At 44.4% G+C, this 72,089-nt stretch overlaps 1 protein-coding gene across 4 annotated transcripts; it reads left to right on the forward strand.

Annotated features, from left to right (window-relative positions):
- Positions 1-18,720: 18,720 nt before the first annotated feature.
- On the forward strand, positions 18,721-48,676 carry LOC106566818 (solute carrier family 2, facilitated glucose transporter member 1). 4 transcript variants are annotated; one of them, XM_014135246.2, is made up of 11 exons: positions 26,351-26,467; positions 26,617-26,740; positions 37,443-37,538; positions 39,296-39,456; positions 41,703-41,943; positions 42,143-42,305; positions 42,725-42,912; positions 43,040-43,144; positions 43,408-43,509; positions 43,622-43,825; positions 46,349-48,676. In XM_014135246.2, the coding sequence occupies exons 2-11, from the start codon at positions 26,723-26,725 to the stop codon at positions 46,550-46,552; spliced, it is 1,482 nt and encodes a 493-aa protein (XP_013990721.1). In that variant the 5' UTR covers positions 26,351-26,467; positions 26,617-26,722; the 3' UTR covers positions 46,553-48,676. The 4 variants fall into 4 exon arrangements, with proteins under 4 accessions (XP_045549067.1, XP_013990723.1, XP_013990721.1 ...); XM_014135244.2 differs by having other exon boundaries at positions 26,354-26,467; positions 26,571-26,740; XM_045693111.1 differs by lacking the exons at positions 26,351-26,467; positions 26,617-26,740 and adding an exon at positions 18,721-18,957.
- Positions 48,677-72,089: the final 23,413 nt, after the last annotated feature.

The raw sequence follows: 72,089 nt of genomic DNA on the forward strand, positions 1-72,089 counted from the left end.
TTAACATTGTGTTGGGTGTAATTACATTGATATATCTAATGAACAATGGATTTGACAGACAGAAGTACTCACTACAGGTGTGATCAAGCCTTACTGTACATCAAAGTTGCCTGAAGCTGAATGGAATGTACTATGCCCTGGCCAGTTATTCAGGAGAAAATCATCTGTGACTAGACATTTATAGAAGTTAACTTACCAGTGTGTGTCACGCGGAATGACGCTGGAGGGACGAAGCCGGTACGGGGAGTAAACGTTTAATAAACGACTGACAGACGAGACAGGAACAGCGTCAGAAACAAATACAAAGACAAAAGACAATCAATGCAGCAGCAGGGAACAGAGCAAGGGAACAGACAAATATAGGGGAGGAAATGAACATGTGATAAGTGAGTCCAATAACGCTGATGCGAGTGACGAGGGAAGGCAGGTGTGGGTGATGGATGGCAGGAGCGTGTGATGCACATTCTACCTGTTTAAAGTGCTATTAAAACCATGGTGTTACTGAAGCGTATTTATCTAATAACCTGACAATGATCCACATCATCTGGGTAGACAATGTGTTATGCAGCAAGACACAACTAACTTTTTGGGGGGGTGAAAACCAGTAATATGAATCACTGTTGATCCATCCTGTTCTGATCTAATAAGATAAATGTAGGATTTCCTACAGCCTAGAATTGAGGTCTTTCCCAGTCATAAAGGACGAAGCTAGGCCCCTCTTGGTTCTCATTGGCGAAGATAGGGTTAGGGGCTATACAGTGCATTCGGAAAGTATTCAGACCCCTTTATTTTTTCCACATTTTGTTACATTACAGCCTTATTCTAAAATGGGATAAATAGTTTTTTTCCCTCATCAATCTCAGCTATCATAGCACAGGTAAATGCATCTTCAAAAATGCTATTCTGTTATTTTGAAATTGTCTTAGTAGCATGTTTTTTTTATGACCTTTCTAAACAAAATATGAATCGATTTCTTTGTGATTGTGTATATTAAATGTATATATTAGACTGGCAGCTATTGGTAGGCTACTCATTGAGTCCCAGCTATTCTACTCTTAATATGCATATGGTGCAGGAAACATCACATGCTTATATTCCCCAGCCCTTTACAATATGAATATGATGAAAATAACAGAATACAATAGAAAGGATATTTTCCTAAAATCGGTATTTGCTGATTGTCATCAGTAGTCATGGAGCTGTGGTTATTCTAGGAAAATATTGTTGTTTGGCAAAACTAGGCTCATTAAAACCTTGGAATATGCTTTTCTGAAGAGGGTATAGCAATCAAAACGTCTGGCCTGCATTTGGAAAAGTAAACAAGCACCAGCAAGCTTCTCAAAGATGCCCTCTGGTGGTCGAACTATCATTAATGGCAACAGTGGCTGACAGTAAATACTATGACGCCATGCACTCCTCCATGCCATACAATTCCCCAGCATCCCACAAGCTGTGTTATTAAAACCATGGTGTTACTGAAGTTTATATATCTAATATCCTGAATGTATGGTGCAACTTTTAAAGGAAAACCCACTTTATGTAAATAAGGTATTTCAGTTTTTGAAAAAATTCAAAAAATCTGTTTTTGCTTTGTCATTATTGGGTATTGGGTGTAGATTGATGAGGATTTATTTTTCTTTAATCCATTTTAGAATAAGGCTATACATTAACAAAATGTGGAAAAAGTCAAGGGGAATACTTTCTGAATGCACTGTATGTCACGCTCTTATACCTCTTTGCCCAACATGTTATACCCCAGAGGTTGTAAATAAACCCTTTTTAAGGTGATATAACTTCTATCATTATTATAGGGCTGTGAAAGCCATAGCTGAATGGCTTCAGACTGAAAGCCATAGCTGAATGGCTTCAGACTGAACAGACAAAGCCATAGCTGAATGGCTTCAGACTGAACAAATTGCTGCTGACATTGAACTTATTTTGGGCAACAGACATGTACAACAAAATGCACAATGTGGATCCAGAGGATATCGCTTGAAAGTATGAATTAAAAAGCTTATTTCCAAATAAAAACAATGACATGATAAGACAAGATAAAATTACAAACCATAAATACATTCATTTATATTGACATGCTAAAAAGTGGCACTATTCACTGCACTGCACCCTAACCTTAAAAATCAACCATATTAATTTCACATTAAAACAACCTAGTAATTGCACATACCAATCCTTCAAATAAATACACCTGACCAGAATTAGGGGGCACAAGGGGCAGTGGAGTGGTTTCCCTTACTTAGACAACATTGTCCTACTTTTTAAAGCTATTTTTACATTTATTTGCTTGATCTCCAAGGGAGGCTATTCTATAGACAAATGCCTGTTTAGAAAAACGTGCTCCTCACAGTACTGTTTACTCTTGGGATTTTACAAGACATAACACTAGCTCTGGTATTGTGACTGTTGGTTATAGACCATATCTTACCTGTATAGTTCCCCTTCTCACTTTCCTTCTTAATGTGGTCAAAAAGGTGGACAAGTGTAGAAGTAACAATGTTTATTGTACCAACAGGTACCAACAGGGGCAGGCAAATGTCAAAGCAGGCAGGCTCAGGTCAGGCAGAGGTCGGTAATCCAGAGATGGAGCAAAGGTACAGGACCGCAGGCAGACTCCGGGTCTGTGACGGGCAGGGTGGTCAGGTGGGTACAGGGTCAGGACAGGCAAGGCAAGGCTCAAAAACCAGGAGGACGAGCAAGACTGGAAAAGCAGGAGATGAGACACAAACCACTGGTAGACTTGTCAAACAAGACAAACTGGCAACACAGAAAACACAGGTACAAGTACCCAGGGGATACAGTTGAAGTCGGAAGTTTACATACACCTTAGCCAAATACATCTAAACTCAGTTTTTCAATTACTAACATTTAATCCTAGTAAAAATTCCCTGTCTTAGGTCAGTTAGGATCACCACTTTATTTTAAGAATGTGAGATGTCATAATAGTCGAGAGTCATTTATTTCAGCTTTTATTTCCTTCATCACATTCCCAGTGGGTCAGAAGTTTACATACACTCAATTAGTATTTGGTAGCATTGCCTTTAAATTGTTTAACTTGGGTCAAACATTTTGGGTAGCCTTCCACAAGCTTCCCACAATAAGTTGGGTGAATTTTGGCCCATTCCTCCTGACAGAGCTGGTGTAACTGAGTCAGGTTTGTAGGCCTCCTTGCTTGCACATGCTTTTTCAGTTCTGCCCACAAATTTTCTATAGGATTGAGGTCAGGGCTTTGTGATGGCCACTCCAATACCTTGACTTTGTTGTCCTTAAGCCATTTTGCCACAACTTTGGAAGTATGCTTGGGGTCATTGTCCATTTGGAAGACCCATTTGCGACCAAGCTTTAACTTCATGACTGATGTCTTGAGATGTTGCTTCAATATATCCACATAATTTTCCCACCTCATGATGCCATCTATTTTGTGACGTGAACCAGTCCCTCCTGCAGCAAAGCACCCCCCACAGCATGATGCTGCCAGCCCCGTGCTTCACGGTTGGGATGGTGTCTTCAGCTTGCAAGCCTCCCCCTTTTTCCTCCAAACATAACGATGGTCATTATGGCCAAACAGTTCTATTTTTGTTTCATCAGACCAGAGGACATTTCTCCAAAAAGTACGATCTTTGTTCCCATGTGCAGTTGCAAACCGTAGTCTGGCTTTTTTATGCCGGTTTTGGAGCAGTGGCCTCTTACTTGCTGAGCGGCCTTTCAGGTTATGTCGATATAAGACTCGTTTTACAGTGGATATAGATACTTTTGTACTTGCTTGTACCTCCAGCATCTTCACAAGGTCATTTGCTGTTGTTCTGGGATTGATTTGCTCTTTTCGCACCAAAGTACGTTCATCTCTAGGAGACAAAACGCGTCTCCTTCGTGAGTGGTATGACGGCTGCGTGGTCTCATGGTGTTAATACTTGCGTACTATTGTTTGTACAGATGAACGTGGTACCTTCAGGCGTTTGTAAATTGCTCCCAAGGATGAACCAGACTTGTGGAGGTCTACAGTTTTTTTTCTGAGGTCTTAGCTGATTTCTTTTGATTTCCCCATGATGTCAAGCAAAGAGGCACTGAGTTTGAAGGTAGGCCTTGAAATACAGCCACAGGTACACCTCCAGTTGACTCAAATTTTGTCAATTAGCCTATCAGAAGCTTCTAAAGCCATGACATCATTTTCTGGAATTTTTCAAGCTGTTTAAAGGCACAGTCAACTTAGTGTATGTAAACTTCTGACCCACTGTTATTGTGATACAGTGAATTATAAGTGAAATAATCTGTCTGTAAACAATTGGGAAAATGACTTGTGTCATGCACAAAGTAGATGTCCTAACTGACTTGCCAAAACTATAGTTTGTTAACAAGAAATTTGTGGAGTGGTTGAACAAAGAGTTTTAATCACTCCAACCTAAGCGTATGCAAACTTCCGACTTCAACTGTAAGTGGGGAAGATGGGCGACACCTGGAGGGGGTGGAGACAACATAAGGACAGGTGAAACATATCAGGCAAGTATCAGTGGAGTGAGCTGTTCTAAAGCCAGATTGTAGTTCATAAAGAAGTTTGTGCTCAAGAAGGTATCCCTCAAGTTGATTAAAAACAAATCTCTCAACAACTTTGGATAAGGTGCTGAGGATTGACACAGGCCTGTAGATTCCTACATTTGTTTTACTGCTCTTCTTGTGAAGTGTAACCACCCCGGCTGTTTTGAGATCCTTTTTTTTAACCTTCATTTATACCGTTTTTTCTCCATGACATAACATCTCTTTTCCAAGGGAGACATGGTTCAACTAATAGAAACGTTTACAATATGCACATTAAGCATAGTAGATTGGAAAGGTTGTCCAATCAGTTGTTTTAGTCCAAATAACTGATTGAAGTTATACAGGGCATTTACTAGTGTACTTTTCTTGGGTGATAACTCCACATTTGTATTAAAATTGCCAAGCAGATGTCACGACTTCCGCCGAAGTCGGCTCCTCTCCTTGTTCGGGCGGCGATCGAAGTCACCGGCTTTCTAGCCATCGCCGCTCCATTTTTCATATATCCATTTGTCTTGTCTTGTTTCCATACACACCTGGTTTTCATTTCCCCAATCAATCTACTTGTATTTAACCCTCTGTTTCCCATCATGTTTTGTGTGTAAGTGTTTCCTGTTATTATGGTGTTTTATTTACGCCCTTTACTTTCATGATGTTCCGTGTTTTGAGCGTGTTTTATTTATGTAGTGCTCAGGTTTTTGGAACTAAAATAAAGTGCGCCTGTTTACATCACTCTACTCTCCTGCACCTGACTTCGCCTCTAATACACCCGTTGACAGAATTACACACTGCCAATGGAGTCAGCAGGAGCAGGTACCCCGATTAGAGGAGTCGAGGAGCGCGTCCAGGAACATTCGGCCATGTACAACATCTTGGTGCCTTGTATATGTATATCCCTGTAGCTCACAGTGATGCCAATTTAGCAATTTTGTTGCTAGATTTAGCAACTTTTCAGACTACCCTGGTAAGTTTTTTTTCAAACAGCACCTAGCAACAAATGTAGTTACTTTAAAAAATGTCTTTTGAACTTTTAGCAACTTTTGAAAAGTGACTCAAATGCTAAAATGCAAGCATTTTCCCTCTAAATGACACAAACTATTTTCTCTGGCACACACTCAGTCACAACACACGGGCCTGACTGCAAAAGTGCATTGTGAGTGACATCAGCAGCAGGCCAGCAGCAATTTCAGCAAATTGCAAATCATTGTTGGCTGACTGCAGCATTCGACGAGACAAACCCAATGAATATAGTTGGTCACGAATGTTTGATCTTGAATAGAATTTACAACAATTAACCATGTTAAAAAAATAACCATTGTGTACTCATTTCTGGGGCTGGTTGAATATGTGGGGGGCGATGCCAGATCAATAGTAAAGGTGGTAGTTGAGTTTCTTGAGAAGTGTAACCTTAAAAAAGAGAATCTTCAGGGTATTGGCACTGATAATGCATCCGTGATGACTGGGATGCACAACGGGGTGCACAAGATTTTAATGGAAGAATGTGCATTGCCCAATTTGGTACTCATCCGCTGTGTGTGCCATTCTTTACAATTGGCTGTCAGCACAGCATCCAAAGAAACCATCCCTAGGAGTGTTGAGTACTTAATCAGGGAAACCTACAACTGGTTTTCCATTTCCCCAAAACGGTGCGAGGCGTACAAAGCAGTGTATACCACCATTAATTGTGGCCAGAAACCCCTCCAGATCACCAAAGTGTGTGCCACACATTGGCTATCGATTGAGCCTGCGGTAACTCGTATATTGAGCCAGTGGGAAGAACTGAAACTCCACTTGAGGTGACCAAGGCCAGTGAGCATTGCTTCATGGCGGATGTGCACCACGCCATGTACATGGACAAGACCAACTATGTCTACCTGACATTCTTGAAATCAATCCTGTCTGACGTACAAGTTGCAGTGAAGTCATTTGAGGGAGAGCAAACCAGATCCTGTCAAGCTTTTGGACCATCTGGTACACCTCTTAACATCAATTTGCAGCAGAGTAGTCAACCCTATGGCAAAATTGATGTTCTGAAGGATGCCATTATTGGACATCTCAGTCCATCACCATACCTTCGGTACCTTTTAGCGAGCACGGTGTACCAACTCAGTCTTGCGCCAGAGGACAAAAAGGTCATTTGGAGACAGTGCATCAACTACATTGTTGCTTTAAGCAAGGAGCTCCAAGCAAGGCTCCCAGACAACCTTGCGAAACATGGCCTTGTTCAGTGTTATGGAGACGCTAAAGCACAATAAAGGCACCACTGAAATTACTAAAGTAGCTGAGCTACTGGGGTACCAGCCCCAAACAATGATACAATTGTTTCCCAATGGAGAAAGATCCATCTGTTTAAGTGAATAACTACACAGACTCTTCCGGATCAAATCCTTATGAAGAACTGTGCAAAGCTGCACTCGCTGCCCTCTCCTTGCCACACTCAAATGCAGAGGTTGAACGGCTGTTCAGTCAAATGAGTGTAGTCAAGTCTAAGTTAAGAAATAGAATGTCACTGCAGACTCTCAACTCCATACTCCTGGTGTGGTACGGACTGAAGCTGGCTGGTGATACCTGTTACCAGTATAAACTACCAAGTGAAGTTCTGCAGCAGTTTGGCACCACAGCAGCATACAGCTTTAAGGCCACTCCATCCTCTTCTGCTGGTTCCAGCTCCGTGACAATGCAGTTGGACAGTGAAGATGAGGTTTTCCTTGTCAATCTATGATTCATCATATTTACAGTACATATGCAAGGAGTGGACTTTCTGGAACTGGCGGAGACACACAGCTGATGGTGGCAGTGTGTACTGCAGTGTGTGCGAGAACAGTGGCAACATCTGAAGGAAACCATTGAGCAGCTAGCTAGCCACCCAAGCAGCACAACAACCTGGAGAGAGATGCCTTGCGCACACATCATTATTTGGGTTAAGTTGCTTGTTCAATAAGATGGCATATATACCTTGTTATTAGCTTGTACCTGTAATTGTTGATCAGTTAGGTAGCATGTTCACTAACTACCAAAACACTGCGTAAAACTATAATTGTTCAGAATGTGTAGGTTTACTAGTTAAAATAGATTAAACGTAATTGTTTAATAATGTGTAATTGTTAAATAAAATAAAAATATCTGATCCTATAAAATGTGTTGTCTTACTTTTACAAATAAAAATGTGATAATAAACAAACAAATCTAAACTAAAATGTCAAATGATATTTCTCACCGAGATGGCCAGTCAATTTGAGTAACGTTATTGTGTATTCTATGTAATGACGTCATCACGCAATGACATCACAATGTCATTTAGCAACTTTTAGCAACAAATCAACCTACCTCTAACAACTTCCCCTGAAAATTAGTTGTCAACACTGGTAGCTCAACCTCATTGTCCTCAAAAGTAAACTTGGAGTCTCACAATGATATGTTGTCTGGTCCTCCCTCTACGACTCGGGAAAGCATGCAGTTTATTAGGCTACAGATTAAATACATTTTGATGAACTTCACAGGATGGTGGATGCTCTTTTCCAATAAACATTGAGGGTTTATTCTGGTGACATGATGGGCGACACTTGGCTGCCGTTTGACAAATACTGTTGTTCTTATCCATAATAATCTCACAATGTAGATAGCCTACCCCCACTGTATGTGAGAGCTGTTGGCTAGAGTGCATGTGACAAGCCCAGAGTGGGCACATTTGCTACATAACGCAACAGTTTGTGACAAAACCATCAGAGATGAAAATGCGATGGAAACGCATTTTTAAAAATGCATTCGTTATTTAATGGCAAAGGTTATTTTTATGTGCACTACATCATCACTCACATCCTTTTATCCGCTAAAAGTATGTTTACTTGAAACATCTCCGGTGAGAAAATGCACATATTGTTTTCTGCAGACTTTAAGATATACACATGAAAATCTGTCACATATTGGATGGAAACCTTCCTAATGTTTTGGAGTGCGCAGCTATGCCTTACCAATTTTGGAATGCTGTTCCTTTCATTCAAGGTTTACAAAATGCCAACATCTAATTTCCCCATCAATCTATGTCTATCCACTATTAAATGTACAAGCAGCTTGTCAACCTTTCTCGTCTCATTGAAGCTGGGCCGGAATGTCTTCCTGCCTATCTTGTAGACTGGTGTTGGGAGGACCACTGGCAGAAGTCTTAAAGCGATGTCACCTTGTGTATCTGGAGTATGGTTGACCCCAGTTAGTCGACTGGTCAATTGTTTTGTCGATAGGCTGTCGGTCTTGGTTGACCGACAGCCTATCGACAAAACAATATTTTTTTTTTTAATGGCACAGGAGATGCCTGTCTGATTCACGCCCATCTCAGTGAACCTTTATTTGTATTTATTTAACCTTTATTTAACCAGGTAGGCTAGTTGAGAACAAGTTCTCATTTACAACTGCGACCTGGCCAAGATAAAGCAAACCAGAGCAACACAGAGTTACACATGGAGTAAACAAACATACAGTCAATAATACAATGGAGAAAGTCTATATACAGTGTGTACAAATGAGGTAGGATAAGGGGGGGTGAGGCAATAAATAGGCCATAGTGGCGAAATTATTACAGTATGGCAAATTAAACACGGGTGATAGATGTGCAGAAGAAGAGTGTGCAAGTAGCGGTACTGGGGTGCAAAGGAGCAAAATAAATAAAATAATATGGGGATGAGGTAGTTGGATGGGCTATTTACAGATTGGCTATGTACAGGTGCAGTGATCTGTGAGCTGCTCTGACAGCTGGTGCTTAAAGCTAGTGAGGGAGATATGAGTCTCCAGCTTCAGTGATTTTTGCAGTTCGTTCCAGTCATTGGCAGCAGAGAACTGGAAGAAAAGGCGACCGAAGGAGAAAGTGGCTTTGCGGGTGACCAGTGAAATATACCTGCTGAAGCGCGTGCTGCGGGTGGGTGCTGCTATGGTGACCAGTGAGCTGAGATAAGGCAGAGCTTTACCTAGCAATGACTTATAGATGACCTGGAGCCAGTGGGTTTGGCGACGGATATGAAGCCAGGGCCAGCCAACGAGAGCATACAGGTGGCAGTGGTGGGTAGTATATGGGGCTTTGGTGACAAAACGGATGGCACTGTGATAGACTGCATCCAATTTGCTGAGTAGAGTGTTGGGGCCTATTTTGTAAATGACATTGCCGAAGTCAAGGATCGGTAGGATAGTCAGTTTCACAAGGGTATGTTTAGCAGCATGAGTGAAGGATGCTTTGTTGTGAAATAGGAAGCCGATTCTAGATTTAATTTTGGATTGGAGATGCTTAATGTGAGTCTGGAAGGAGAGTTTACAGTCTAACCAGACACCTATGCCTTGTTAAAAGTTCATTTGTGGAATTTCTTTCCTTCTTAATGCATTTGAGCCAATCAGTTGTGTTGTGACAAGGTAGGGGTGGTATACAGAAGACAGCCCTATTTTGTAAAATACCAAGTCCATATTATGACAAGAACAGCTGAAATAAGCAAAGAGAAATGACAGTCCATCATTACTTTAAGACAGTTAGGTCAGTCAATTCTGAAATTTTGAAGAACTTCAAAAGGAGTGATCTATCAGCCAGAGTGTTACCAGCTACAATATCTCTGTATACTACATACTGCTATTGTGCCCTTGAGCAATGCACTTTAACCCTAAGTGCCCATGAGCTTCGCCCAGCCTCTGTGTGTGTGTCAAGTTGGTCACTATGACAATTTCAGTGCAAATGACCAATAAAGCAAGTATGGTAAAATTAAGGCCAGACTGACTATGGTATCTGTGCATGTAATGTATCTAGTCCCAAATTGTCTACATGGTTCTAAGAAGCTCTGGTGACGTTAAGTCTTTCAAGTTTCCATTAAGGTTGTACTATTGGTTATCGATGACAATGTGGAAGAAGTAGATGCTATTTTACATAGGGTTAATGAAAATGTGACTGACTACCTCGATTCGGTCTTATAGTATGTAGCAAAATTTGAAATGGTGTTTTACATTGGATAGAAGTAGAGACTCAGAGCTACAAAATGGTATACTTCAGTTGTGGAACCATGGGAAAGTAATTCTGCTTTGAAAGTTTAAACATGTAACCCCACTTTTGAGAAAATGGCCCCACCCATTTCTTTTAGGATTCACGTGATGCCTTGTGCTAAACAGAGTGAGTAGGGTAGTAAACAACAAAAGATTTCAAGACTAAAACTGGTAAAAGTAACAGCCTACAATAAGGAGAAACTAAATCAAATCAAAGTTTGTCACATGCACAGGATATAGAAGGTGTAAACGGTACAGTGAAATGGTTACTTGCATATTTGCGTAGTAGCAATATCAAAAATAGAAAGTCTAAATATACAGTACCAGTCAAGTTTGGACACACCTATTCATTCAAGGGTTTTTCTTTATTTGCAATATTTTCTACATTGTAGAATAATAGTGAAGACATCAAAACTATGAAATAACACATGGAATCATGTAGTAACCAAAAGTGTTAAACAAATCAAAATATATATTTTGAGATCCTTCAAAGTAGCCACCCTTTGCCTTGATGACAACATTGCACACACTTGGCATTCTCTAAACCAGCTTCATGAGGTAGTCACCTGGAATGCATTTCAATTAACCAGTGTGCTTTGTTACTATGAAATAACACATATGTAGCTAACTTTACCACAGCCAATGATATTACTGTAGTTAACTTTACCACTGCCAAAGATATTAGCACTGAAAATGGCTAACTACAGTAGCTTAACGGTCGTTGGCTAGCTAACGCTCAAGCTAACATTTGCTAGCTACCTAATTATGATAGGACAAACTATTGAACCTGAACGACCATCACATTCATAATTCGTAGTGTTAGTAATTCGTAGTGTTTGTTCAGTCAGCCAAAACACCCTTGGTCAGAATAACGTTATCCGTTTTCCACTCGTCAGTCACTCAGTCACACTAGAACTAGAATACTTACAAGTATTCTGGTGAACTTCACGTGCTGGTGGCGGGAAGATTAACCCACTGGCTGGGTCAAATATCCATAGCCTAACCTTAATAACCCAGCACCAACAACCAAACCTTGTTGTATTTACAGAAAACTCCCCAACAATTGACCCAATGCCTGCAACACAGCAACTGGGTCATCCAAACAACCCTTACATCTCAAAGCCATGCATGCAAGAAGCCTTTGACTTACCTTATAAATCTTGAAGACGATACACTCATTTATCACTCAAAATAAGTGTTATGAGTGAGTGCACCACAAACATATTTCCAGGGTGTTGATGCATCCCCCTCCCAAGCCTCTTCCAACACACCGGGAAGGGAAAGGTATCCATCTGTCAAAATGAAGGTTTGCTTTGATGTCAAATCATATCATATTGTTGCTAGCTAGCTACCTTAGCTGTTGTGCTAGCTTATGCTACTGAACCATGACACTAGCATATTGACATGCATATTGGTATTAAGTCAGTAACGTATCTACCTAAAAATGTGTCTAGGCAAATCATTAGTTAACTAGCTACCTATCACATGAATTGAGCAAAAATATGATAGCTAACGTTAGCTAGCTTGCTAAGCACTAGCCAGTCAGTCAGTGGCACTGACAGATTGAAATTGGTATCAACAAAATGTGTTTCATTGTATCCCATGAAACATGTCTTTGCTAACTAAAGTTAGGCTTTATTTAGCTAAAAAATGTTAAAGTTTATTAAGAAGTTAGACACTCACCGGACAACTTTGGTAGGTTCTGTAGCTAGCTAGATAGCTAGTTTGGTTTCCAACAGATGTTTCTAATCCTCTTGATTGATTATCAACGGTTACTGATCTTGGAACTCATGCATTCACCAGAAACAGCTTCTGGTAAACTTCTTCTTCCTCTGATATCATGGCGGTCCACAAACAATCATTTAAGTGCACCTACTGTGCTGGAATGTATGATCAATCATGATCTTCCCAATTCTGTACTACCATAAAAATAAAACCAAATAAATCCCTACTAACTTCTACCACCTCCCTAGCCTCTCTCTGCACCTGGCCTCCACCAAATGCTGCACTATGTCCCCCACCCCCCACAATTACAACACTTAACCTTCACATTTCTCCCACATTCACTGTAATCATGTTCCCCTCCACACTTGGCACATCTTTTCCTTCCTTTACATTGAACAGCTACATTACCCATTCTTTCGCATTTAAACACCGCAATCTCTGACATTGAAACTAAGGAATCCTATCTGTACTTTCCCAGGCATAACCTTCTCAAACCTCAGCAGCACTGATAGGCTTTCACTTCTTTGACCCACATGGCCTCAATCACTCTTCCTCCCTTCAAATGTTCTATAATATAATCTATGGACATAGATATTGGGACCCCAGTAATGACTCCCTTCAATCTAGCATAAGCACCAATGACATGGCTTTTTATTTTGTATTTTTTTTTTGTTACCCCTTTTTCTTCCCAATTTCATGGTATCCAATTGGTAGTTACAGTCTTGTCCCGTCGCTGCAACTCCCGTACGGACTCTGGAGATGCGAAGGTCGAGAGCCGCGCATCCTCCGAAACACAACCCAGCCAAGCCGCACTGCTTCTTGACACAATGCTCGCTTAACCCGGAAGCCAGCCGCACCAATGTGTCGGAGGAAACACCGTACACCTGGCTACCGTGTCAGCGTGCATGCGCCTGGGCCTGCCACAGGAGTCGCTAGAGCATGATGGGACAAAGACATCCCGGCCGGCCAAACCCTCCCCTAACCTGCAAGACGCTGGGCCAATTGTGCGCCACCCCATGGGTCTCCTGATCGCAGCCGGCTGCGACAGAGCCTGGACTCGAACCAGGATCTCTAGTGGCACAATCTTATTCCCATTAAGCTTTTCCATTTTCAGAATCTTCTTTTGCTGAGCCTGGCGTTCACATATTTTAATAATCTACCATTTCCAATAAACCGAGCTAACTTGACTTCACCTACCTCTTTCTCGACTGCATTAGTTGGATAGGGTGTAAATGAGCCTCTGTGGTCTCATCAAACACCATCACCACTTTCCACTCCAACACATTATTACTCTTGTTTCCTACCTTGGCCCTCTTTATGCTTTCTTTACTAGACACTCCACTGCTTTCTGTATCATGATCTCTCTTTCTGTATCATGATCTCTCTTCTTCCTATGTCTTTCCACTACCGACCATTCCGGTCCTTGACCATCATCCTCCTGCTCCATACCATCAGAACTGACACCCATATTGTTCACATTCCAGTACAGCTGTTGCTTCACCGACCTTTTTCTCAATTTCCTCCATTCCGCACTACTCGCCGCCCTTTCCCCTTAACAGCTCACGGAATCTCCACCAGTTCTTTCGTGTCCCTGACCTGTATGAAGCTACCCACAATAAGGATTAGCTTCTGGTAAACTGTTTGCCGCTAGTGGCAATAAATGTTGCTGCCACAGGTTTGCCACAGATTCAAATAGAATCTTGAGAGAATTGTCTGCCACAAAAAAAACTCAGGTGAACTGTTTGCCACTAGTGGCAATAAATATTATTGTTGCCAAAGGTTTGCCGCAGATTCACCACTAGTGGCAAACATTTGCAAACTTCTGGCAACATTTTTTGCACACGTTTTATTTTGCTGCAAATTTGCCACACACTTGCGTGAAGTTTGCATCAACAAATGTATTTTTGGAAGGGTTGGCTATAGATATAGGTGCATGACTGTATTTATACAGTCAAATTAATTGTTGTGATTTCACCATAATGGGTTGTTGTAGTTTTCCAATATTGTTTGAATAGCTCAATGTTAATATATTCTTATTTTCTGTATTAAATTGCCAGTGTATGTGGCAATATTTTATGTATGTGCAAGACGTATTCTCTACAATGGCTTTTTGTTCTATTCTATGGTGTTCTGTTGGGCCAGTATTTGGTCCTGCTTTCCTGTGCTCAAAGTTATGGGTGCAATTCTCCACAAGATGGCAGCAGCATACAGTACTGCCAAGAGGACCCTGCTACCAGGTTTTCCTAATAGCTCTGCATAAGTCTATGGAAGGTTGCTGGGGTGCTACATAAGGGGCCTGTGTTCAAACTCTTAAAGGCCAAACATTTTCTCACATTGAAAGCAAAGTATCACTTGCTGTCTTCCGACAATGCTTTGTTAAACATCTATTTTCATCTACATCCCTCAAACACAATGACTTCAAAGAGATATGCAAACGTCCCATTTGCTGATATGCAAAACTTACCACCTTTCTTTTCACATCCCCTTTAGAGCAACTTCCTGTTGTTGTTTTATAGGGGCTTGACCAACGTTTTCGATCTTTTCATCTAGGAACCATTTGAAGAACATTTTTAAGGATTGTTCTGAACTTTCACTCTCCTGGATGGGATTTTATCTCCCAGAAAATGTTCGATAACTTTCGAGAGATCCTTCAAGGCTGGAACAAGTTATTTTACTGTCTCTGTCACATGTAGATTTCCAGTTGCTGGTGTCAGTCATTAAAATTCTCATGCTGATGAAGCAGATTCTCCAATTCATTACATAGATTGGTCAGCACATTTACCAGCTTGTCCCTAGCTATGACTCATCATTGCACTGAATGACTGGTCAAATTCAGGGTGACAGCCTATTTTCCTATTTGTCCCAGTGGCAGGAAACAAAGAGGCAAAGTTGTCCTAATTGGGCAAAGGGAAAGGGTATAATGGCCCTACAGTATTTCGCCAACAGAGCAAACAGAGTACTCTTGCCACATAATTGTGGCTTGGAACTGCATGCAGTGTGCTGATGTCATGTCACCATCTTTGTTGGAGTGATGAGTTCCATTTGACACCCCGCTTTCATGCTGTGCAACGAGCCTTTCGACAGTGTCAACCTCTATTACAAAATGGTACCCTTGATGACAGGGACAAGGGCAGGAGAGAAAGTGAATGTGGGGCTACTTGTTTTGGGTACACTGGTCACAGTCTTTTGCCACCATCCACCTCCGGATCAGGTCTTGATCTTCCTGTTTGAACTCAGTGAACTGGCAGATCCCATCCCATTGAACTTTACAGTAGGTCCAGGACAGAGAGAGAATGTCAGAGAAATGATGACAGGCAAAGCTACACAGTAAAAAGTTAAAATTGCCACTACTGTACAATATGCTTGCTAGGCACTGGTTTAAAAGAGTGAATACCAGTAGTTGTTTTGAGGGAAAATGTCCTTGCGCCAGCCTTCCTCAATATTTGTGCTCTGCCATGCCACCTATACATCTTCCTTGACTGTTCTACCCATGGCCTTGTGTGTATTTACTAGGCCTACTTTCATGATTTATTAATTGTGCATAATGTCTCTCAAAGCACTTATACCATGTGTCTTTTCTCTGTACTCTGGATTGGCCAGTTTAGATGTCCATCTCCTGTGCTAGGCTGGGATTGGAGGTTGGAGGCAGGATGGAAGCAGGATGCTGGATTAGGCAGCGGGAGCAGGTGGGCCTCAGGTGTCAGAGCAGGCAGGTGGGGAGGGGATCAGGTTCCCGTCATGTGAAGTTGAGTCATCCTGGAGGCAGGGAGTATTCCCATGAGCCAGCAGCACTATGGAGGTCACATGACTGCCTGGATTAGGTATCATGTTTTTACCCGAGCTCATCCTCTCTCAAGGGAAGTCGAGGTGGCCATCGGCCAGTTCACACCCAGCCACAGCCCTCAGCCACAGCCCTCAGCCCTCACCAACAACAATTGCAAGACAAAGGTGTGTGTTTCAAACTCGCATTGGTCTCACATGCAAGATGTTCAAAAAAGAAATTGCACTAGTGAAAGGTTTGCAGTTCTGTTTTTTCAGAGGGAATAAAATGAAACACAAAGGTAAAATAAAAGTTAGGATTTGAGTTTAAATGAAAACAATATTATTGTTTAGCTTTAAGAAATGATTCCCTTCTGAAAATGATAGGTGGTAACTTTTCACAAGTGCAAATGCTTAGTAAATCTGGTCCTAATGTTACATCCTACCACAGCATCATCCCAGTGTCAGAGGTGCTAGTATCAAACCATTGTAAAGCATTTTCTTAAAATAGCAACTGTACCCAGGGGGATTACAGTCAGCACTAGGAACTGTCCAGATAAGCACTCTCTCACCTGTACTTACATGAGAGAAACAATGCGACACTGCCAGGACAGGTGAGAGGGAGGGACAGACATAATATATTATCAAATGATCCTGGAACAAATGATCAATGTCATTATTATGAAAGTGCAGACCTTGTTCTTCCTTGTGAACATCAGTTGGCTGCCCTAGCTTGTTCTGCTATCCCGGTGAAAGAGACAGGCTCGTTCATTCCAAATAAAACTTTTTAGAAGTTTTGTCTCATCATAAAAAAGCTGTTTGTTTGGCTAGCACACAACTTGGTAAAAACATAATGGGCTCTCTCTATAACTGTAGCCTCTGTGTAGTGGAAGTCCTTTCAGTGGTAGATGACGCCATGCAGGTATTGGATTGCAAATGCCCATTGTGCTCTCAACCCTACTGTTTCCATTCTAGCATTGTGGCCCGTAGTGGGTGTAATGACACAATACACAAAATATTTATCTCAGAAAAAATATAGCTGCAGTAATAAATCAAATGTTATTTTGGGAATTTGTTTACAGGACAAAATGACCAAACTAGACATTGCTTAGCTTATTATGTACGTAGGTGCAGTAGTAGTTCACCAACTAACATGTAAACAAGCAATAAGGCAGTCATTTTATTTCTCTGACTTCTAGGCCATACTGTTGTGGATGTGGTCTGTTTATTGTCTTTTCTTATCCTGAACTGTTGCTATGTTCACAATGTGTTGTGTTTATCATTGGTGGTCCATCAGTCAGTCAGTCAATGGTTGGCTAACTAACTAAGGTGACCCTTGCGAATCCCTTAGGCCTATTATCATGACAGAGGAGGACTCTATATTGGACTCTGCTCTGGTTTCAGCACAACCAAAGCAGAAACCCATTCAATAACAACCAGTCTGGTAGGTGGAAGAATGGGATTCTTGTTCCTGCTAAATGACTCATTCATTACCTGTCTATTCTGCCCTGATTCTGTCTTTCATCATATACTGTAATAGTTTGCTTGGTATTAAACTATCATCTGTACTGTTTTGTATTAATTTATTTTCCAAACCTGGATGTTTTTGATCATGTTGCATGGCTTTTGACACAAGGTGTTCACAATGGCTTGTATTCAAGTATTCTCTTTTGATATATTAAACAATAGTGATCCTACCAAATCTCCCCCCATTCTTTCTTTTAACATTATTGTTTATGTTCACTTTCAAAGAGTATTGATTAAATAATTTGGACCCAAGTTTGCATTCATTTGTTCTTGGAGCAGTAGTCTTTGCACGTAGGTCTTTCCTGCACCTCGTGAAAGATATTTTTTTGATTTTGGCATTCAGATGACCGGACAGCTCCCTACTGTCAGGAACAAAGGTTGGCGTCAATACAGCCAATGATCTCAACAACACATTTACAATTTCTGTGGAAAAGTAGTGTACTTCAGTCCCATTTTGTATTAGTAGTAAGACCAAACCTATTGATATTTGTCCTATAGTTATTGTTCCTCTGGTGGCTTTGAGCTGTAAACCAGATCTGCTAAATGTCCCATCCCTCCACTTGCAAAGCTCCAATCCAGTATTATTCCGGTGCATGTCTTTTAAAGTGTGTCTTGTACCCATTTATGGAATTGGCCTGTTTTCTTTTTAATACAAGCACTGACCATTGTTACATTTACATTTTAAATTTGAGTCACTTAGCAGACACTCTTATCCAGAGCAGCTTACAGTTAGTGCATTCATCTTAAGGTGGCTAGGTGGGACAACCACATATCACAGGCATACAGTAGTAAGTAAACTTTTCCTCAATAAAGTAGCTATCAGCAAAGTCAGAGCAAAGAGGGGGCTTCAAGTGTTGGTTAAATATCTTTTTGGGGAGGGGGTGGTTGAGGTGAGGGTTTATTTCAGATAATCTTTGAAGAGGTATGGTTTCAGGTGCTTTCGGAAGATGGGCAAGGACTCTGCTGTCCTAGCTTCAGGTTCCACCATTGGAGTGCCAGGACAGAGAAGAGCTTGGACTGGGCTGAGCGGGAGCTGGCTTCTCGTAGGGGTGGGAGGGCCAAGAGACCTGAGGTGGCAGAACGGAGTGCTCGGGTTGGGGTGTAGGGTTTGGGTATAGTGGTAGGGAGGGACAGTTCCTCTTGCTGCTCCGTAGGCAAGCACCATGGTCTTGTAGTGGATGCGAGCTTCGACTGGAAGCCAGTGGAGTGTGCGGAGGAGCTGGGTGGCATGGGAGAACTTGGGAAGGTTGAAAACCAGACTGGCTGCAGCGTTCTGGATAAGTTGCAGGGGTTTGCTGGCATAAGGGGGAGCCCTGCCAACAGCGAGTTGCAGTAGTCCAGATGGGAGATGACAACTGCCTGGATTAGGACCTGCGCCGCTTCCTGTGTGAGGTAGGGTTGTACTCTACGGATGTTGTAGAGCATTAACCTGCAGGAGTGAGTTACTGCTTTGATGTTTGCAGAGAATGACAGGGTGTTGTCCAGGGTCACGACAAGGTTCTTTGCACTCTGGGAGGGCGACACTGTGGAGTTGTCAACCGGGATGGAGAAGTCTTTGAGCAGGCAGGTCTTCCGCTGGAGGAAGAGCAGCTCTGTCTTGTTGAGCTTGAGGTGGTGGGCCGACATCCAAGCTGAGATATCTGCCAGGCATGCAGAGATGCGAGTCGCCTCCTGGGTGTCAGAAGGGGGGAAGGAGAAAAGTAGTTGAGTGTCATCCACATAGCAATGATAGGAGAGACCATGTGAGGATATGACAAAGCCGAGTGACTTGGTGTATAGAGGGAAGAGGAGAGGGCCTAGAACCGAGCCCTGGGGGAGACCAATAGTGAGAGTATCCTCTCCACGTCACATGGTAGGAGCAGTCTGCCAGGTAGGATGCAATCAAAGAGTGTGCAGAGCCTGAGACGACCAGCCCTGAGAGCGTGGAGAGGAGGATCTGATGTTTCACGTGTCGAAGGCGGCGGCTAGATCTAGGAGGATAAGAACAGAAGAGAGAGAGAGTCAGCTTCGACAGTGCAGAGAGCCTCTGTGACACAGAGAAGTGCAGTCTCAGTTGAGTGACCCGTCTTGAAGCCTGACTGGTTAGGGTCAAGAAGATCGTTCTGAGAGAGATAACGAGAGAGTTGATCATAGTGAAAATTCACTTTGTCTGAGAAATACAGAGAATTTGACCCTAATAAGATGTACTAGCTATTATTTTTTTAAGGCTATAGGCCCATTATCGTATCCAGTTGTTATAGCCAAGGTCAAGAGAATATATAAGATGCACGTGCCTAGGTTAAACGTTATGCAATTATTAAGAGGCTAAGGAACAAAGAGCTAATATCTTGCAATGTCCTTCTCAATGTCCTAGCATTAAATGATTTAGTTAACCTTAGCTCAGAGAAGCACAGTTAGAGACCGAGCATACATGCTATGTATATTGCTAACAACATTTACTGTTAGACACTTCACCAAATAATAATAAGTAATATTACTCAGAAATGTGAGGACTACGGTTCGTATCCATTTAAAAATAATCCGATTTATTACAGTTATGCAATAAGAATACAATTAACAAATGGTACATATCAGAAACCTTCACGATAAAAATAAGAAGTCTTAGCAGCATAGAAAATTCACCGCTACGACATACAAATGTGCATAAGGAGATCAGTTTTCCTAAGACTCCATGAGTAATGTTTAAACCCAGTTTTTGTTATTATTCCAAGAGCGCCAAATCCTGGTATCTCCAGTCTAATTAACATCACTTTGTATGGCCCAAAACATTAAAACAAAGACATGAAAACAACACACACATTCTTGGATCTAGTCATCACAACTCGTCGTTAAAGGTAGACCAAGGCGCAGCGTGTAAAGTGCTCATATTTCCTTTATTAATGAAAACACTTAAACCAAAATAACAAAAATGACAGCCAACAGTTCCGTGAGGTACACTGACAAAACGGAAAACAACTACCCACAAAACCCAAAGGAAAAACAGGCTGCCTAAGTATGGCTTCCAATCAGAGACAACGATAGACACCTGCCTCTGATTGGAAACCATACCCTGCCAAAACATAGAAAACAAAACATAGAAATCTAGAAAAGCCCACATATAAACAGAAAACCCAAAACCACCCAAAACAACCACCTCTCATGCCCTGACCACTCTACTATGGAAAATTACCTCTTCCAAGGGTCAGGACGTGACAGTGTCCCCCCCCCCCTCAAAGGTGCAGACCCCGACTGCACCCAAACAAAAACCCACAAAAACAACCCCAAACACAAAGGGAGGGAAGGGAGGGTGACAAACGTCTATGGCGGCTCATGTGCTACACCCAGAACCTTCCTCTCCCTCCGATCCTCCAGCAACGCAGGTGGCTCCGGCTCAGGGCGTAACCCCCGTTCTGCCTGCAGATCCCTCCGCTTCTGTAACACAGGCCTGTGGATCATTATCTGAGGAATCGGACTGTAGATCATTACCGGAAGCTCTGTGCTGTAGACCACCGCTGGAGGTTCTGACCAACAAGCCGCCGCTGGAGGATCCGGGCTGCGGGCCGCCGCTGGAGGCTCCGGGCTCCGCTGGAGGCTCCGGGCTGCGGGCCGCCGCAGGAGGCTCCGGGCTCCGCTGGGGGCTCCGCTGGAGGCTCCGGGCTCCGCTGGGGGCTCCGCTGGAGGCTCCGGGCTGCGGGCCGCCGCTGGAGGCTCCGGGCTCCGCTGGAGGCTCCGGGCTGCGGGCCGCCGCTGGAGGCTCCGGGCTCCGCTGGTGGCTCCGGGCTGCGGGCCGCCGCTGGAGGCTCCGGGCCGCCTCTGGAGGCTCCGGGCTGCGGGCCGCCTCTGGAGGCTCCGGGCTGCGGGCCGCCTCTGGAGGCTCCGGGCTGCGGGCCGCCGCTGGAGGCTCCGGGCTGAGGAGCGTCGCTGAAGGAAGAGTGCGAGGAGCAGGCACAGGACGTACTGGGCCATGGTGGCACACTGGAGGGAGAGTGCGCAGAGCAGGCACAGGGTACACTGGGCCTTGGAGGTGCACTGGAGGTCTGGCACTTAGGGCTGGCACAACCCGTCCTGGCTCGATGTTAACCATAGCCCAGCAAGGGCGGGAGCTGGAATAGGCCACACTGGGTTGAGCTGGCGAACTGGGGTTACCGTGCGTAGAGCTGGCGCAGGATAACCTGGGCCGAGGAGACGCACCGGAGACCAGGAACGCTGAGCCGGCGCACTCCTTCCTGGCTGAATGCCAACTCTAGCACGGCAGCGGTAAGGAGCTTGTACCGAGCGCACCGGGCTGTGAGTGTGCCTGGGCGACACTGTGCGCCCCATCGCATCACACGGTGCTTCTACAGTCACTCGCTCCCCACGGTAAGCACGGGGAGTTGGCTCAGGTCTTAACCTCGCCTTCGCCAATCTACCCGTGTGCCCTCCCCCAAAAAAATTTCGCTGCCTCTCGGCCTCTTCTTGCTTGCCTAGCCGTTCCTCACAGTATCATCATTCCGTCTTCACTTCCTCTATCTCCCTCTGCGGACGGAGATACTCCCCAGGGCTTGTCCAGGGTCCTGCCCCATCTAGGATCTCCTCCCAGGTCCACTCCTCTGAACCATACTGCTTGGTCCTGCTCTTCCTCCTGGAGAATGCCCGCTGCTTGGTCCGTTGGTGGTGGGTAGTTCTGTCACATCCGTCGTTAAAGGTAGACCAAGGCGCAGCGTGTAAAGTGCTCATATTTCCTTTATTTATGAAAACACTTAAACCAAAATAACAAAAACAACAGCCAACAGTTCCGAGAGGTACACTGACAAAATGGAAAACTACCCACAAAACCCAAAGGAAAAATAGGCTGCCTAAGTATGGCTTCCAATCAGAGACAACAATAGACACCTGCCTCTGATTGGAAACCATACCCGGCAAAAACATAGAAAACAAAACATAGAAATCTAGAAAAAGCCCACATATAAACAGAAAACCCAAAACCACCCAAAACAACCACCTGTCACGCCCTGACCACTCTACTATGGAAAATGACCTCTTCCAAGGGTCAGGACGTGACAGTGGGAATGTCTCTTCCTTGAGATTGCCACAGATAAGTTGTTTGACCCCTGTGATAGCCCACAGATGGTGTCATTCTACCAATACTCGGCGCCAGCAATTCACTAGGCGCATCTTCATCACTGGCCTTCATCATCGTTCACATTTGTTCACTCTCTTTATATTTCCACTACAACAGCATGCTCAAGTGTTTTGGAAAGTACATAAAGAAGGGATAAAGGTCTATAGTTTTTGACCTCAGATGAGTCGAGTGTTGGTTTCTTGAGGAGGGGAGCAACTCGGGACATTTTGAAGTCAGAGGGGACGCAATCAGTGGTCAGGGATGAGTTGATGAGGGAGGAATGGGAGAAGGATTTAGCAGAAGGGAGAGATGATAGGATAGAAGACGATGGAGTGGTGGGAGAGATTGCGACGGCTCATGACCATCTGGGTAGGGGCTGAGTGGCTATGGTTGGTGGAAAGGGAGAGAGAAAAGGAAACAAAATAGGGATCAGGGGGGTTGCAGTGAGAATACTAGGTGAACAGCCTCTAGTATTGCTTGCCTTGTGAGCGTATTGCTTGCCTTGTGAGTTGGAGGGGATTGACAAAGGGTGAGGTCAAAAGAGGCAAGGAGTGGAAAGAGAATTAATCGAAGGCAGACGTCAAGAGGTTGAAGTCGCCAAGTACAAATAGTGATATGCCATTGTCAGGAAATTTGCTTTTCAAGGTGTCAAGCTCATTGAGGAACTCTCTAAGGGCACCTATTGGGTGATAGAAGACAACAATGTTAAGCTTTAGTGGACAAGTGACAGTGACAGCATTGAATTCAAATGAGGAGATGGACAGGTGAGAGAAGAAGAAAATAAAACATCTTCACTTAGGAGAAATGAGTAGCCCTGTGCCACCACTGCGGTGACCAGATGCACTTGGATTATGAGAGAAAACGTAGTCAGATGAAGAAAGAGCAGCTGGATTGGCAGTGTTCTCTGGGGTGATCCATGTCTCTGTCAGGGCCAAAAATTCAAGGGACCGAGGGGCAGCATAGGCTGAGATGAACTCAACGTTCTTGACCACAGATCAGCAGTTCCAAATGCTGCCAGAGACCCAGAATTCCACATGGATTGTGTGTGCAGGGTACACTAAATTAGAAGGGTTGCAGCCAAGGTGTGTGGAGCGTCTGTAAAGCCTACAGGGAGAAGAGCAAACAGGTATAGAACACACATACACATAGTTGCCAAAGCTACAAAAGAGTGTCATTCATTTTCAGGCGTTTTCAAGACAGAATTTACAGTCACCTCAGGCTCCATACTCACATAGTTATTTCCATAATGTTCATTATTTGTTTTAAAAGTGGACATTACCAGGCCACTGACAGTAACATGAGGCCATAGCCTACACAAACAGATTTTAAGAGTCTATATGAAACATGTAATGTTCATGTGAGGGACAATTTCTCCTCCTGATGTTCAACAGGTTCACTTCTCAAACTATTTACAATGTCAATCTTGTATTAGTGGTGTGGCTAATTTGGCAAAGAGGTAGATTTATGTGTTCTGAAAATATTTTGATATCATGCCATCACAGATCTGGCACCTGAGGGCTGTGGCACCCATCTTACAAAGTAAAGGTTGAATAAAAAATGTAATAAAAAATATATAAACACATCCAGGAAAGAGCAGCTTAGCATTACCACGATACAGGAGTAAACAGCATATGACTGACAGGAACAACTTCTATGGAAATGTAGCCGTTTTTTCAAAATGATAATTTCTTGCAATTCTACACTTTTTGTCCAAGGGGTGGAGAGGAAATTGTGCAGTTTTAAAGCAAATGTCCTGCCATTCCACACATTTTGCCATGAGTTATGCAATATTCATATGATATCTGAATGAGAGTGACAAACAAAATCAATGGGGGCCCACTGGATGTCAGGGCCCCTGGTCACAGGTACTCAGTCAGTAATTCGGCCACTACAAGGTTTAGATAACTAGGTGAGTCTAGCCAGCTATCTATAAAATGTTAGCTGACATGGCCTAATTAAGTGACTGTCAGTAACTGATACAAGAGAGTAACTGCTGCTTTTTCATTTATTTATTTTTGTTTTGGTGGTCCCCTAGCGGATGGTTGTCGCTTATGTCTAGAAACGGCACTGCTCAAATCATTGCTGCCAGTACGACTCCTGGGTCAAGTCATCGTTCCTGTCAGTCGTGTGCTGTTTACTCCTGCATCAACGTTCATGCCAAGCTGCTCGTTCAAGGATTTGTTTATTTATTTATTTTAGTCAGTCAACCTGTATTATGCTGGCCCAAAACAATGGAGGGAATGTTCTGATCAGTGGTATAGTGATTGGTAAACACACATAAACACCCTAGTGTTTGTCTTATCAGAACAATCTGACATCTAGAAAAATCCAGAATAATTATTGTGGGAGTTTGTATATTAATTAAAAGCTCCATCGCCTATTTTGGAAGATATCTGCCATGGAGCCAGACCTGCGATTGGCACGATATCTAAATCTTTTTATATAATCTGTGCCAAATTTGGTGCTTTTATCACAAACTGAACAAGTATTATGCTTAGTCACCCCAAGATATGGTCTGATTTATAAATGTCCTCACTGCTTGAACATTTAATGAATCTAATCCCCATGTAACTCAACAATGGCCATGTTCCTAAATCAACGCTGGGCTAGTATGCACTTCCACCAGAGCACATGCCACTCAGTTACTTTCAGACCAGCCCTACATCTAAACATCTTGTCTTTGTCTTTGCTTTCTTACAAGCCCTTAACCAACAATGCAGTTTTAAGAAGTTAAGAAAAAAAAGTGTTAAGTAAAAAATAGATGGGTAAAAAAAATAGAAAATAAAACTAACAAATAATTAAACAGCAGCAGTAAAATAACATAACGAGGCTATATACAGGGGGTACCGGTACAGAGTCAATGTGCGGGGGCATCGGTTAGTCGAGGTAATTGAGGTAATATGTACATGTAGGTAGAGTTAAAGTGACTATGCATAGATAATAAACAGAGAGTAGCAGCAGCGTAAAGAGGGGTCTGGGTAGCCCTTTGATTAGCTGTTCAGGAGTCTTATGGCTTGGGAGTAGAAGCTGTTAAGAAGCCTTTTGGACCTAGACTTGGCGCTCCTGTACCGCTCGCCGTGCTGTAGCAGAGAGAACAGTCCATGACTAGGGTGGCTGGAGTCTTTGACAATTTTTAGGGCCTTCCTCTGACACCACCCGGTGTAGAGGTCCTGGATGGCAGGAAGCTTTGCCCCAGTGATGTACTGCACTGTACGCACTACCCTCTGTAGTGCCATGCGGTCGGAGGCCGAGCAGTTGCCATGCCAGGCAGTGGCGCAACCAGTCAGGATGCTCTCGATGGTGCAGCTGTAGAACTTCATAACAATTTCATGAAAGACATTTGATGAAGGTAGGCTTTATAACGCCTTTATTTCACCTCATGAATATGCCTCCGTTAATTTAAAATACCTTCTGCACACATTGAAGGCTTTACCTTTTAAAGTATCCTAACAATACATAATATTACAGCAATACGGTACAGTAACTAATGGAAAATTGAATTGCTAATCTATTAACAAGTACTCTTGCCTTAGAAAAAATAATTCTAGTATCTAAGTAGCACATGCAACATAAATATGGACTGAAGTGGAAAATAGCTCTGTCCATCAGAGAACTTTCTTCTACAGTCGTACGCAATGAGCTACGTCATCTGCCGAGCTATCCACAGCCAATTAGAATCATATTTTACAAACAGGCTCTCTCCCACTCCTCGGAATCGCTCGCTCCGAAGCTGCCGACAGCCAATAACATTGAAAGCTGATTGAATAATATTAACCGGCTTATGTCCAGTAAGAACGTATCAATGGGAGCCTATAACGAACGGTAGGTATACTTGCGTATCATAAAATAATAAGTAAAGACCGCATAATGAAAATGTAATAATGAATTGTGGATTTTAAATGTTTTTTAAAAACTTTAATATCAGTATTTACAAAGGCTAACGACGGTGTAGTAAGCGCTGTGGATTTTAGTTTCTTCACTGGAGATAAAAGGATCCTAGAAGACTCTTCTGCATAATTGTGTCCTGTCTTCTGCGAGGTATCCCGACAACCATCGATACTTCACTGATCAATCACTATGGAAGGCGAAGGAAAGGTAATGACAAAGAGATACCCCAAAACTGGTGAAATTAGCCGAGTAGCCAAAGTATCGTGATGGGCAAAGATAGTCTTGTTAGCATGTACAGTTTGGTTTGTCTGCATGACTTATGGATAGTCTACTAATGTTAACTTTTTTGCAGAGTATATGGAATAGCCTGGGCTGCACTTGGGCACATGCCATGAAACGACCCGACACAAAGGATGTTTGTAATGTAAACCTTTGACAATGTCTAGTGTTGTTGGGTTAGGGTTCAACGGGATGGTTCAATTTGTTTGTGGGACCAAAGTCTCAAACTGGCATATCAGTCTAGACTGGATCCTTATACTTAAAGCAGAGTCCATGATGGATTGTTTATTTTGTAAATTACATACAACGAAATGCTTACAATTCTTTACTTTATTTGAGCTAGACCAAGTGTCAAAACATCTACAGTTGAAGTCAGAAGTTTACATACACTTAGGTTGGAGTCGTTACAACTCGTTTTTCAACCACTCCACAAATATCTTGTTAACAAACTATAGTTTTGGCAAGTCGGTTAGGACATCTACTTTGTGCATGACACAAGTAATTTTTCCAACAATTGTTTACAGACAGATTATTTCACTTATCATTCCCTGTATCACAATAACAGTGGGTCAGAAGTTTACATACACTAAGTTGACTGTGCCTTTAAACAGCTTGGAAAATTCCAAAAAATTATGTCATGGCTTTAGAAGCTTCTGATAGGCTAATTGACATCATTTGAGTCAATTGGAGGTGTACCTGTGGATGTAATTCAAGGCCCACCTTCAAACTCAGTGTCTCTTTGCTTGACATCATTGGAAAATCAAAAGAAATCAGCCAAGACAAGAAAATAAATTGTAGACCTCCACAAGTCTGGTTTATCCTTGGGAGCAATTTCCAAACGCCTGAAGGTGCCACGTTCATCGGTGCATACAATAGTATGCAAGTATAAACACCATGGGACCACGCAGCCGTCATACCGCTCAGGAAGGAGATCTAGAGATTTACATTTACATTTTAGTCATTTAGCAGACGCTCTTATCCAGAGCGACTTAAAGTAGTGAATGCATACATTTCATTTCATGCATTTTTCTTTTTGTACTGAATGAACGTACTTTGGTGCGAAAAGTGCAAATCAATCCCAGAACATCAGCAAAGGACCTTGTGAAGATGCTGGAGGAAACGGGTACAAAAGTGTCTATATCCACAGTAAAACGAGTCCTATATTGACATAACCTGAAAGGTCGCTCAGCAAGGAAGAAGCCACTGCTCCAAAACCGCCATAAAAAAGCCAGACTGCGGTTTGCAACTGCACATGGGGACAAAGATCGTACTTTTTGGAGAAATGTCCTCTGGTCTGATGAAACAAAAATAGGACTGTTTGGCCATAATTACCATTGTAATGTTTGGGGGAAAAAGGGGGATGCTTGCAAGCTGAAGAACACCTTCCCAACCGTGAAGCACGGGGTGGCAGCATCATGTTGTGGGGGTGCTTTGCTGCAGGAGGGACTGGTGCACTTCACAAAATAGATGGCATCATGAGGTAGGAAAATTATGTGGATATATTGAAGCAACATCTCAAGACATCAGTCATGAAGTTAAAGCTTGGTCGCAAATGGGTCTTCCAAATGGACAATGACCCCAAGCATACTTCCAAAGTTGTGGCAAAATGGCTTAAGGACAACAAAGTCAAGGTATTGGAGTGGCCATCACAAAGCCCTGACCTCAATCCTATAGAACATTTGTGGGCAGAACTGAAAAAGCGTGTGCAAGCAAGGAGGCCTACAAACCTGACTCAGTTACACCAGCTCTGTCAGGAGGAATGGGCCAAAATTCACCCAACTTATTGTGGGAAGCTTGTGGAAGGCTACCCGAAACGTTTGACCCAAATGAATTATTCTGACATTTCACATTCTTAAAATAAAGTGGTGATCCTAACTGGCCTAAAACAGGGAAATTTTACTTGGATTAAATGTCAGGAATTGTGAAAAACTGAGTTTAAATGTATTTGGCTAAGGTGTATGTAACCTTCCGACTTCAACTGTATGTGTGTGTGCGTGTGCGTGTTGCCGTCCTATGTCAATGGTGCATGCATCTCTCCTGACTGACAACATTTGAAACGAATCATGTTATTTTATTACTTATTGCTCAGCCTGAAAAATTATAGGCAGAATCCTAGTTAGATAAACGCCTTATATGTTATAATCACCAGATTAATTAATGCCTTTTGGGGAACCGTGTCCCCGTATGGCAGTAAACACATGGTAATATTCCTACACATATTAAGCCACTTTTCAGCATCCTTATACAGTACATTCGGAAAGTATTCAGACCCCTTGACTTTATCCACATTTTGTTACGTTACAGCCTTATTCTAAAATGGATTAAAAATGAATAAAAACTCAATACCCCATAATGAAAAAGAAAAAAAGTTTTAGACATTTTTGCAAATGTATTAAAAATAAAAATGAAAATATCACATTTACATAACTTTTCAGACCCTTTACTCAGTACTTTGTTTCAGCACCTTTGGCAAAGATTACAGCCTTGAGTCTTAGGTATGACGCTACAAGCTTGGCACACCTGTTTTTGGGGAGTTTCTCCCATTCTTCTCTGCAGATCCTCTCAAGCTCTGTCAGGTTGGATGGGGATTGTCGCTGCACAGCTATTTTCAGGTCTCTCCAGAGATGTTCAAGTCCGGGCTCTGGCTGGGCCACTCAAGGACATTCAGAGACTTGTCCCGAAGCCACTCCTGTGTTGTCTTGGCTGTGTGCTTAGGGTCGTTGCCCCAGTCTGAGGTCCTGAGGCCTCTGGAGCAGGTTTTCTTCAAGGATCTCTCAGTATTTTTCTCTATTCATCTTTCCCTCGATCCTGACTAGTCTCCCAGTCCCTGCCACTGAAAAACATCCCCATACCATGATGCTGCCACAATGCTTCACCGTAGGGATGGTGTGAGTTTTCCTTAGTTTGACCGGGCAGCCAGCTCTAGGTAGAGTCTTCTTCCATTTAAGAATGATGGAGGGCACTATGTTCTTGGGGACCTTCAATGCTGCAGAAATTGTTTTGTACCCTTCCCCAGATCTGTGCCTCGACACAATCCTGTCTCGGAGCTCTACGGACAATTCCTTCGACCTCATGGCTTGGTTTTTGCTCTGACATTCACTGTAAACTGTGGCACCTTTATAGGTGTGTGCCTTTCCAAATCATGCCCAATCAATTGAATATACCACAGGTGGACTCCAATCAAGTTGTAGAAAGATCTCAAGGATGATCAATGAAAACAGGATGCACATGTGCTCAATTTCGAGTCTCATAGCAAAGGGTCTGAATACTTATGTAAATAAGGTATTTCTGTTTTTTACTTTTAATACATTTGCAAAAATGTCTAAACCTTTTTTCGCTTTGTCACTATGGGGTATTGTGTGTAGATTGATGAAAGGTTGTTATTTAATCCATTTTAGAATAAGGCGGTAACGTAACAAAATGTGGAAAAAGGGAAGGCGTCTGTGTATTTTCAGAATGCACTGTAATTATATGTGCCTTAGGAGGAGGCAAACATTCACTGTCTCTGAATTGTGTGGCTGGCTAGTTGTATAAAACAGAGGTTGCCTTGGTTCATCTGTCGTGCGTGTGTAACAGTATAGCTTCAGTCTGTCACATCGGTCGTCAGGAATGGACCAAGGCGCAGCGGGTTGCGTGCTCATCATTGTTATTTATTAGTGAACACGAAAAAAACAAAGAAACACGACAGTACAACAGTCTTGCAGGCTATACTAAAAGGCTGGGCCGGAGGACAGGCGGGCCGCTCTGGCTGGGCCGGAGGACAGGCGGGCCGCTCTGGCTGGGCCGGAGGACAGGCGGGCCGCTCTGGCTGGGCCGGAGGACAGGCGGGCCGCTCTGGCTGGGCCGGAGGACAGGCGGGCCGCTCTGGCGGCTCCTGACTGGCGGGCAGCTCTGGCGGCTCCTGACTGGCGAGGCTGGGCTGACGCACTAGATGCCTGATGCGTTGGGCTGGTACAGGCCGTGCCAGCCTGGAGACACGCACCTCAAGGCTAGTGCGTGTAGTGGGGAACACTGGACCGTAGAGGCGCACTGGCGGTCTCGAGCGCAGGGTTGGCATCACCCCTTCAGGCTCGATGCCCACTCTCCCCTGGCACATGCGGGGCGCTGGTACTGCGCATATCGGCCTGAAAATACCAGGCCTCACCACAGCACCTACCCCAAAGCACGGGACTTGTCCAGTCTGTTTCTATCCAACAAGGGTACGGGGAGCTGGCCTGGGTCTCCAACCTCGCCCCGTCAAACAGCCCTTGTGCCCTCGGGCTCCCATACCCGCCATGTTCCCCAGTCCTCGCCAGAATTCCTCCGCTGCTTGGTCCTGGTATGGTGGGTAGTGCTGTCACATCTGTCGTCAGGAATGGACCAAGGCGCAGCGGGTTGCCTGCTCATCAATGTTATTTATTAGTGAACACGAAAAAAACAAAGAAACACGACAGTACAACAGTCTTGCAGGCTATACTAAAAGCAATGCAAAAACAACTACCCACAAAACCCAAACCAAACACACACCTAATTATAGGACTCTCAATCAGAGGCAACTAGAAACACCTGCCTCCAATTGAGAGTCCAACACCCAAACCTAAACATAGAAAAACTAGACAGAACGTAGAAATACATACAAAAACACAAACCCTCTGCCACATCCTGACCAAAACTAATACAATTACTCCCTCTGCTGGTCAGGATGTGACACCGTCCCTCTCCTCGCCCCAACCTGGGCTCAAACCAGGGACCCTCTGCGCACATCAACAACTGACACCCCACGAAGCATCGTTACCCATCCCGCCACAAAAGCCACGGCCCTTGCAGTGCAAGGGGAACAACTACTTAAGGTCGCAGAGCGAGTGACCTCACCTGATTGAATCGCTATTAGCACGCACCACTTCTAACTAACTAGCCATTTCATATCAGTTATACTCACCCCCCTTTTCGCAGCAACCAATGATCCGGGTCAACAGCATCAATGTAACAGTATAGCTTCCGTCCCTCTCCTCGCCCCAACCTGGGCTCGAACCAGGGACCCTCTGCACACATCAACAACTGACACCCACGAAGCATCGTCACCCATCGCGCCACAAAAGCCACGGCCCTTGCAGTGCAAGGGGAACAACTACTTAAGGTCGCAGAGCGAGTGACCTCACCCGATTGAATCGCTATTAGCACGCACCACTTCTAACTAACTAGCCATTTCATATCAGTTATACTCACCCCCCTTTTCGCAGCAACCAATGATCCGGGTCAACAGCATCAATGTAACAGTATAGCTTCCGTCCCTCTCCTCGCCCCAACCTGGGCTCGAACCAGGGACCCTCTGCACACATCAACAACTGACACCCACGAAGCATCGTTACCCATCGCGCCACAAAAGCCACGGCCCTTGCAGCGCAAGGGGAACAACTACTTAAGGTCGCAGAGCGAGTGACGTCACCCGATTGAATCGCTATTAGCACGCACCACTGCTAACTAACTAGCCATTTCATATCAGTTATACTCACCCCCCTTTTCGCAGCAACCAATGATCCGGGTCAACAGCATCAATGTAACAGTATAGCTTCCGTCCCTCTCCTCGCCCCAACCTGGGCTCGAACCAGGGACCCTCTGCACACATCAACAACTGACACCCACGAAGCATCGTTACCCATCGCGCCACAAAAGCCACGGCCCTTGCAGTGCAAGGGGAACAACTACTTAAGGTCGCAGAGCGAGTGACCTCACCCGATTGAATCGCTATTAGCACGCACCACTTCTAACTAACTAGCCATTTCATATCAGTTATACTCACCCCCCTTTTCGCAGCAACCAATGATCCGGGTCAACAGCATCAATGTAACAGTATAGCTTCCGTCCCTCTCCTCGCCCCAACCTGGGCTCGAACCAGGGACCCTCTGCACACATCAACAACTGACACCCACGAAGCATCGTTACCCATCGCGCCACAAAAGCCACGGCCCTTGCAGCGCAAGGGGAACAACTACTTAAGGTCGCAGAGCGAGTGACGTCACCCGATTGAATCGCTATTAGCACGCACCACTGCTAACTAACTAGCCATTTCATATCAGTTATACTCACCCCCCTTTTCGCAGCAACCAATGATCCGGGTCAACAGCATCAATGTAACAGTATAGCTTCCGTCCCTCTCCTCGCCCCAACCTGGGCTCGAACCAGGGACCCTCTGCACACATCAACAACTGACACCCACGAAGCATCGTTACCCATCGCGCCACAAAAGCCACGGCCATTGCAGCGCAAGGGGAACAACTACTTAAGGTCGCAGAGCGAGTGACGTCACCCGATTGAATCGCTATTCGCGCACACCACCGCTAACTAACTAGCCATTTCTCATCGGTTACACATGCATGTGTGTGGTTTGGTTTACATCCTGTTTTGTTGGTGTTTAAAGAATGTACTCATTGACCCCAAAAGCTAGTTTGCTCTCTCATTTACTGATGTTTACCTTTCGGCAAAGCCCCCCACCCACACACACACACACACACACACATACACTTTCCATTCAGACTCCTCGGCTTTTCCTTCACAGGGGACAGTCTTCCCCCGCTGGGCTCGTCCTTCACAGGGGAGAGACTTCCCTCGCTGGGCTCGTTCTTCACAGGGGAGAGTCTTCCCTCGCTGGGCTCGTCCTTCACAGGGGAGAGTCTTCCCTCGCTGGGCTCGTCCTTCAAAGGGGAGAGTCTTCCCTCGCTGGGCTCGTCCTTCACAGGGGAGAGTCTTCCCTCGCTGGGCTCGTCCTTCACAGGGGAGAGTCTTCCCTCGCTGGGCTCGTCCTTCACAGGGGAGAGTCTTCCCTCGCTGGGCTCGTCCTTCACAGGGGAGAGTCTTCCCTCGCTGGGCTCGTCCTTCACAGGGGAGAGTCTTCCCTCATTGGGCGGCCAGGAAGCTAATGGGCATCCGATACATGTCCATGGCCACGGTGAAGAAGGTGGAGTGAGCATGACACAGCAGCAGCTGATCTCTCACAAAGCTGCACGCTGGTCGACTCCGCTTCCCTGCATATAACCTCCACACAGGAGCACTGTCAGACACAAGATAGGAGCCAGATTACTAAACTATTAAAAGTCCACTGACGTAACATGTTCAAGCCTGAACAGATAAGATGGATATTGTTTTGCTGTTTAAGCATGGGCAGGACATATGTTTTTGTTGATACCCAGTTTTAGAAGAAGTTATGGTATGTATTGGTGTAGTGCATGCTGCATAAGGTCCAAAAATAATTTCACTAAGAAGATTTGTAGAAGTAGGAGTAAAGCTACTCTTAGTGCGTCTCTCTTTTGACATAATAGATTCTCAATGCAGATCCTAGAAGGTGAAATGGCTGAGAGATTCCTGTCGATTTGAGTAAGGGTGAAACTTCTATGGATGTTATTGTGACTGCAACTATTTCACATGGGGTTGAATAGCTAGCTTCCTGTTGATGTGATCCCAACATGTGTGGCTAGATCTTGGAGATGGTGTCGCTCACTAAGACGACCTGACACAAAGGATGTTTGTGATGTAAAACTTTGACAATATACACTGAGTGTAAAAAACATTAGGAACATCTTCCTAATACTGAGTTGCACCCCCTTTTGCCATCAGAACACCCTCAATTCGTCTGGGCATGGACTCTATAAGGTGTCGAAAGCATTCCACAAGAGTGCTGGGCAATGTTGACTACAACGCTTCCCACAGTTGTGTCAAGTTGGCTGGATGCCCTTTGGGTGGTGGACCATTCTTGATATACACAGGAAACTGTTGAGTGTGAAAAACCCAGCAGTGTTGCAGTTCTTGACATATTCAAACCGGTGAGCCTGGCAAGGCTTAAAAATCCTTCTTTAACCTGTCTACTCCCCTTCATCTCAAGGTCCTAAACGATATCTTAACCGCCATCGATAAGAAACAATACTGTGCTGCCGTATTCATTGACCTGGCCAAGGCTTTCGACTCTGTCAATCACCACATCCTCATCGGCAGACTCAATAGCCTTGGTTTCTCAAATGATTGTCTTGCCTGGTTTACCAACTACTTCTCCGATAGAGTTCAGTGTGTCAAATCGGAGGGCCTGTTGTCCGGGCCTCTGGCAGTCTCTATGGGGGTGCCACAGGGTTCAATCCCTGGGCCGACTCTTTTCTCTGTATGCATCAATGATGTCGCTCTTGCTGCTGGTGAGTCTCTGATCCACCTCTACGCAGACGACACCATTCTGTATACTTCTTGCCCTTCTTTGGACACTGTGTTAACTACCCTCCAGACGAGCTTCAATGCCATACAACTCTCCTTCCATGGCCTCCAACTGTTCTTAAATACAAGTAAAACTAAATGCATGCTCTTCAACCGATCGCTGCCTGCACTTGCCCACCCGTCCAGCATCACTACTCTGGACGGTTCTGACTTAGAATATGTGGACAACTACAAATACCTAGGTGTCTGGTTAGACTGTAAACTCTCCTTTCAGACTCACATCAAACATCTCCAATCCAAAGTAAAATCTAGAACTGGCTTCCTATTTCGCAACAAAGCATCTTTCACTCATGCTGCCAAACATACCATCGTAAACTGACCATCCTACCGATCCTTGACTTCGGCGATGTCATTTACAAAATAGCCTCCAATACCCTACTCAATAAATTGGATGCAGTCTATCACAGTGCCATCCGTTTTGTCACCAAAGCTCCATATACTACCCACCACTGTGACCTGTACGCTCTCGTTGGCTGGCCCTCGCTTCATACTTGTTGGCAAACCCACTGGCTCCAGGTCATCTACAAGACCCTGCTAGGTAAAGTTCCCCCTTATCTCAGCTCGCTGGTCACCATAGCAGCACCCACCTGTAGCACGCGCTCCAGCAGGTATATTTCACTGGCCACCCCCAAAGCCAATTCCTCCTTTGGCCGATCTTTCCAGTTCTCTGCTGCCAATGACTGGAACGAACTACAAAAATCTCTAAAACTGGAAACACTTATCTCCCTCACTAGCTTTTAACAGCAGCTGTCAGAGCAGCTCACAGATCACTGCACCTGTACATAGCCCATCTATAATTTAGCCAAAACAACTACCTCTCCCCTACTGTATTTATTTATTTATTTATTTTGCTCCTTTGCACCCCATTATTTCTATTTCTACTTTGCACTTTCTTCCACTGCAAATCTACCATTCCAGTGTTTTACTTGCTATATTGTATTTACTTCGCCACTATGGCCTTTTTTGCCTTTACCTCCCTTATCTCACCTCATTTGCTCACTTTGTATATAGACTTATTTTTCTACTATATTATTGACTGTATGTTTGTTTTACTCCATGTGTAACTGTGTTGTTGTATGTGTCAAACGGCTTGCTTTATCTTGGCCAGGTCGCAATTGTAAATGAGAACTTGTTCTCAACTTGCCTAGCTGGTTAAATAAAGGTGAAATAAATAAATAAAAATAAAATCTACACTGAATGAGTTTAACAAGTGACATCAATAATGGATCATAGTTTTCCCCTGGATTCACTTGGTCAGTCTGTCATGGAAAAAGCAGTTGTTCGTAATGCGTTGTACACTCAGTGTATATTGCTGTTGCGTTAGGGTTGAACTGGATGGTTAAATTTGTCTGTGGGACCAAAGTCTCAACTGGATCCTGATACCTAAAGCAGAGTCTATGATGGTTTGTATATTTTCTGAATTACAAAAGGCGAAATGCTTAGACTGAGAGATTCATGTCGATGTGAGTAAGAGGGAAACTTCTATAGACATGAGTGTGACTGCAACTATTTCACATCTTGGAGGGGGTGTCACTCACTAAGAGCCTACGCACTTAGGTGTGTTTGTTACGTAAGTTTAAGTGTTTGCGTGTGGCTTGGCGCAGTGTGGCCTGTGTAAGCAAGCTGTCCTGTTTGCGTGCCCTGGTTCTGATGTTCCTCATTCCTTAAGTGGATTATACTGAATGGACCACCAGTCTCACTCAGCCAGTGCTACCATAGTGTCACAATGGTGGTGCACCTGCGAAGCTCAAGGATATGACAGGTGTCCAGATCAATTAATACTTTTAATAAAGCGGATACTCTTTGTTGTGAACAGTTTACAGACTTCAGACGTGTTGTTCCAACATCAGACATAGCTAGAACATTTGTCATCAACTGTTCCCTCCAGAACACACTACTCTCACTACAGAAATGTCCTTCTTCAAAATAACAGTTATAACAGGCCTCACATTAGAGACACCCATGAAAAAGAAATGTGCACCGCATTTCAAGCATAAACAACTAAAACAAGGACAACTTTAGCATATTACTGTAACAGAACATTACTGATGTTCCTCAGTCCCTAAGGGGATTACACTGAATGGACCACCTGTGTCAGCCAAGTGTTACCGTAGAGTCACTATCACTTGTTAACACAGAAGAGTCCAAGTCAGGTCTCAATTTCTTGTGCACATTTATTAAGTCTTAGTCCCAATTCACCTGTCCTCTCATCCAAGTCCGAGACTTCTTAAATAAAAATCAGATTAGGCTAAATATACCCTCTCTCAAAGATAGTAAAAAAACAACAACAATTACTTGTAGGCTAATGCTTTAATGCATGTGTTCTGAAGCGGATAGAGCACTTTTAGCTATTCTTTGTTAAACTGAAGAGATGTTTGTTTTTCCTCTGTGCCCACAGGGGGTGACGCTCCAGCTGATGATGGCAGTGGGGACAGCTGTGATTGGCTCGCTGCAGTTTGGCTACAACACAGGGGTCATCAATGCTCCCCAAAAGGTGAGTGAGAAAGGGACAGTTTCAAATGGCACCCTAATCCCTATATGGTGCACTATTTTTGGACAGAGCCATAGAGGCCCTGTATAGAGAATAAAGTTACATTTTGTATGCATATTCTATGTTTGTGACCCTTAGAAGCCTGTCCAAATCCATTGAATGTGAAGACAGTATTCTTCCGATTCTTTCTTGACACCCTTGACTAGCTCAGCAGGTTAAGATGTTCCTCAGTGATGCATGGCGCTCATAGATCTCCTACCCAAAGGTGCCGTAATGCATGTCCCGACAGATTGCATCTCATCTCTCCAGCAGGAGCCCTGCCAGGTCAATCAAAGGTGATACATCACATACATGTAGGATCTTTGACTGACGTGGTGAGACTCGCTGGTGAGATGCAGTCCTTCTACTGAATTTAACACTTGGCTAAGTGACAGTCTGGCAGATATACTGGAGAGACTCTGGTACTGTATGTACTTCACTCCAGCAGCTTCTTAAGAAAGTTACTTGAGGTTTCACTGATGCCTGCTCTGTAAATAAGAATGTGTGAGTGCATGCACTTACATTTGTGTGTGTGTGTGTGCGGGCGTACGTATGTCCCATGTGTGTGATTTGGGAGGTGTAAGGCGAACGGTGAATCCTGGAGCCTCTTCAGGACACCTGAGCACATAAGCACTGTAAATAGTAGCGGAGATTAAAGATTACATCAGTCTGAAGGTGTGTAGGCCAGTGAGGTAGCTACTAGGATCCAAGCCTCTTTGATACTTTGTTATGCAAGGCGTGTAATTGCCTCCATGGTCTAGGGTGGAAAGTCACCATCTATTATAGCAAATTCTAGTAACTTTCCCAAAATGCCCAGGTTTTCCTGAAATCCCAGTTGGAGGATTCACCGATTTCCATCTTATTCCAGGAAGCCTCCAACTGGGAAGTTTGGGAAAGGTTTACCATTGTGATCAATTCACTTGTGGTGTGTCCATTACACCTGGCAGAGATAACAAGGATTATTGTCAAATTCACAGGATTTAAGGGGAGGCTAGAGGAGTGTAACTGAGTTGTCCAATGAAACGAGTGTTTTTTGCATCCCTCTGATTTTTGAAGTGGACATTGTGCACCAATATAGCATTTTAAAAGCCTGTTATATTAAATGAAGTGCCCTTCTATAAATCTCATTCAGCATTTTGACATGTCCATCCGTGTCACTTCTAGGAACATTTTAACCCACTTAACGAAAAATTTTACCATGTCATTGGATTTAGGTTCAAAGTTGGGTGTAAAAAATATGAAATTCACTTACCTTGATGACTTTCTCAAATTCAAATCAGTTTTCCACGTTGATTCAACGTCATCACATTAACTTTTTTTGTTAAAACATGCTCCAATGTTTTGTCACGATCATTTGGACAAATCACAATTTCGCAGATGATCGCATTGTTCCAATTTCGGAAGGGGATGGGACATTTGGCACATACTTGCCCGTAACTTGCAAAGAGAGGGGGGTGGAGCTACCGCCCTACTTCTGCTCCTCGTTCTAGTATCTTTTATAACACATCTTTCTCTAGAATTTAAACAAGCATCTGACTCAATTATGCAAGATTTTAGTTCTGGGCAATATCTATAATTTCACTGTATGGTTGGTAATTTACTATGAAGTGAACTGTGACTGTGTATGTATGATAATTATATTATTTAACGTCTCCATCAACCTTCAATGATGACTATAGTTTATGTATATTCTTCATGTGTTATGTTGTATTGTACCGTAGATCATCGAAGGCTTCCTGAATGACACGTGGAACAGCAGGTACTCTGAGCCCATCCCTACCACATCCCTGACCACCCTGTGGTCCATCTCCGTGGCCATCTTCTCTGTCGGGGGCATTTTTGGCTCCTTCTCCGTGGGCCTCTTTGTCAACCGCCTGGGCAGGTAAAACTGCAGTGTTCATGTATTTTAGGCTGGTATTCACATTAAAAGGGTGTGGTAATCAGTGGCGATTTTAGCATGTAAGTCTTGGTGTGGCAAACTCAACAACAACAAAAAATGTGATGCATGCCAGCAAAGCCCACAACACAACACTAAACAGTACATGAATTGCACAATAACGGTGACAAACGGTGCCCACAAACTTTTAGGGCCATAAAGCTGCCCCAACAGCAGAGTCCCAACAGCAGTCCCAACACCTTACCACTGCTACACCTGGCTATCAGCGGAGCCTTCTCTGGCAGCGAAACAGTTCGTTCAGCCTCATTTACTGCCTTTTAAAAAAACATAGCTGACATGTCTGACTTGCTTAAACAAATGTGGTTTCTAATGACAATTGAAAAGTACAAACTATGGCATAAGGCGATGACGAGCGGATAAGAGGCAATCCGTATTTTCGATTAAGACATTAATGAGCGAGCTAGGACGGACGTATTCAATATAACTATTTGTTCAGCATTTTGAAATGTACAGCGACAAAATCCAGAACATGGGCCGTTCTTACAGTATTGTCCCTGTACAAGTCAGAACCGTAGGATAAATAAAGGAGGCATTTAAGCAGACAATGAAAGCTCTTACATTTCTCTAAAACAGGCTATAGGCTACATGTGCACCATCAAGTCAGAACAGTAGGCTGTTATGAGGGAGGAAATGGACCAAATTATTACGGTGAGGCACATGGGCTAACAGCTTACTACACAACATACACTTAGTATTACTTTCTTGGCTACAGTATACATATCTCCCTGGCATATTACATCATTCATCCAGCAGCATACAATACATTTTTGGACTCACTTTTTTGTGCTGTGCTCACTTGAACAGGAAGGTGGCGCGGCGGTCCTTCTTGTGGGCTCTGGAAAGAGGTCCAAAATCCCGACTTGGAATTCCGAGTTGGTTAACCGTTATTTTAGGTATTTTCCCAGTCGGAGCTGGTTCCCAGTTGTCTTGAACTGAAGTCTGAGATTTCCCAATTCTGAGTTTCCAGTTGATTTGAATGCGGCAGAACTGATGCTGAATTGACACCATGGCAAATGTTTTCAAACCTTTCTGCCCATGGCGTTACTCCTTTATTCGTGATATTCGTGATATCCAATTGGTAGTTACAATCTTGTCTCATCGCTGCAACTCCCCTACCGACTTGGCGAAGGTCAAGAGCCAAGCCGCACTGCTTCTTGACACACTGCTCGCTTAACCCGGAAGCCAGCCACACCAATGTGTCGGAGGAAACATTTGACCTGACGACAGCTTGCAGTAGCTCGGCTCGCCACAAGGAGTCGCTAGAGCACGATGAGACAAAGACATCCCGGCCTGCAAAACCCTTCCCTAACCCAGATGACGCTGGGCCAACGGTCACTGCCGGCTGTGACATAGCCTGGGATCGAACCCCGGGCTGCAGTGGCGCCTTAGCACTTATTGGTGAATTTGCGATTTCCAACTTGTTGTGTAATGTTTATGTCCAATGGCCGATGAGCACCGATACGCTTTATCTATAATTTCTCTTCATATGACAAGGATTGAAAAGGATTTGCCAGTAGATTGTCGACTTGATTCATGATGATGAATGCTAGCTTGCTAGCTAAGATTTTTAAAGTATGATGTTGACATGATCAGTCCAATCAAGGCTACTGTAGATATAATGTGATTTGATGTCATTTTAACTGTGGCCAATGATCTTGAGACTTCTTGGATTGGCACTTCTAATGTAAGTCTCTGGCAGCACCCAGGGGGCTTGAATTTTCTAGCTCTCCCCATAGCTTTTGCGGTGAGTAGTGTCCCCATGAGTGACAGAACACTGAGCCAATCACGGCACAACTAGAGAACTGGCTGTCTCACCACCACAGAAAGCACTGAGCTAGGCTGAAACACCTGCAAAAAAGAGACCATGTTTCTATGCAGCTTTATTAACTCAGTTATTATTCTTTTTTTTACATTGTTCGCAAACTGATATGTGACACGTATTAATGGCAAAATAATAACATGCTAAACAGGCAACAACAACAAAAAAATATATATATATACATATTTCTTTAGCTAAACAGGTGGGGTTCCCACCTGCCCTGAATGACGTGTCGCCACTGGTGGTAATCATGGGTCATCTCGGTTTGTTGTGCTGTTCTGTGCACCTCAACAACAGTATAGCATTTTTGTGCCTTTAGGAAGTGAAGAAGACCTCTGTGAATGATTTGCAGGAGAAACTCGATGCTCATTGCCAACGTGCTGGCGTTCATCGCCGCTGGGTTCATGGGCTTCTCCAAGCTGGCGGCGTCGTGGGAGATGCTGATTATCGGGCGCTTCGTTGTGGGGCTCTACTCCGGCCTGTCCACTGGCTTCGTGCCCATGTACGTGGGGGAGATTGCGCCCACCTCGCTCCGCGGGGCGCTGGGCACTCTGCACCAGCTGGGCATCGTCCTTGGCATCCTCATGGCACAGGTAGGCACTGTCCGTCGGGTGACTTTATTTTTTAAGCTAGTGATACAGCACAATCATCTGGACAAATATGGGCTTCTCACCAACCAGTACTCAAGTAAGTACTCAAGTAACCTCACAACCTTACCACAGTGTATTTCCATGGTAGTTTATCTTTCATTGACAGCATAATTACAGTGTAGTTAAATATTGTTTCTTACAGGTGTTTGGGATCGAGTCGATTATGGGGAACTCCACTCTGTGGCCCTTCCTGCTGGGCTTCACATTCATCCCAGCAATGCTGCAGTGTATCCTGTTACCCTTCTGCCCCGAGAGCCCCCGCTTCCTCCTAATCAACCGCAACGAGGAGCTCAAGGCCAGAGAAGGTAAGCCTCTGACCAGCTACTGCTACACCCTACACCCCTCAAACTCAACTCTGGACATCAAAGCCAGTTCCACTGCATTTTTTCATTGTTCCCCTCTAATCAGGGACAGATTTAGACCTGGGACACCAGGTGTGTGTAATTAATTATCAGGTAGAACAGAACACCAGCAGGCTCCAGACCTCGTAGGGAAACAGTTGAGTACCCCTGTCCTACACCCCTATTCCCACGAAAAGTAGGAGAGCTCTTGGGTGTGCTGGCTTTTGTTCCAGCCCTGCTCTAACACACCATTGAACTTATCAAGGTCCTGACCAGAAGCTTATTAATAGAATCTGGTGTGTTAGAGTAAGACTGGAACAAAGGGCTTAACCTCGAGTAGCTCTCCAGGAGGGAATGGAGCTGAGATGTGTATTTCCCTGCAGTGCTGGAGAAGCTGCGAGGCACTGAGGAGGTGGGCGCCGACATGCAGGAGATGAAGGAGGAGGCCAGGCAGATGATGAGGGAGAAGAAGGTGACCATCCTGGAGCTGTTCCGCTCGCCACTCTACCGCCAGCCCATCTTCATCGCCGTCATGCTCCAGCTCTCCCAGCAGCTGTCTGGCATCAACGCTGTGAGTGTGGGACACTCTGGGAGACACACACTGACTTGCAAATACACACATGCTAACTCATGCACAAACACACACACACACGCACTTCAAACTATATGGTCCACTCAATTATTACATTTTTGTGCAGGTTTTCTACTACTCCACCAGGATCTTTGAGAAGGCGGGAGTCTCTCAGCCAGTCTACGCTACGATTGGTGCCGGAGTGGTCAATACAGCCTTCACTGTTGTGTCTGTAAGTCTGATAAACACTGTACAACATCCATAAACAGGAGCCCAGTCCCAGTGATCATATGAGCATCTCAACAATGAGTATTAAGATATTTGGGTGGGAATGGAATTGATCAAATAGGATTATTGTTTCCATTATAATAGATTAGGAGATAAATGTATTGTCCATCTGACTGTAACAACAGAAATGTGTCTTGGAAATGAATCCACTTCCCAACCCCCACTAACACCACCATTCTTCTCCTCTTTCTCTCTCTCTTTATTTAGCTGTTCGTTGTGGAGCGTGCTGGGCGAAGATCCCTTCACCTCACTGGGTTACTGGGGATGGCATTCTCAGCTGTCCTGATGACAATCGCTATGGCGCTACTGGTATGTATAATGGCGCAATAAAAAACATCACTGGATTTGCATATATCATATTTTATGTAGACGATTACCTCAGCTAGCCTCCTCCACTGATGTTCCCCATGTTTTTCCTCAGGACCAGCTGCCATGGATGTCCTACGTCAGCATCGTAGCCATCTTTAGCTTTGTGGCCTTCTTTGAGATTGGCCCGGGCCCCATCCCCTGGTTCATCGTGGCTGAGCTCTTCAGCCAAGGTCCTCGGCCCTCTGCCTTTGCCGTTGCTGGATTCTCCAACTGGTCGGCTAACTTCATAGTGGGCATGACCTTCCAATACGTTGAGGTAAGGAGACAGAAAAAACTCAGATTTCTGGGTTATTGCCTTGATGGCTCTATTACATATGTATATCAATTATTACAAACCGTGTAGTTTGGGTCCTGGGTGCTGATTGGCTGAAACAGCATTTCAGCCGTGTCTATATCCAACAATATACCACAGTTATGACACAAAAATAGTTGTTTCCTATTCTATTTATGTTGGTAACCAGTTTATAATAGAAATAAGGCACCTCGGTGTTTGTGGTATATGACATTAGGTTGTGCCTAAGAACAGCTCTTAGCCGTGGTATATTGGCCATATACCACACCCCCTCGTGCCTTATTGCTTAAATATACCACACCCCCTCTGGCCTTTTTTCTTAAATATCCTCTATGGGCTAGGTGGGACACAAGCGTCCCACCTACTCAACAGCCAGTGTAATCCCGTGGCGCGTTATTAAAATACCTCAAAAATGCAAAAACTTCAATTTTTCAAACATATGACTATTTTACACCATTTTAAAGACAAGACTCTCGTTAATCTAACCACACTGTCCGATTTCAAAAAGGCTTTACAACGAAAGCAAAACATTAGATTATGTCAGCAGAGTACCCAGCCAGAAATAATCAGACACCCATTTTTCAAGCTAGCATATAATGTCACATAAACCCAAACCACAGCTAAATGCAGCACTACCCTTTGATGATCTTCATCAGGACAACCCTAGGACATTATGTTATACAATACATGCATGTTTTGTTCAATCAAGTTCATATTTATATCAAAAACCAGCTTTTTACATTAGCATGTGACTAGCATGTGACTAGCATTCCCACCGAACACTGCCTGTGAATTTACTAAATTACTCACGATAAACGTTCACAAAAAACATAACAATTATTTTAAGAATTATAGATACAGAACTCCTCTATGCACTCGATTTGTCCGATTTTAAAATAGCTTTTCGGTGAAAGCACATTTTGCAATATTCTCAGTAGATAGCCCGGCATCACAGGGCTAGCTATTTAGACACCCAGCAAGTTTAGCCTTCACCAAACTCCGATTTACTATTAGAAAAGTTTGATTACCTTTGGTGTTCTTCGTCAGAATGCACTCCCAGGACTGCTACTTCAATAACAAATGTTGGTTTGGTCCCAAATAATCCATTGTTATATCCAAACAGCGGCGTTTTGTTCGATGCGTTCAAGACACTATCCGAAAGGGTAAATAAGGGTGGCGAGCATGGCGCATTTCGTGACAAAAAATTCTAAATATTCCATTACCGTACTTCGAAGCATGTCAACCGCTGTTTAAAAATCAATTTTTATGCCATTTTTCTCGTAAAAAAGCGATACTATTCCGACCGGGAAAGCCTGTATACGTACAAAGAGAGAGAAAATAAATACATCTCGTGCCCTCGTGCACGAGCGTGAGTCTCAGAGTACTCTGACCAGCCACTATCCAAACGCGATAATGTGTTTCAGCCAGAGGCTGCCTCGATATCATTCAGCTTTTTCCCGGGTTCTGAGAGCCTATGGGAGCCGTAGGAAATGTCACGTTACGGCAAAGATCCTCAGTCTTCAATAAAAAGAGCCAAGATGAACAACAACTTGTCAGAGAGGGTGCTTCCTGTTTGGAATCTTCTCAGGTTTTTGCCTGCCATATGAGTTCTGTTACACACAGACACCATTCAAACAGTTTTAGAAACTTTAGGGTGTTTTCTATCCAAAGCCAATAATTACATGCATATTCTAGTTACTGGGCAGGAGTAGTAAGCAGATTAAATCGGGTACGTTTTTTATCCGGCCGTGTCAATACTGCCCCCTAGCCCTAACAGGTTAAACACAGAGTATACAAAAGATTAAGAACACCTGCTTTTCCATGACATAGACAGACCAGGTGAATCCAGGTAAAAGCTATGATCCTTTATTGATGTCACTTGTTAAATCCACTTAAATCATTGCAGATGAAGGGGAGGAGACGGGTTAAATAAGGATTTTTAAGCCTTGAGACAATTGTGACATTGATTGTATGTGTGCCATTCAGAGGGTGAATGGGAAAGACAAAAAATGTAAGTGCCTTTGAACGGGGTATGGTAGTAGTTGCCAGTCACATCTGTCTGTGTCAAGAACTGCAACGCTTCTGGATTTTTCACGCTCAACAGTTTCCTGTGTGTGTCAAGAATGGTCCACCACCTAAAAGACATCCAGTCAACTTGACACAACTGTGGGAAACATTGCAGTCAACATGAGCCAGCATCCCTGTGGAAGGCTTTCAACACTTTTTAGAGTCCATGTCCTGTCGAATTGAGGCTGTTCTGAGGGCAAAAGGGGGTGGGGTGCAACTCAATATTAGGAAGGGGTTCCTAATGTTTGGTATACTCAATGTACATTGATAGTACATTATATATAATTAAATATATTATTATATACCTGTAGTTTTATAATAGACCTGATGACTTCCATTTTCAATTTGAAATTGAAGTTGAAATTCAATTTATGAATGGAAGAATGTGAAAATAATGTTACTTTTCTGTCTTCTCTGTAGCAACTGTGTGGCCCCTACGTCTTCATCATCTTCACTGTGCTACTGCTGGGCTTCTTCATCTTCACTTATTTCAAGGTGCCTGAAACCAAGGGACGGTCGTTTGACGAGATCTCCGCCGGCTTCCGCCATGAGGCCGGACAGTCAGGGGAAAAGTACACTGCTGATGAGATGAACAGCCTTGGGGGAGCCGACTCTCAACTCTAAGCTCTCCGACAACACCCCCAACCACCTTCAATACTACTGATAGACTGGGTGGGCAACATACGCCTGGGCATTTCTAGTTTAGGGACGAGTGTAACTCCTATAGGCCTTCAGAGTCCCACCTCTCCTGCTCTCTGTGGTAAACTGATGACTGCAGTATGCATGGGGTTCCAGGAGGGGGCGATGAGAGACTGCGAATTCACAATAGAGATGTGTAGAGATCGCAACGTTGTATGTTTCATTATGGCGTCTGTGACAGCATGGGCAGCACCATTGAGGCTATCGCCATTTTAAAGTAGTACATTTTCTTTTTCTTTTGATGTTTGAAAAAAGTGTAAAGCTATTGTGATTTACCACCACCTGCAGTGCTGTAGTCTTGAACCAAATCTGGTTAATTTATTGTGTCCACTAGATGGCTGTGATATAGCTTAAAAGCCCTTTACAAACTAGGCAAAACAATTTGAAGAAGACAATGCTCTGATCATTGGGAGAATCTCAATTGCATACTCCTCTTGTCTCCTTTTCCAAATCTATTGGAAGAGGTCAGAGGCGAGGGACCTCTGGCTTTCTCATCCAATGGGTTTTGAGAAGGAAGAGAGGAGAGAGAACGCGAGGAGTATGCAATTGAGATTCTCCCATTGGCTGATCCCCACCCAGCTGACTACTTTAAAATGGTGGAAGACCTCAATGGCAATGTCCATGCAAAAATTGGTTATTTCCAAGTAGCGATCTCTATACATCTCTATAGTATTCACAGGAAGTAGAGGCTCTCCTTGTGAACCCTTGGGTAATATTGGCAGATATCCATATCAGAGACGGAAGAGAAAGCGAGACATCTCACAGGCAAAAAAATGTCATGTCCATTCGGGTGGTGCAAGAGGGGGAGAGGGGAATAAGTAGACCAGAGCCAGCTGTTATAAAAGGGCATTTATGAGACATCTTCATTATCTTGTTGGTTTAAATCCTCATCAGCCTGAAAGGGAAAATAGCTCCTTATCCTCTTTTGGTCTCTTCCTGCAGCTTAAAAGGGCTGACTAGGTTGCTATTAAGATAACAAAGTGAAACATTGAATTAAACATGCTTAAAGATGCTTTCCATTCCACTTATCCAATACTTAATATCACCACAAACTATGCAGTTAGTGAGACACATTCTCAATTCCAACTGTTCATCCACAATTTACTTCAGCAATCTCTGACAATAAAAACAAAAACCCCCGACCAATCTTATTGACAAAAGGTTATAACAAGGCACCATATCCCTGACCTAGCCGAGATATTGTAAAATGTATGTCAATATTTGACTTATTTGTGTCTTGGCTCTTCTGTTACTGAGGAGCAATATGAACAATCTTTGCTAAAACGTTCTATTTACGCCATTAGAAATGAATGAATTATGAAGCCAACTCTATTCATGGAAGTTTGTGATTATATATCCCTCAATTATTTTCTTTATTAGGTGAAGTGTTATATTGTATCTTAATATATGACTCTGGTAGGACCTAATGCTTGTATGTAATGGAATACCAACAGTAATAATGTCTTTTTCATCCCTTTATTTAATGAATTAATTTAATTAAAGTTTTACAATAGCCTTGATCTTTGCATAAAACCTTACTGTGACTAAGTGGGACTTAGTAGTTTCAGCACACCATTCCCTGAAAATAACCTTACATTTCCTCAACCACTGTCTATTGGCATAATGATACTGCACATTTGGTTGAAAATGAAATGTCAAACTATACTAGCAACAGTGGTGTAGTGGAGGGTAAACGCAAGTAAACACAGTTTACCCAGCATTTTTTGCCCAACAGTTTACCATGGTCTTTTCAAATTGTTGAACTAGATCACATTTTATAATTATTTAATCCGTTTTTTTCTCTCAACACAATTGATTTATATAAAACCAAAAAAAACAGAAACTTTAAAATTATATTGCATAATTAGATAATGTCAACTAACCAGGCCTATCAAGTGTATTATTGAACTATATTTATAATATTTCTGTATCTGCCCTTTGATCTGTTTAGCAAATTGTAGCTGTTGTTGATCCTCAACGTTGCTTTTGGAATATGCATTTAAATGTGTTCACCACCACAATATAAACTCAGCAAAAAGAGAAACGTCCTCTCACTGTCAACTGCGTTTATTTTCAGAAAACTTAACTTGTGTAAATATTTGTATGAACATAACAAGATTCAACAACTGAGACATAAACTGAACAAGTTCCACAGACATGTGACTGACAGAAATGGAATGTGTCCCTGAACAAAGGGGGGGGGTGTCAAAATCAAAAGTACCAGTCAGTATCTGTTGTGGCCACCAGCTGCGTTAAGTACTGCAGTGCATCTCCTCCTCATGGACTGCACCAGATTTGCCAGTTTTTGCCGTGAGATGTTACCCCACTCTTCCACCAAGGCACCTGCAAGTTCCCAGACATTTCTGGGGGAATGGCCCAAGCCCTCACCCTCCGATCCAACAGGTCCCAGACGTGCTCAATGGGATTGAGATCCGGGCTCTTCGCTGGCCATGGCAGAACACTGACATTCCTGTCTTGCAGGAAATCACGCACAGAACGAGCAGTATGGCTGGTGGCATTGTCATGCTGGAGGGTCATGTCAGGATGAGCCTACAGGAAGGGTACCACATGAGGGAGGAGGTCTTCCCTGTAACATTGAGATTGCCTGCAATGACAACAAGCTCAGTCCGATGATGCTGTGACACACCGCCCCAGACCATGACGGACCCTCCACCTCCAAATCGATCCCAATCCAGAGTACAGGCCTCGGTGTAGCGCTCATTCCTTCGACGATAAACGCGAATCCGACCATCACCCCTGGTGAGACAAAACCGCAACACGTCAGTGAAGACCAGTCCTGTCTGGTCCAGCGACCATAGGCGACGTTGTTGCCGGTGATGTCTGGTGAGGACCTGCCTTACAACAGGCCTACATGCCCTCAGTCCAGCCTCTCTCAGCCTATTGCGGACAGTCTGAGCACTGATTGAGGGATTGTGCGTTCCTGGTGTAACTCGGACAGTTGTTGTTGCCATCCTGTACTTGTCCCGTTGGTGTGATGTTTGGATGTACAGATCCTGTGCAGGTGTTGTTACACGTGGTCTGCCACTGCGAGGACGACCAGCTATCCGTCCTGTCTCCCTGTAGCGCTGTCTTAGGCGTCTCACAGTACGGACATTTATTGCCCTGGCCACAACTGCAGTCCTCACGCCTCCTTGCAGCATGCCTAACCACGTTCACGCAGATGAGCAGGGACCCTGGGCATCTTTCTTTTGCTGTTTTTCAGAGTCAGTAGAAAGGCCTCTTCAGTGTCCTAAGTTTTCATAACTGTGCCCTTAATTGCCTACCGATGTTAGTGTCTTAATGACCGTTCCCTGGTGCATGTTCATTAATTGTTTATGGTTCATTGAACAAGCATGGGAAACAGTGTTTAAACCCTTTACAATGAAGATCTGTGAAGTTATTTGGATTTTTACAAATTATCTTTGAAAGACAGGGTTCTGAAAAAGGGACGTTTCTTTTTTTGCTGAGTTTATAATAATACAATGGGGTGTTCACAGGGTAACCTTTTCAAATGAAATATTGAGCAATGAAACCTTTTATGGTATTTTCTATAATCTATACACCGAAGACTAAGTTTCAACATTAATAAGTAGGACAAAGATATCAGCAAATGTGAATATATACTTTTACTAGCAAATGTTACATACAATCCACTTGAACCTATGTATTTTAGAGGGTGACTGCTTTGTGACAACAAATGGGGATTTGTAGTGTGTTCTCTGATTTTTAGAAGTATAGCTACTGTAGTCTTTCAATCATCTGAGGCAAAACATTTTGGAATTAACTGATTTTATCCTTGTCTTTGATCAATACAATGTATAATAATTTCCCTACTTGTTTCAAGCTGTGTGTGTGTGTGTGTGTGTGTGTGTGTGTGTGTTGTGTGTGTGTGTGTCCGTGCATGCATGCAATTGTGTCCCTCTCTCTCTCTTTCTCTTGTGTGTGTCCGTGTACACACCACAAGTCACTAGGCTATGTATAGTGACTTTTCTTTAGTATTGAACACTTGCTGTAAATAACATAAAATATAAATAATTGTAGTTGTATAACCAGAACAAAAGAAAATCCCATGTAAGCTCTAACTTGTCAATTACAGAGTGGGGACATAAATAATTTTCTAAAACAAATAATTTATTAGTGAGCTGTACAAATGTATTGTATAATAAAAATAAAATCTGTGTGTTGTGCCTAGGGGGTGGGGGTGTAGATTTTTAGCTTTCTTTTTTATGTAAAAACAATGTGCCAAGACTGCTATGTTCACGGTTCTTCCCCTTTTTATGAGATATTGTATCGTAGCTGGATATTTGTCTCAATAAAAACCAGCTGCACCCAGGGAACCATGTTCATGGTTGTCTTTTCTGTTATTTTTTCTGTTCAACACATTTAAACAGAGTTGAAGGTTTTCCAAATAATATCATATAGAACTGTATTTTTGCTGTACAATTTTGCCATATCTTTACCACATCAAATCAAATTTTATTGGTCACACACATGGTTAGCAGATGTTAATGCGAGTGTAGCGAAATGCTTGTGCTTCTAGTTCCGACCATGCAGTAATATCTAACAAGTAGTCTAACAATTTCACAACTACCTTTTACACACAAGTGTAAAGGAATTAATAACAATATGTACTGTGGCGTACAGCAGGTCAGCAACCAGGGGGAGACTCCTCGAGGCCTGGTGACAGACGGAGTATACGTCGAGGCGATGGCTCCATCTGTTGGACGTGCCAGGTCTCGACGGGCTCTCCGGCCAGGACTAATTGGGGCTGATTGGGAGTTTGTGAGTAATCAAGGGCTGATTGCTCACCAGCTGTACAAGTCCCATAAAGCTGGGGGAAGACTGAGGGAAGAAAGGACTCCTGTATAGTTGGGGACAGTTACAGAGGTAACAGGAGTGAGGTCAGTTTTTGATCACCACAGGATACAGCAAGACCCGGAGCCCAGAAGACGGTATCTCGGAGAGGGTCTCATGGGGGAGACCTTTTCTTTTTGAACTATTATTTTTAATAAACACCTTTGAAACTGAGCTAATCTTACTCTGTCCGTCTCTGATCTGTGTAAACGTTTTGACCCAACCCCCTGGTCTGCCCACAGTACACATACATATATGGATGAGCGATGGCCGAACAGCATAGGCAAGATGCAGTAGATGGTATACATTTACATTTAAGTCATTTAGCAGACGCTCTTATCCAGAGCGACTTACAAATTGGTGCATTCACCTTATGATATCCAGTGGAACAACCACTTTACAATAGTGCATCTAAATCTTTTAAGGGGGGGGGTTAGAAGGATTACTTTATCCTATCCTAGGTATTCCTTAAAGAGGTGGGGTTTCAGGTGTCTCCGGAAGGTGGTGATTGACTCCGCTGTCCTGGCGTCGTGAGGGAGCTTGTTCCACCATTGGGGTGCCAGAGCAGCGAACAGTTTTGACTGGGCTGAGTGGGAACTGTGCTTCCTCAGAGGTAGGGGGGCCAGCAGGCCAGAGGTGGATGAACGCAGTGCCCTTGTTTGGGTGTAGGGCCTGATCAGAGCCTGAAGGTATGGAGGTGCCGTTCCCTTCACAGCTCCGTAGGCAATCACCATGGTCTTGTAGCGGATGCGAGCTTCAACTGGAAGCCAGTGGAGAGAGCGGAGGAGCGGGGTGACATGAGAGAACTTGGGAAGGTTGAACACCAGACGGGCTGCGGCATTCTGGATGAGTTGTAGGGGTTTAATGGCACAGGCAGGGAGCCCAGCCAACAGCGAGTTGCAGTAATCCAGACGGGAGATGACAAGTGCCTGGATTAGGACCTGCGCCGCTTCCTGTGTGAGGCAGGGTCGTACTCTGCGAATGTTGTAGAGCATGAACCTACAGGATCGGGTCACCGCCTTGATGTTAGTGGAGAACGACAGGGTGTTGTCCAGGATCACGCCAAGGTTCTTAGCACTCTGGGAGGAGGACACAAGGGAGTTGTCAACCGTGATGGCGAGATCATGGAACGGGCAGTCCTTCCCCGGGAGGAAGAGCAGCTCCGTCTTGCCGAGGTTCAGCTTGAGCTGGTGATCCGTCATCCACACTGATATGTCTGACAGACATGCAGAGATGCGATTCGCCGCCTGGTTATCAGAAGGGGGAAAGGAGAAGATTAATTGTGTGTCGTCTGCATAGCAATGATAGGAGAGACCATGTGAGGATATGACAGAGCCAAGTGACTTGGTGTATAGCGAGAATAGGAGAGGGCCTAGAACAGAGCCCTGGGGGACACCAGTGATGAGAGCGCATGGTGCGGAGACAGATTCTCGCCACGCCACCTGGTAGGAGCGACCTGTCAGGTAGGACGCAATCCAAGCGTGGGCCGCGCCGGAGATGCCCAACTCGGAGAGGGTGGAGAGTAGGATCTGATGGTTCACAGTATCAAAGGCAGCAGATAGGTCTAGAAGTATGAGAGCAGAGGAGAGAGAGTTAGCTTTAGCAGTGCGGAGAGCCTCCGTGACACAGAGAAGAGCAGTCTCAGTTGAATGCCCAGTCTTGAAACCTGACTGATTAGGATCAAGAAGGTCATTCTGAGAGAGATAGCAGGAGAGCTGGCCAAGGACGGCACGTTCAAGAGTTTTGGAGAGAAAAGAAAGAAGGGATACTGGTCTGTAGTTGTTGACATCGGAGGGATCGAGTGTAGGTTTTTTTCAGAAGGGGTGCAACTCTCGCTCTCTTGAAGACGGAAGGGACGTAGCCAGCGGTCAAGGATGAGTTGATGAGCGAGGTGAGGAAGGGGAGAAGGTCTCCGGAAATGGTCTGGAGAAGAGAGGAGGGGATAGGGTCAAGTGGGCAGGTTGTTGGGCGGCCGGCCGTCACAAGACGCGAGATTTCATCTGGAGAGAGAGGGGAGAAAGAGGTCAAAGCACAGGGTAGGGCAGTGTGAGCAGGACCAGCGGTGTCGTTTGACTTAGCAAACGAGGATCGGATATCGTCAACCTTCTTTTCAAAATGGTTGACGAAGTCATCCGCAGAGAGGGAAGAGGGGGGGGGGAGGTGGAGGAGGATTCAGGAGGGAGGAGAAGGTAGCAAAGAGCTTCCTAGGGTTAGAGGCAGATGCTTGGAATTTAGAGTGGTAGAAAGTGGCTTTAGCAGCAGAGACAGAAGAGGAGAATGTAGAGAGGAGGGAGTGAAAGGATGCCAGGTCCGCAGGGGAGGCGAGTTTTCCTCCATTTCCGCTCGGCTGCCCGGAGCCCTGTTCTGTGAGCTCGTAGTGAGTCGTCGAGCCACGGAGCAGGAGGGGAGGACCGAGCCGGCCTGGAGGATAGGGGACAGAGAAAATCAAAGGATGCAGAAAGGGAGGAGAGGAGGGTTGAGGAGGCAGAATCAGGAGATAGGTTGGAGAAGGTTTGAGCAGAGGGAAGAGATGATAGGATGGAAGAGGAGAGAGTAGCGGGAGAGAGAGAGCGAAGGTTGGGACGGCGCAATACCATCCGAGTAGGGGCAGAGTGAGTAGTGTTGGAGGAGAGCGAGAGGGAAAAGGATACAAGGTAGTGGTCTGAGATTTGGAGGGGAGTTGCAATGAGATTAGTGGAAGAACAGCATCTAGTAAAGATGAGGTCAAGCGTATTGCCTGCCTTGTGAGTAGGGGGGGGAAGGTGAGAGGGTGAGGTCAAAAGAGGAGAGGAGTGGAAAGAAGGAGGCAGAGAGGAATGAGTCAAAGGTAGACGTGGGGAGGTTAAAGTCACCCAGAACTGTGAGAGGTGAGCCATCCTCAGGAAAGGAACTTATCAAGGCGTCAAGCTCATTGATGAACTCTCCAAGGGAACCTGGAGGGCGATAAATGATAAGGATGTTAAGCTTGAAAGGGCTGGTAACTGTGACAGCATGGAATTCAAATGAGGAGATAGACAGATGGGTCAGGGGAGAAAGAGAGAATGTCCACTTGGGAGAGATGAGGATTCCAGTGCCACCACCCCGCTGGCTCGATGCTCTAGGGGTATGCGAGAACACGTGGGCAGACGAAGAGAGAGCAGTAGGAGTAGCAGTGTTATCTGTGGTAATCCATGTTTCCGTCAGCGCCAGGAAGTCTAGGGACTGGAGGGTAGCATAGGCAGAGATGAACTCAGCCTTGTTGGCTGCAGACCGGCAGTTCCAGAGGCTGCCGGAGACCTGGAACTCCACGTGAGTCGTGCGCGCTGGGACCACCAGGTTAGAGTGGCAGCGGCCACGCGGTGTGAAGCGTTTGTATGGCCTGTGCGAGGAGAGAACAGGGATAGACAGACACATAGTTGACAAGCTACAGAAGTGTTGTTTCTTGTATTATTGTCTCTTGTGTCTTTAGAGAACTGTTTCACTTTGATATCCTTTTTCTTCTGTCCTGATTTTCTCTTTCTTTTCTTCTGTTAACTAGATATTCTTTGTTGTTCTTCGTTAGCTAGCTAGCTTCTTCAAAAAGAGTCCCTAGCAACTGCTTAGCAACTGGTAAACAATTCAGCTAGCTAAGATAATAGTTATTTTTCAAAAGCCTATCTTCTTTGTTTGTTGCTTGTTTTTTTTTGTATAGAGTACAGTATATACATATGAGATGAGTAATATAGGGTATGTAAACATTATATAAAGTGGCATTGTTTAAAGTGACTAGTGATACATTTATTACATCCAATTTGTAATTATTAAAGTGGCTAGAGATTTGAGTCAGTATGTTGGCAGCAGCCACTCAATGTTAGTGATGGCTGTTTAACAATCTGATGGCCTTGAGATAGAAGCTGTTTTTTAGTCTCGGTCCCAGCTTTGATGCACCTGTATTGACCTCGCCTTCTGGATGATAGTGGGGTGAACAGGCAGTGGCTTGGGTGGTTGTTGTCCTTGATGATCTTTTTGGCAGTGTAGGTGTCCTGGAGGGCAGGTAGTTTGCCCCCGGTGATGCGTTGTGCAGACCTCACTACCCTCTGGAGAGCCTTACGGTTGTGGGCGGAGCAGTTGCCATACCAGGCGGTGATACAGCCCGACAGGATGCTCTCGATTGTGCATCTGTAAAAGTTTGTGAGTGATTTTGGTGACAAGACAAATTTCTTCAGCCTCCTGAGGTTGAAGAGGCGCTGTTGCGCCTTCTTCACCACACTGTCTGTGTGGGTGGACCATTTCAGTTTGTCCATGATGTGTACGCCGACGAACTTAAAACTTTCCACCTTCTCCACTACTGTCCCGTCGATGTGGATAGGGGGGTGCTCCCTCTGCTGTTTCCTGAAGTCCACGATCATCTCCTTTGTTTTGTTGACGTTGAGTGTGAGGTTATTTTCCTGACACCACACTCTGAGGGCCCTCACCTCCTCCCTGTAGACCGTCTCGATGTTGTTGGTAATCAAGCCTACCACTGTAGTGTCGTCTGCAAACTTGATGATTGAGTTGGAGACGTGCATGACCACGCAGTCATGGGTGAACAGGGAGTACAGGAGAGGGCTGAGAACGCACCCTTGTGGGGCCCCAGTGTTGAGGATCAGCGGGGTGGAGATGTTGTTTCCTACCCTCACCACCTTGGGGCTGCCCATCAGAAAGTCCAGGACCCAGTTGCACAGGGAGGGGTTGAGACCCAGGGCCTCCAGCTTAATGACGAGTTTGGAGGGTACTATGGTGTTAAATGCTGAGCTGTAGTCAATGAACAGTATTCTTACATAGGTATTCCTCTTGTCCAGATGGGTTAGGGCAGTGTGCAGTGTGCAGTGTGATTGCGATTGCGTCATCTGTGGACCTATTGGGGCGGTACGCAAGTTGGAGTGGGTCTAGGGTGTCAGGTATGGTGGAGGTGATATGGTCCTTGACTAGTCTCTCTTTTTGTCGTCCGTGATTGCCTGTAGACCCTGCCACATACGTCTCGTGTCTGAGCCGTTGAATTGCCATTCTACTTTGTCTCTATACTGACGCTTAGCTTGTTTGATTGCCTTGCGGAGGGAATAGCTACACTGTTTGTATTTGGTCATGTTTCCGGTCACCTTGCCCTGATTAAAACAGTGGTTCGCGCTTTCAGTTTTGCGCGAATGCTGCCATCAACCCACGGCTTCTGGTTGGGGAAGGTTTTAATGGTCGCGGTGGGTACAACATCATCGATGCACTTGCTAATAAACTCGCTCACCGAATCAGCGTATACATCAATGTTGTTGTTCGACGCTATCCGGAACATATCCCAGTCCACGTGATCGAAACAATCTTGACACGTGGAATCAGATTGGTCGGACCAGCATTGAACAGACCTGAGCACGGGCATTTCCTGTTTTAGTTTCTGTCGATAGGCTGGGAGCAAAAAAAAGAAGTCGTGGTCAAATTTGCCGAAAGGAGGGTGAGGGAGGGCTTTGTATGCGTCGCGGAAGTTAGAGTAACAATGGTCCAGAATTCTATCAGCATTCAATATGCTGATAGAATTTAGGGAGCCTTGTTTTCAGATTAGCCTTGTTAAAATCCCCAGCAACAATAAATGCAGCCTCAGGATATGTGGTTTCCAGTTTACATAGAGTCCACTGAAGTTCTTTCAGGGACGTCGAGGTGTCTGCTTGGGGGGGGGGGGAAATACAAAACTGTGAATATAATCGAAGATAATTTTCTTGGTAGATAATGTGGTGGGCATTTGATTGTAAGGAATTCTAGGTCAGGTGAACAAAAGGACTTGAGTTCCTGTATGTTGTTATGATCACACCGCGACTCGTTAATCATAAGGTATACACCCCCGCCCTTCTTCTTACCAGAGAGATGTTTGTTTCTGTCGGCTCGATGCGCGAAGCAACTGGGTGGCTGTAACGACTCTGATAACGTATCCCGAGTGAGCCATGTTTCTGTGAAACAGAGAATGTTACAATCTCTGATGTATCTCTGGAAGGCAACCCTTGGTCGGTTTTTGTCTTCCTTGTTGTCAAGAGACTGGACATTGGCGAGTAGTATACTCGGGAGCGGTGGGCGATGTGCCCGTCTACGGAACCTGACCAGAAGACCGCTCTGTCTGCCCCTTCTGCGGCGCCGTTGTTTTGAGTCGCCTGCTGGGATCCGATCCATTGTTCATTGTAACAGTGTAAGAAATAATACATAAAAAAACTAAATACTGCATAGTTTCCTAAGAACGCGAAGCATAGATTAAGGACGATCCAACTTGTGTAACGGCCGTCGTTGAAGAGAGTAGACCAAGGCGCAGCGTGGTTAGTGCTCATCATGAATTTATTAAAGATAGAACACTTTAAACAAAAAAACAAGAAACCGACAGCCAAACAGTTCTGTCAGGTGCAAAACACTAAACAGAAATTAACTACCCACAAACCCCAAAGGAAAACAGGCTGCCTAAGTATGACTCCCAATCAGCAACAACGATGTACAGCTGTCCCTGATTGAAAGCCATACCAGGCCAAAACAAAGAAATACAAAGGATCGAAAAAAGGATATAGAATGCCCACCCAAATCACACCCTGACCAACCTAAATAGAGACATAAAAAAGGCTCTCTCAGGTCAGGGCGTGACAGTACCCCCCCCCAAAGGTGCGGACTCCGGCCGCAAAACCTGAACCTATAGGGGAGGGTCTGGGTGGGCATTTCTCTGCGGTGGCGGCTCTGGAGCGGGACGCAGACCCCGCTCCACCACTGGCTCACCCCACTTTGGTGGCGCCTCTAGAGCGGGGTCCCTCGCCGCGGGCCCCGGACTGGAGGGCGACTCTGGCTGCGCCGGAGGACAGGCGGGCGACTCTGGCTGCGCCGGAGGACAGGCGGGCGACTCTGGCTGCGCCGGAGGACAGGCGGGCGACTCTGGCTGCGCCGGACTGTAGGGCGACTCTGGGAGCTCCGGACTGTAGGGAGACTCTGGGAGCTCCGGACTGTAGGGCGACTCTGGGAGCTCCGGACTGTGGGCCGTCTCTCTACGGGGCACTGTCGCCGGAAGCTCTGCACGGGGCACTGTCGCCGGACACTCTGGACGAGGCACTGTTGCCGGACACTCTGGACGAGGCACTGTTGCCGGACACTCTGGACGAGGCACTGTTGCCGGACACTCTGGACGAGGCACTGTTGCCGGACACCCTGGACGGGGACTGCGCACTGAAGGCCTGATGCGTGGGGCTGGCTTAGGAAGCGCCAGACTAGGGACACGCACCACTGGGCTAGTGCAGGAGCAGGAGCAGGACTGGCACCGCCCGTACTGGCTGGGTGCACACTTCCCCACGGCAAATCCAGGACGCTGGCACCGAGCACACCGGCCTGTGGATACTCGGCCTCGACGCCGTGGGCATCACCCCATAGCACGGGGCCTGACCAGTACCACGCTGCCTCTGGTAAGCACGGGGAGTTGACTTAGGGCTCAACCCTGGCCCTGCCAAACTAACCGTGTGCCCCCCCCAAAAAAAATGTTTTGGGGCGGCCTCTCAGGTTCCCATAGCTCCCTTCGCTTGTCCTCCCAGAGTTGACGTTCCAACTCCCATGTCCATCCTTCCCCCCGATGCTCCAAACCACGCTGCTTGGTCTTCTGTTGGTGGGTAGTTCTGTAACGGCCGTCGTTGAAGAGAGTAGACCAAGGCGCAGCGTGGTTAGTGCTCATCATGAATTTATTAAAGATAGAACACTTTAAACAAAAAAACAAGAAACCGACAGCCAAACAGTTCTGTTAGGTGCAAAACACTAAACAGAAATTAACTACCCACAAACCCCAAAGGAAAACAGGCTGCCTAAGTATGACTCCCAATCAGCGACAACAATGTACAGCTGTCCCTGATTGAGAGCCATACCAGGCCAAAACAAAGAAATACAAAGCATAGAAAAAAGGACATAGAATGCCCACCCAAATCACACCCTGACCAACCTACATAGAGACATAAATAAGGCTCTCTCAGGTCAGGGCGTGACAACTTGTAGTAACCTGGTATATTTATTTTAAGTATTATGTTTATAAATAGATTGCAGTATCACCTCAATATGGAGTTTGCTTTCCGCTATCTCTAGCCCTTAAAATGTCTGCCATATAATTGTGCTCAAGAGAAGCCTCAGGTAGCTTATGCCAGGTGCATTCTTGCAATGTTATTTTTAAGTTACAATTAAATACTAAAAGGTACTTATGTGTCCGAAGTCATCGATCTAAGAAGCATCCTAAGATACTAATACACGCTACATTGATACTAATATACGCTACAAAAGTATGTGGACACCCCTTCAAATTAGTGGATTCGGCTATTTCCACCTTCCAACAAGTCAGTTCATCAAATTTCTGCCATGCTAGAGCTGCCCCGGTCAACTGTAAGTGCTGTTATTGTGACGTGGAAACGTCTAGGAGCAACAACGGCTCAGCCACCAAGTAGTAGTCCACACAAGATCAAGAAGAGCATAGTGCGTAAAACTCATCCGTCCTCCGACGCTCGTCGGATATGGCAGGGCTTGCAAACTATTACAGACCACAAAGGGAAGCACAGCGGCGAGCTGCCCAGTGACATGAGCCTACCAAAACAAGCTAAATTACTTCTATGCTCGCTTCGAGGCAAGCAACACTGAAGCATGCATGAGAGCATCAGATGCTCCGGACGATTGTGTGATCACGCTCTCCGTAGCCGATGTGAGTAAGGCCTTTAAAAAGGTCAACATTCACAAGGCCGCAGGGCCAGACAGATTACCAGGACGTGTACTCCGAGCAGGCGCTGATCAACAGGCAGGTGTCTTCACTGACATTTTCAACCTGTCCCTGGCTGAGTCTGCAATACCAACATGTTTCAAGCAGACCACCATAGTCCCTGTGCCCAAGAACACTAAGGTAACCTGTCTAAATGACTACCGACCCATAGCACTCAAGTCTGTATCCAGGAAGTGCTTTGAAAGGCTGGTCATGACTCACATCAACATCTTTATCCCAGAAACCCTAGACGCACTCCAATTTGCATACCGCCCCAACAGATCCACAGATGATGCAATCTCTATTGCACTCCACACTGCCCTTTCCCAACTAGACAAAAGGAACACCTACGTGAGAATGCTACTCATTGACTACAGCTCAGCGTTCAACACCAAAGTGCCCTCAAAGCTCATCACTAAGCTAAGGACCCTGGGACTAAACTCCTCCCTCTGCAACTGGATCCTAGACTTCCTGACGGGCCACCCCCAGGTGGTAAGGGTAGGTAACAACACATCTGCCACACTGATCCTCAACACGGGGGCCCCTCAGGGGTCCGTGCTCAGTCCCCTCCTGCACTCCCTGTTCACTCATCACTGCATAGCCAAGCACAACTCCAACACCATCATTACATTTGCCGACGACACAACAGTGGTAGGCCTGATCACAGACAACGATGAGACAGCCTATAGGGAGAAGGTCAGAGACCTGGCCGTGTGGTGCCAGGATAACAACCTCTCCCTCAATATGATCAAGACAAAGGAGATGATTGTGGACTACAGGAAAAGGAGGACCGAGCACGCCCCCATTCTCATCGACGGGGTTGTAGTGGAACAGGTTGAGAGCTTCAAGTTCCTTGGTGTCCACATCACCAACAAACTTTTATGGTCCAAACACATCAAGACAGTCGTGAAGAGGGCACGACAAAGTATATTCCCCCTCAGGAGAAAGAAAAGATTTGGCAAGAGTCCTAAGATCCTAAAAAAGTTCTACAACTGCACCATCGAGAGCATCCTGACTGGTTGCATCACTGCCTGGTATGGCAACTGCTCGGCCTCCGACGGCCCAGTACATCACCGGAGACAAGCTTCCTGCCATCCAGGACCTCTATACCACGCGGTGTCAGAGGAAGGCCCTAAAAATTGTCAAAGACTCCAGCCACCTAGTCATAGACTGTTCTCTCTGCTACCGCACGGCAAGCGGTACCGGAGCGCCAAGTCTAGGCCCAAAAGGCTTTTTAACAGCTTCTACCCCCAAGCCATAAAACTCCTGAACAGCTAATCAAATGGTTACCCAGACTATTTGCATTGTCATCGTCCCCCCCCCCCCCCCACTCTCTGGTTATTATCTGTGCATAGTCACTTTAACTCTACCTACATGTACATATTACCTCAATTACCTCGACTAACCTGTGCCCCCGCACATTGACTCTGTACCGGTACCCTCTGTATATAGCCTCGCTACACTTATTTTACTGCTGCTCTTTAACTATTTTTTTTATTTTTTTTTACTTATCTATTTTTTACTTAACACTTATTTTTCTTAAAATGGCATTGTTGGTTAAGGGCTTGTAAGTAAGCATTTCACTGTAAGGTCTACACCTGTTGTATTCGGCGCAAGTGACAAATAATATTTGATTTGATTTGATTTGACAAGCATTACAGAGCTGAAATCCTATCGCTTCCTCCCTAACCTCTCTACCCTCTTAGCTCCACTGCATCAACTGTTAAGGAAGGGTGTGGCCTGGAAATGGTCAGAAATACAGGAAGAAGCTTTTGCTACGTCTGAAAACAGCAGAAGTACTGGGGCACAACTCAGCAGACAGACCTCATCTTATCGTGTGACGCCTCATCGTATGGTGTGGGGGCGGTTCTATCACACCAGATGGAGAATGGAGCAGAACATTCACTATTGTGACCGACCATAAGCCTCTGAGCTCTATGTTCCATGAACAAAAGCCAGTACCACAATGGTATCTCCAAGAGTTCATCGTTGGGCTGTGTGGCTCAGGGCCTACGAGTACAGAATAATCTACAAGCCAGGTAGATACCATGGGAACACTGATGCTCTGAGTAGACTGCCCGTTCCAGAAATCATCACTCAGGAAGGAGTAAATTAGCATGTCTTGACGATCGATGTGTTGGATGATGCATCGGTGAACACAGAACATATCAGGCAATGGACTTTAAAGGATGTAACGCTATCACAAGTGCATGAATTTATCCTGAAAGGATGGCCTACAGTGACAGAGCCTCAGATAATGCCTTACTACGCTCACCACTTGGCCTTGAGTGTTCGAGATGGGTGTGTACGTACTATGGGGTTCAAGAGTAGTTATCCCACCACAAGGGCGGGGTATGCTACTGTAGTTGTTGCACCGGTCGCATCCAGGTACGTCGAGAATGAAAGACTAAGCGAGGTGGCCAAAGATGGACAAAGACGTGGAAAATGAGGTCAGCCTGTGTACAGATTGTCAGAGTAATAGGAAGTCACCCCCCACCGTGCCATTACATCCATGGAAATGGCCAGGAAAACCATGAACACATGTGGGCTGGATCCTTCCTAGGAAAAATATTCCTTGTGCTGATCAATTCTCATTCAAAGTGGATGAATGTTACCCCATGAGCACATCACCATCACACGCTATGATTGAGAAGTTGAGATAAAGCTTCAGTGTCATGGGATTGCCTCAAATGTTGGTTAGCGACAATGCTACTTGTTTCACAAGCACACAAGTTTCATGAAGCAAAATGGAATTCAGCATGTAACGTCAGCCCCTTTTCACCCATCTTCAAATGGATTAGCAGAACGTGCGGTTCAGAACTTGAAGGAGGGGATGAGGAAGATGCAAGGGGACAGCATTGAAACAAAGGCGTCAAGATTCTTGTTTATCTACAGGATCACTCCTCAAGCTACAACTGGGTTCTCATCTGCAAAAATGCTGATTCCAAGGAGGTTAAGGTCAACCTTGGATCTCATCAGGATCACTTTTTACTTGAAAGTGAAAATACAACAAAAACAATGGAATCAAAAACGAAATCATGACAACAGAGCCAAACTCAGAAGTGTCTCACCTGGAGACGATGTCTACACAAGAAACTATGGGTTTGGTCCCAAATGAATTCCAGCTACAATCGAGGATTGCTCAGGACCAGTATCATATAATGTGATCAATGGAAGTGGACAAAGACTAAGGAGACGTGGATCAGTTCCGAGCTCCAATTTCAGTTCTATCCATGGACTTGGATCAATGTTTAAACGAGCAGGACAAGACATTGGAACATTCCCCAGAGATGCAGTTGGACAAACAACCTGAGACCAACAAGACTCAACTTCCTGAGACCACCAGTCCGGGACAACCACTTCCTTTGAAGTCTCCACAAAATGACTTTGTTACATCAGCAAGTGGTGAAGTGCTGGTGACACCAGCTACACCACCTCTGAGATGCTCTATTAGAGAGAGATGTCTACCAGACAATTTCAGATCCTAAGGGAGATCATGTTATTAGAGGTCAAGGAAGTGAGGGTAGTCCACTCTGATCTTCTCAAAAGACTTTATAAAAAAGGGATATTGAATTGTGGACATTGCTATATATATATATATATAACAGTGGGGAGAACAAGTATTTGATACACTGCCGATTTTGCAGGTTTTCCTACTTACAGAGCATGTAGTGGTCTGTAATTTTTATCATAGGTACACTTCCACTGTGAGAGATGGAATCTAAAACAAAAATCCAGAAAATCACATTGTATGATTTTTAAGTAATTAATTTGCATTTTATTGCACGACATAAGTATTTGATACATCAGAAAAACAGAATAATTGGTACAGAAACCTTTGTTTGCAATTACAGAGATCATACGTTTCCTGTAGTTCTTGACCAGGTTTGCACACACTGCAGCAGGGATTTTGGCCCACTCCTCCATACAGACCTTCTCCAGATCCTTCAGGTTTCGGGGCTGTCGCTGGGCAATACGGACTTTCAGCTCCCTCCAAAGATTTTCTATTGGGTTCAGGTCTGGAGACTGGCTAGGCCACTCCAGGACCTTGAGATGCTTCTTACGGTGCCACTCCTTAGTTGCCCTGGCTGTGTGTTTCAGGTCATTGTCATGCTGGAAGACCCAGCCACGACCCATCTTCAATGCTCTTACTGAGTGAAGGAGGTTGTTGGCCAAGATCTCGCGATACATGGCCCCATCCTCCCCTCAATACGGTCCCCTTTGCAGAAAAGCATCCCCAAAGAATAATGTTTCCACCTCCATACTTCACGGTTGGGATGGTGTTCTTGGGGTTGTACTCATCCTTCTTCTTCCTCCAAACACGGCGAGTGGAGTTTAGACCAAAAAGCTCTGTTTTTGTCTCATCAGACCACATGACCTTCTCCCATTCCTCCTCTGGATCATCCAGATGGTCATTGGCAAACTTCAGACGGGCCTGGACATGCACTGGCTTGAGCAGAGGGACCTTGCGTGCGTTGCAGGATTTTAATCCATGACGGCGTAGTGTGTTACTAATGGTTTTCTTTGAGACTGTGGTCCCAGCTCTCTTCAGGTCATTGACCAGGTCCTGCCGTGTAGTTCTGGGCTGATCCCTCACCTTCCTCATGATCATTGATGCCCCACGAGGTGAGATCTTGCATGGAGCACCAGACCGAGGGTGATTGACCTTCATCTTGAACTTCTTCCATTTTCTAATAATTGCGCCAACAGTTGTTGCCTTCTCACCAAGCTGCTTGCCTATTGTCCTGTAGCCCATCCCAGCCTCGTGCAGGTCTACAATTTTATCCCTGATGTCCTTACACAGCTCTCTGGTCTTGGCCATTGTGGAGAGGTTGGAGTCTGTTTGATTGAGTGTGTGGACAGGTGTCTTTTATACAGGTAACGAGTTCAAACAGGTGCAGTTAATACAAGTAATGAGTGGAGAACAGGAGGGCTTCTTAAAGAAAAACGAACAGGTCTGTGAGAGCCGGAATTCTTACTGGTTGGTAGGTGATCAAATACTTATGTCATGCAATAAAATGCAAATGAATTACTTAAAAATCATACAATGTGATTTTCTGGATTTTTGTTGTAGATTCCGTCTCTCACAGTTGAAGTGTACCTATGATAAAAATTACAGACCTCTACATGCTTTGTAAGTAGGAAAACCTGCAAAATCGGCAGTGTATCAAATACTTGTTCTCCCCACTGTATATATATATATATACATATAAATATATATATATAAAATTGTATATATATATATATATATATATATATATATATATATATATATATATATATATATATAGCAATGACTCAATATGGAGTTTGCTTTCCACTATGCGTAGCCCTTTAAATGTCTGCCATATAACTGTGCTCAAGGGAAGTCTCAGGTAGCTTACGCCAGGTGCATTCATGTAATGTTACTCTAAGTTACAATTAAATACTAAAACGTACTTACGTGTCCAGAGTCATCGATCTAAGTAGCATCCTAAGATACTACACAACTGATTCTGAATTATATTTGCTTTGTTTCATTCTCAACTCCTTGCCTATGGTGAGTAAGAGGATCCATATTAAAACTATTCGGATATAGCCACCAGATGGAACCACATTTAATAAACATATCAATGAGTAAATAATAAGAAATATAATAATCTGATTTTCATAATTCATTATTTCTTTCTGTCTTTAACGCTTCCTATTCAGGCATTATTTTGGCCAACCGCTTGCTGGTGCGAAAGGACCTCTGTTTATTTTCATGTCTCACCGTTATTATACCAATATTTGGTCTCACATCTCAATATTGATAATATATATTGAGAATATACAATTATATGCAATGTTGAGTTCGAGACTACCTAAAGCGAGACCGATTCAAGACCAAGACCGGAGCAAATGGAGTCTGAGTCAAGACCGAGACCTGGAGGGGGATAAGGGGTTCACCAAGTCAAGACCAATCATCACCATAATAAGAGTTCAAAATGTCCAGTATTTCTGTGTTCATATTTCAGATCAACATATGGATTCTTTAGACATTCAGAATAGTGAATAAATGCATGCTGAGGGAAGATAGAGCCGCTCTACAAATTATTACTAACCCAAACACAGTGGGGAACAATGGGCCTTCTACGCCTTCAGAGAAGGGCTAAGGATTAAAAAAGAACTGTTATAATAATATAATAATGATTATAATTATATTATTACTTTCAATGATATTCTGATTTCACCTCTTCAGTTTTTGTTGGAAAGGAAAGGGTTAATACTGAAGAGAAAAAAGATCCAATCAGGATTTTTCTTTGCTGGTCTCTGGGGAGATAAATCTAGCTAGCTAACTCAGCCATTGCCTAGGACATCAGAAGCTAGATAATTCTACTGTCACTCATTTTGGAGTGACAGTAGACTCCACCAATCACATTTTGACTTAATGGGTGAGACCATTTTTTCATAAACTTATAGAAACTTCTGCCTTCATGAAGGCCTGACACGCCTGCTCCCGCTCTCCCTCGAGAGCGCCAGGCTGCCCTTCACTACGCACACCTGTCACCATCATTACGCGCAGCAGCCGCTCATTGGACTCACCTGGACTCCTTCCCTTTGTTGATTGCCTCGTCTATAACTTTCTGCTCCCCCATTTGTTCCCTGTGTCTGCATTAATGTCGTTCTGTGTTCATGTCCAGACGCTGTCCTGTTCCATGTCCGTTGTTAATTAAATGTTCACTCCCTGTACTTACTTCTCGTCTACCAGCGTCAAGCCTTACAGAATGCTGACACCACTAAAAGAAGCATCAGGGAGTTTTGTTTTTTGTTTTGGTTGGTGACGTCGGGTCCGGGTGCCATCAACGAGGGAACCGGGGGTGCATCAGCTAGCTCACCGGGCTTCCACGCCTTAGCTGGCGGCTCGAGATCTTCTTGCCTCGGTGGGATCGTCGGGCTCCCATGCCTCAGTGGAATCGTCGGGCTTTCACGCCTCAGTTGGATCGTCGGGCTCCCACGCCTCTGCCGGTTCGTCAGATTTCTACGCCCCAGCCGGCTTGTCCAGCACCCATGCCTCGGACGGCCAGTCAAGCTCGCCCAGGTGGGACGCCGGGGGGGGGGGGGTACTGTCACGCCTGCGCCCGCTCCCCCTCTCTTGTCCTCGAGGGCACCAGGCTGCCCTTCATTACGCACACCTGTCATCATCATTACGCGCAGAAGCGCTCATTGGACTCACCTGGACTCCTTCCCTTTGTTGATTGCCCCGTCTATAACTGTCTGCTCCCCCGTTTGTTCCCTATGTCTGCATTATTGTCGTTATGTGTTCATGTCCAGACACTGTCCTGTCCTCTTCCATGTCCGTTGCTAATTAAATGTTCACTCCCTGTACTTGCATCTCGTCTACCAGTGTCGATCCTTACAAGGCCAACAGGTCACTGAGCAATAGTGAGCAGTGGTTTTCCCACGGTCTAGCTAGCTAGCTTTTGTTGTCGGCTAGTTTGCGGCTGCTGCAGCAGGTGTTATCAAAGAGGATGTGGTTGCTAATTTGTTAGCTTCTCCCTTTTAAAGAATAACTCTCAACAAGAAGTTAAGTTTCAAATTATCATCATCTGGTGAGTGGAACTGTGTTATTTTTATTGCGCATGCTTGCTGTTAGTCATCTCTTTGAAAATAACTTGTGTGTGAAACCTTGTGCATTTAAAGTGGAACTAATAGCATTTTAGCAACATGAAATCTTATTCAAATCTGTCATATACACCCCCAGGAAGAATATGTATATATTTTATGACAAGTGACCACTCAGATATGGTCATTTTCATAAATTCTTAGAATGTTTGGTAATTACGTACACTACCGGTCAAACGTTTTAGAGCAGCTACTTATTCAAGGGTTTTTCTTTAGTTTTACTATTCTCTACATTGTAGAAGACATCAAAACTGTGAAATAACACATATGGAATCATGTAGTAACCAAAAAAGTGTTAAACAAATCTAAATATATTTGAGAATCTTCAAATAGCCATCTTCAAATAGCCCTTTGCCTAGATGACAGCTTTGCACACTATGGCATTCTCTCAACCAGCTTCATTAGGTAGTCACCAGGAATGCATTTCAATTAACAGGTGTGCCTTGTTAAAAGTAAATTTGTGTCATTTCTTTCCTTAATGCGTTTGAGCCAATCAGTTGTGTTGTGACAAGGTAGGGGTGGTATACAGAAGATAGCCCTATTTGGTAAAATATACCATGTCCATATTATGGCAAGAACAGCTCAAATAAGCAAAGAGAAACAACAGTCCATCATTACTTTAAGACATGAAGGTTAATCAATACGGAAAATTTCAAGAACTTTGAAAGTTTCTTCAAGTGCAGTCGCAAAAACCATCAAGCGCTATGATGAAACTGGCTCTCATGAGGACTGCCAAAGGAATGGAAGACCCAGAGTTACCTCTGCTGCAGATGATAAGTTCATTAGAGTTAACAGCCCAAACAAATGCTTCACAGAGTTCAAGTAACAGACACATCTCAAAATCAACTGTTCAGGGGAGACTTTGTGAATCAGGCCTTCATGGTCGAATTGCTGCAAAGACACCCCTACTAAAGGACACCAATAAGAAGAGACTTGCCTGGTTCAAGAAACACGAGCAATGGACATTAGACCGGTGGAAATCTGTCCTTTGGTCTGATTAGTCCAAAATTGAGATTTTTGGTTCCAACCGCCGTGTCTTTGTGAGACGCAGAGTAGGTGAACGGATGACCTCCGCATGTGTGGTTCCCACCGTGAAGCATGGAGGAGGAGGTGTGATGTGTGGGGGTGCTTTGCTGGTGACACTGTCTGTGATTTATTTAGAATTCAAGGCACACTTAAACAGCATGGCTACCACAGCATTCTGCAGCAATACGCCATCCCATCTGGTTTGGGCTTAGTGGTACCATCATTTGTTATTTTCATGCTAACTGGCTAAAGTTGACTAGCTCGCTAGCTAGCTACTTCCAGACACAAATGAGCGAACACCTCACTGACCATTTTACTCGCCATAGCAGAGCTGGTTAGGCTGTTTACATGTTATCTAGAGAGTTCTTGACTAACTATAACTTTTTTTGCCTACGTTTACTGACACTGATCATATTCAGCGGGTGTTGCACGTTCATAAAATCATCAGTAGTTCTGCGCTCTGGCACACTCAGATGAGAGTGCTCTGAAATCGGAGTAGATAGCCAGAGTGAATTTGCGAATACAAGAGATATGCTAACTGGATAACAATCGTTCAAGTTCTTAGTAGCTAACCAAATGACACCTGCATCTCTAGATGTGTATAGCCAAAGAAAAACAATATGAGGGCGAAAAGTCATTCACTCACCCAGTCCTCCAATGCCATGACATCCTTCTTACAGCTAGCTAGTTAGCTATCTAACTAACGTTAAGCTCTGTGTTTTTAGCTTGCTACATAAATAGATATGCTAGCCTATTAGCGACATTATGACTGACTTGTGACAAATGCCCTTGCTAGTTTGATTGTATTGACATTCCCAGCCTTAGTTACACTCGTCCGTTTTTGTCGAGAATATTGAGTCATTGAAACTGAAACAGATCACCCCCAATGGAGGCAGCAAACAATGTGCCATGCCACCTGTGATTTACAACCTGATAGCAATATTTTTTGGTCTACCAAGAAATGTTTTGGTGAATTATATTAATCAAGCATTGAACTTCATCCATCTATTCTGCCAACAATGCCTTAGTATACGTTGTGGAACATTGAGTCAAATAGAACCTATTTTTAAAACTTCTTATGAAGTTGGTTTTATAGAATCAACTGGGAATTTGATATGTTTGACTGATATTATGATTGTCTGTTTGTTTCATATCTGCAAAGTGGTTAAAACGCTGTCAGTTCCACTTAAAACTTTAGGTCACCGGTTACTTTGTGTGCTAAACATGAAATGTTTTTGCAATGGGAACTAATAGTTGTACATTTCGATTGGGAAATGCCTAATGTTTTTTTGTATTGTTATGATTTGGACCTACTTGCTTATTATATCCAAGTTTATGGACAGCTTATCCTTTAACATGATGCTGTGTGTGACTGCTGTCTTTCCATCGGGCCCAATGCAGTGGTGTAGAGGTGCCTGGAGAAGTGGCTATACTCTAAAGTTCCCAAACGTTCCACCCAGCGAAGGAAAGGCACCCTGTGTGAAAAATCCTATGTTTTTTTTATGAGTTTTCCTGTAGATTTTTCTGATTTTCACTGGTAGATATCATAAATTGAATTGACATAAATTATTGTATTGTTGCTCCTTAATTATATATAATATGTCTATTTTTTATTATAACTACATTGTTGGTTAACCTTTCTGGGAAGGGGGTTCCGCTAGCGGAACACCTGGCCTACAGCCAGTGAAATTGCAGGGCGCCAAATTCAAACAACAGAAATCTCATAATTAAAATTCCTCAAACATACAAGTATTATACACCATTTTAAAGAGAAACTTCTTGTTAATCCAACCACAGTGTCCGATTTCAAAAAGGCTTTACGGCGAAAGCACACCATGCGATTATGTTAGGACAGCACCTAGCCACAAAAAACCATACAGACATTTTCCAGCCAAGGAGAGGTGTCACAAAAGTCAGAAATAGCGTTAAAATTCATCACTAACCTTTGATGATATTCATCTGGTGGCACTCCCAGGACTCCATGTTACACAATAAATGTTTGTTTTGTTCGATAAAGTTAATCTTTATGTCCAAAAACCTCCTTTTTGTTCGCGCGTTTAGTTCAGTAATCCATATGCACACAAAGCGCGGGCACAACATCCAGACGAAAAGTCTAAAACGTTCCATTAAAGTTTGTAGAAACATGTCAAATGATGTTTCTAGTCAATCCTTGGGGTGTTTTTATCATAAATATTCAATAATGTTTCAACCGGACAATACCGTTTTCATTAGAAAGGAAAGGGAACGAACGTTGTGCTCACGGCCATGCGCGATAAACAACTCATGGCTTTCAGCTGAGCCACTTACTCTGAGTGCTCTTATTCTCTCCCCTTTCACAATAGAAGCCTGAAACAACTTCTACAGACTGTTGACATCTACTGGAAGCCTTAGGAAGTGCAATCTGACCCCACAGAGACTGGATATTCGATAGGCATTCACTTGAAAACTACAAACCTCAGAATTCCCACTTTCTGGTTGGATTTTTCTCAGGTTTTCGCCTGCCATATGAGTTCTGTTATACTCACAGACATTATTTTAACAGTTTTGGAAACTTTAGAGTTTTTTCGATCCAAATCTACTAATTATATGCATATTCCAGCTTCTGGGCCTGAGTAACAGGCAGTTTACTCTGGGCACACTTTTCATCCAAACTTCCCAATGCTACCCCCTATCCCAAAGAGGTTTTAAGGGCTTGTAAGTAATCATTTAACTGTAAGGTCTACACCTGATGTTTTCGGCACATGTGACAAATACAATTTGATTTGTATTGTGTGGGTTGTGGTGTAAGTGAGTGTGTGTGTGTGTGCAGAGTCCAGTGTGTGTGCATAGAGCCAGTGCAAGAGAATTAGTGCAAAAAAAGGGTAAATGAAGGTAGTCCAGGTAGCCATTTGATTAGCTGTTTAGCAGTCTTATGGCTTGGAGGTAGAAGCTTTTCAGGGTGCTGTTGGTTCCAGACTTGGTGCACTGGTACCGCTTGCCATGCAGAGAGAACAGTCTATGGCTTGGATGGCTGGAGTCTGACAATTTTTAGGGCCTTCCTCTGACACCACCTGTTATAGAGGTCCTGGATGGCAGGGAGCTCAGCCCTAGAGATGTACTGGGCTGTACTGTACTCACCACCCTCTGTTGTGCCTTGTGATCAGGTGCCTTGCAGTTGTCGTACCAAGCGGTGATGCAGCCAGTCAAGATGCTCTCTGCAGCTGCAGAACT

Source organism: Salmo salar, chromosome ssa13 (genome assembly GCF_905237065.1).
Source record: "Salmo salar chromosome ssa13, Ssal_v3.1, whole genome shotgun sequence".
NCBI lineage: Eukaryota > Metazoa > Chordata > Actinopteri > Salmoniformes > Salmonidae > Salmo > Salmo salar.

Coding starts and splice junctions, on each gene's coding strand:
- LOC106566818 (XM_014135248.2), top strand. Junction 37,539..39,295: donor TCATCAATGCTCCCCAAAAG/GTGAGTGAGAAA, acceptor ATTGTACCGTAG/ATCATCGAAGGCTTCCTGAA. Junction 43,826..46,348: donor TGACCTTCCAATACGTTGAG/GTAAGGAGACAG, acceptor TCTTCTCTGTAG/CAACTGTGTGGCCCCTACGT.